This window comes from Trichechus manatus, unplaced genomic scaffold, assembly GCF_000243295.1.
Source record: "Trichechus manatus latirostris isolate Lorelei unplaced genomic scaffold, TriManLat1.0 scaffold00022, whole genome shotgun sequence".
In the NCBI taxonomy this organism is placed as follows: domain Eukaryota; kingdom Metazoa; phylum Chordata; class Mammalia; order Sirenia; family Trichechidae; genus Trichechus; species Trichechus manatus.
The window spans coordinates 11,629,587-11,701,675 of record NW_004443958.1 but is presented as its reverse complement, the minus strand read 5'-3'; the positions used below and the strand labels follow the sequence as shown (position 1 = coordinate 11,701,675).

Genomic DNA, 72,089 nt, shown 5'->3' with positions numbered 1-72,089 from the left:
CCACTCTTTGGAAACCCTATGGGGGCATTTCTACTATATGAGTCGGAATTGACTCAGCAGCAATTGATTTGGTTGGGGTTTTGCTGCTTAATTTAGTTAGACTTGGTGTCTTAGTTATCTAGTGCTGCTATAACAGAAATACCACAAGTGGGTGGCTTTAACAAACAAATTTATTTTCTCACAGTTTAACCCCCTTTGCCATTGAGTCAATTCCGCCTGATAGCGACCCTATAGAACAGAGTAGAACTGCCCCATAGGGTTTCCAAGGACTGGCTGCTGGATTTGAACTGCCGACCTTTTGGTTAGCAGCCAAGCTCTTAACCACTGCACCACCAGGGCTCCTTCTCACCGTTTAGGAGGTTTGAAGTCTGAATTCAGGACACCAACTCTAGGGGAAAACTTCTCTCTGGAAGAAGTTTCTTGTCTCTTCAGCTTCTGCTTCTTGGTTCCTTAGAGATCTCCAAGTGGCTTGGCTTCAATCTTTCCCCCATCTCTCCTCTGCTTGCTTGTTTAATCTCTTTTATATCTCAAAAGAGATTGACTCAAAATACACTAATCCTGCCTCTTCAACATAACAAAGACAACCCACTCCTAAATGGGATTGTAAACACAGGCATAGAGGTTAGGATTTACAACACAAATTTTTGAGGGACATAATTCAATCCATAACACTTCATTTCTGCTCCTTTAGAGATAAAAATCCAGACAGATACATAGCCTCAACGCTACTAAGTTTCCATGGCAACAGCTACAGAAGGCTCCAAGAGAGGAAGGTGAGGGTGGAGCAAGCTGGCCGTTTGTGTGCACGCGTGTTTTGGAGTCAGGTATTCACAGTCTGGGCATAGACTGTGCTATCTTCTGTGCCCACCTTTGCCAAGCAGCCACCTCAAGAAAGCCAGTGAGAGGGGAGGAGATCCCCCCTCTGCATACCTTTATCAGCTTCAATCATGGCTCAGGATAGGGACAGATTAATACAGAAGCACCAATATCTACACAATTTTAGAAAAAAAAATGCTTTTACACACAGAGAAGCTTTCTTTCTACCTGTTCACATATAAAGCAGTCATAACTAATATTTATGGAGTACATGATGCATGTCAGGCACCCTCTTCCGACTATTATCCCATTTAATCCTGAAATCAGTCTAGAGATATGAGGATCTCCATTTGCCAAAAGGATAAACAAACCGAGGCGAGGTTAAGTACTTTGCCTAAGGTCACAGAGTGAGTCAGTTAGGGTGGGCCAGGGTATGAAGTGGTAACAAGCATTTCCAAAATCTCAGTGGTTAAAACGACAAACGTTTATTTCTTACTCATGCTACATTCCTTCACAGTGTTCTCACCAGGGACCCAGGCTGATGGATTCTCTACCTCTGCAACACCATCTGTCACAGCGGTGGGAAGAAGGGAATGGGCAAGTTGTACGCTGGTTCTTTAAGTCTCCTCACCAGAAATGACTTGCTTCACCTCTGCTCACACTTCATTGGCCAAAGCAAGTCACGTGGCTATGTCTAACTTCAAGGGAAGTACAGTCCTACCCAGAGAAAGACGTGGCAGTCTGCTTCTATAATGATTATTGCCTTGGAAACCCTATGGGGCAGTTCTACTTTGTACTATAGGGTGGCTATGGATTGAAATTGACTAGACGGCAGTGGGTTTTGATGGGTTTACATTCCTACCATGTGGTAGGAGCAGGAGAACTGGAACACTGCTGGGCAGCTCTAATGGCTCCTGCTTTGGTGGGGCCATGATTTGAACCCAGGCAGGCTGACTCCATACCCCATGTTTTCTGCTCTTTTTCTCGCTCTCCTTCTTTTTGTCAGTTGACTCTTTGGGAGACAACAGAAACACCGAGAGAGGAAGAGTCTATTATTTGGGTCTTCCATTCCACACTACAAGGAGCCCTGGTGGTGCAATGTTTAAGTGCCCATTGCTCCACGGGAGAAACACGTGGCGATCTGTTCTCATAAAGATGACAGCCAAGAAAACCCTATGGGGCAGTTTTACTCTGTCACATGGGGTTCACCATGAGTTGGAATAGACTGCATGGCACCCAACAACAACATTCCAAACCACCTGCAAATTAATCCAATTAAATGACTTGCAAATTTGTTCCTAGACTAATGTGAGGATCATTAATATACCTCCCCAAATACCAGACTATCACTCACGTTCTGGTTCTTAATGCAGCCTATTTTACAAAAGCAATGCCTCAATTACATGTGACATAAGACATTATAAAAATGATGCAAAAATCCACCAAAACATAAAGTCATCTTAGGTCATTTGTGCTCTGAAGATATTCCTTAGTTTGGATTTTCACTAGGATTTTCAAAAGAAGCCATGGATGCTCAGAATATATTTGTTTGGCATATTTGTTCCCAAACAAAATGCAATCATCTGTTTAAATTCTTACCAGGGGGTTTTATTTTGGAAAAAGAAAAAAAGAATACCTTAATTTTAACAACAAAAATAACCAAATGTAGTTAAAGATGTATGAGAGATAAACAACTTCGAAGACATATATCTCACAATGTTCATGTAGAAAATTGAGAACTCTTTGTAACAATCTTTTACAGACAAAGATATTTGTAGACAGACAGATAGATTGCATTTATGACTAAGGCTTCTATGATACCTGTCATGGATTGAGTTGTGTCCCCCCAAAATATGTGTCACCTTGGCTAGGCCATGATTCCCAGTAGTGTATGGTTGTCTTCCATTTTGGGATCTGATGTAATCATTCTCCATTTTGTGATGTGTTATAAATACTAACCTCTATATGTTAATGAGGCAGGATCAGTGTGGGGTGTATCTTGAGTCACAGCCTTACAAGAGGGTGAGGCTCAAGTCACACCCTTGCATGAGTCATATCTTTTATCTTACAAGAGATAAAAGGAGAGAGAAGCAAACAGAGAGGAAAGACCTCACTACCACCAAGAAATAAGAGCTGGGAGTGGAGTACATCCTTTGGACCCATGGTTCCTTGCACTGAGAACCTTCTAGACCCAGGGCAAGGTGATGCCAAGACACATGGAGATCTCCAAGGAATACAGGGCCCACAGATGTTGAAAGGAGAGGAAGAGCTTCCCCCAGAGCTGACAGGGAGAGAAAGCCTTCCGCTAGAGCTGGTGCTCTAAATTTGGATTTCTACCCTCCTAAACTGTGAGAGAAAAAATTTGTTTGTTAAAGCCATCTACCCGTGGTATTTCTGTTTTAGCAGCACTGGATAACTAAGACAGTATCTGTGTTCCCTGTACAACTTCTTTATGTCTGCAAAGATAAAGAGAGAGAGGTAGCTAAGTATGCAGAAAATGTTTTGGCCTAATGTATCGATCCAGTTGCAAGAGCAAAGATAATAGAAAGAAAAGAGAGAAGCCTGTCTGGGAAGCAATAACTGCTCTCAATTGTTTTCCAGGTGGACACACAACAGTTGCCTTTCCAGAGCTACTGCCCTCAGGATAGCTTCTTTAACGAGAGGGAAATGGAGTTTCACCATGGGTTACCGTTAAAGCCTTGGCTCCGTAACACTCCTCGTAGCTTCAGGGGAGCATGGTGGGAGGAGCCTCGGTTTGGTGATCACACATATCAGGATGGACACATAGCATCTGTGTCACCTTAGGCCACTCACAGAATAACTTTGAAGTCGGTTTTCTCCTTTGTGGAGTGAAGATGCCTCCTTCACAGGGTTATTGTGAAGATTAAACTTGATAACCTAAGACCCTAGGGATGGTAAATACGTTTCAGTTGTTGCCAACTCCAATTGTCTGGAGCACTGTATTGAGAAGGATTCTGATGAAAACACATCGGGAAACCAGCTCAAACCCCTGCTGAGAATTTGCGCTTCTAACAAGTGCCCAGGAAGTTACACATAACAATCACCTGGAGATCTTGTTAAAATGTAGATTCTGAGTCAGTATTATCTGGGGTGGAAGGGCAAATTCTCAGCAGGGGATTGAACTGGAACAAACTGGTTCAAAGCCCTGGTTCAAAAGGAATATATGCTGAATTAGGGTGGTGGTAGAAGCTAGGGGCTGATGACCCAGGAGATTCTGGACTTTATCAGTTACAAGCAGGACTTTGAACTGATTAGTTTCAGTTCGAACCCCTGCTGAGAATTTGCATTTCTAACAAGTTCCCAGGCAATGCTAATGCTGCTGGTTAGGGAACAATTCTGAGAACCACTAGTAAAGCAGTGGTTCTCACAATTTTATTATACATAAGAATCACCTGGGGATGTTGTTAAAATGTAGATTCTGAGTCAGTATATCTGGGGAGGAAATGCAAATTTTCAGCAGGGGTTTGAACCAGAACGAACTGATTCAAAGCCCTGGTTGCAAGAGACTGAGACCCAATTCAAAAGCGTAAGCCAAAATGGGTCTTCATTGGAAGGATGCTGGAGTATCTCAGAGAATTGAAGAAGAGCTGCAGGAAAAGGAGGTAAACCCAGTGACCCCAAAAATCATCATCAGGATGATGCGAGGATGCTCTTGCAATCTCTCTTTTCTTCTCTCCATTTCCTATCTCCGTCTCTGGCTCCATACTCCTTCTCTCCCTCAGGCTCCTCACCTACAAGTTGTGAGGGATGGACTAAGTCAACGGTCCTTTCCCTTCGCCCGGTCCCAGGACACCCAACATCCCTCATGTCAGCCGGAGTTCACTCACCAGTCCCCCTCCCACCTGTCATACACAGCCCTAAATGAATAATTCCTTTTATAAGGATCAGCACAAAGCTGGTTCCTATGAGGCAGAGGTTAAAGATGTCCCAAATGTCCAAATTCTCCAAACTGCTGTACCACTCCATCATTTCTAACATCAACTACCCCCCCACCCCTCAGTACTGTCCCTCCCATCTTTGGGTTCTGTAATTCACTGCAACGTTTCACCGAACTCACGAACCGCACTTACAGGTAAGTGGTTTATTAGAGAAGTAACTGGAACAACTCAGGATAGAGTTCTCGATCGGGATGGCTTCTTCTCACCCTCTGCTGCTGGGCCCTGCTTGGGGCCTTGTCAGGCAAGTGTTACAGCTCTTAGCTCTGTGGGTCGGGAAGCCCCACTGCAGCTGCCTCTTCCTGGTTCCTGCCATCTTGCACTGCTATCAGTCTTGCTACTGCTGCGCCGCCATCTCTCACTGTCTCCAGTGTTACAGCTCCTTCCTTTCTCTGTGTCTCCCTTTAAGCCTAGTAGGATGGCTAAACTGACCAATCCTTTTGTTACAGTTCCATACACCCGATTTGCATGGTCCCTCCCCCACAAAGGTTCCATGCATCTTATTTGCATTAGCAGCAAGCTGTCCAATTCCCTTGGTGGGTCACAAGCACTTTATTTGCATAGTCCCACCCATTCATCACGTGGGAGTCATAAAGGCTATGGCTAGAAAGCCATATTAAGTAATTCACTGCACCACAGCCCTCGTGGCTGCTCCATGTGGCTGGCCTCTGGAGTATGTCACTGCCGTATATTGATGAGCCTGTCCTCATTACCATTGGTGGCAACCTAGCCTCTTTAGTGCAGGCCTCTCTCGTCTGGTACCAACCATGCCTTTCATTCTCCATGACTGTTTGAGATGCCAGTTACTGGTTCAACGCCAACTGTCAAGCCCAGGCACCGCTGCTGCCTGAAGCCCAGCCAGTAGCTGCCATGACCGCCCCTCCTCGAACGCCAACATTTGTGGAGCAGTTGTGCATCATGTGCTTCCCCAGTGACTAAGTGACGAGGGCCATTTTTAGTGACCACCGTCCAGTTCTGCAAAAGGCATAATAAAACCAAAACACCAAACCAGTTGCCGCCAAGTCGATTCTGATTCATGGCGACACCATGTGTGCAGAGGAGAACAGTGCTCCATGGAGTTTTCAAGGTTGTGACCTTTTGGAATTAGATTGCCAGGCCTTTCTTCCAAGGTGCCTCTGGGTGGGTTTGAACCACCAACTTTTTGTTTACTACTCAAGCACTTAGCTGTTTATACCATCCAGGGACTCCTGAAGGCGTAATAGCAACTTAAATAAAGAAGCTGATAGGAGTCGAGGAGTCAGGGTGCAGAGGTCCACCCCTAAAGAACTAGCATATGAATTTCCTTTCCTGGCTACATTTTGGAGATGGAGACCATCAAACACCATGCAGCTACGGGAAGAGGGAGTAAGACCTTGGCAGTCAGTCTAACAAGGCCACTGAAAAATAAGGGTATTCTCTCCTGGTGCATATCATATCCCTGTTTTAACAAGCATCTTTCTTAGTTTAAACTAATCCAGTATGAGTGCGATAGGGATTTGGGATTGTTTCTTTTGCTTCCAGTGATCCCATAAAAAGAACAAGTGATTCCACATAATCAGCTGAGAGCAAATCAGAAACTAAGATCATTCATTCACCAATATTTATAGGGTGCCTTGTATTTCCCACATACTGTCTGAGAATCTGGAGATGTAGAGTGAGAAAAATGGAGAGAAATCCCTGCCCTCACTGTGCTCATATTCTAACGGGGGAGACAGACAATCAACAAGCTAAAGAAGTAAGACACCTGCTGTGGTAGACCATGATGAGTGATAGGAGGAAGTGTCAGGGTAGTTAGAATTTGACTGTGAGGGAAGGTTAGGTGAGAAGGCCACTCGTTACTCAGTAGTGACCAGAAGTGAGGGAACAAGCATGGGGTCAGCTGGGGGGAGTGTTCCAGGCAGAAGGGCTCCTCGGGACAGTATGCCTGCAATCCCTTTGCAAAGGGTGCGAATAAAATAGAAATCCCTCTAGGATCGATGGGGACAGTAACCCTCCACCTCACAGAGTTGGTGTGGGGATTAGAGGAGATAAGAAGAGGTCTCTGTGCCATTGCCCCATGTCCTGCCTCATCCTCCACCCTGCTGGGAGAAGGTGTTGCTCATCTGATGGTCCCATTCCAAGACGTGAAGTTGCAAGTTGCACCCGACATCCTCTGCTGCTGGTTGTCAGTGGGTCACGTGCTTACTTCTCTCATTGGAACTCCTCCCTTTCCGGCCGCCATGCTCCTGGACTGCTACGTTTTCCACGGCCTGCGTCCTCAACATGGACATGGCCGTACTGCTCTTTCTTTGCTGTGCTCACCTCATCATCTGGCCTTTATAGAAAGATTTGGATTTGCGCATAGGGAGAGGTAGGGACCCCAGTTAGACCCATGCCTAAGCTCCATCCTCCAGCCCAGCTGGGCAGGGGGGAAGATGAGGCACTCACTGGCCTTCACAGCTTATAATATGGTGGTACCTTGTTTCTTATTTTGCTGTTGCTGCTTTTTGGGGGTAACTCCCATAGGCTGGTAGATCCCAGGTAGAGTTTGGGTACCCTAGACGCTGAAGATACTGCCATCTCCAAATCATGCCTTACATCTTAGCCAAGGTCGTGTATGCAAAGAACTTGGCCCACAGTCGCTGCTCCATAAACCAGAACTATTATCATTACAGACACTGCACTTGCTATACTTTCTCCCTCCTTATTCCAGCCAACCAGAGTTTCCTCACTAGATTGCTAACTCTTTGAGGGCAGGAACCATGCCTTGGTAACTGGAGGGCCTACCAGCCTCTCCAACATGTGCATTCATCCCCCTTTCTCAGCAGGAGACACAAGAAGCAGAATCCCCTGCAGCCCTCAGAACCTGCAGCAGTCTGGATCTCCATGTAGGGACGGGGTGTAGCTCAGGCACCCTCGTGGACTCTTGGGACATAATCCCATTTTAACCATAAAGACACAATATTAAGAAGCCACCATACTGAGAGTAAAGTCAGCTGGTGTAGACACCCTCTTTGTGACTCAGAAAGAGGGGAGTTTGAGCCAGTCTTGATCTGCCCTTGAGCGGACTCGATGCTCCAGGGTCAGCGTTCCAGGTCTGGAAGGATAAGAAAGGAGGGAATTGGCTTCATTTCTTAAAATGCTATTGAAAGTCCTTGACAAGTTTCTTGTAGTTTATACTTTCAAATTCACATGTAAGATCAGTAATATTTTCTGCTTTGTAGATGTGGAAGCTGAGACTCAAAGAGGGCAAGTCAGCTGCCCGAGATCAAAAGCCATAAGACCAAACCCATTGCCAATTCTGAGTTGTGGTGACGCCATTGTTACAGAGTAGAACTGAGCTCCATCGGGCTTCTTGGCTGTAATCTTTACCGAATCAGATCGACAGGCCTTTCTTTCATGGTTCCGCTAGATGGGTTTGAACCGCCAACCTTTCAGTTAGCAGACGGCTGCAAACCCTAACTGGCTCCCATTCTTACAGCAATCTGCATGGCTGCACCAAATGTTGACAGTAACTCAGGTGCCCGAGGGGCACAACCTAGGCAGGGATGACACTTGAGAGCAGTTTAATCTGTCTTCAAAGCCATCTGCACTACGGACTCATCTTGAATCACCTCATCTGCAACATCACAGCCCTCTCTCTTCTCCTAAGCGCTCCATCAGCATTGCAAAACCGCCTTCTGTTCATCTCCTCAGCAGTCAGTTATGGAAGATTGCACAGAATTGTCTGAATGGAGTATGAATCTCTTTGAACCTACCAGGGATTTATGTTTCTCCAGCCTTCTGCAGAGTAGCTGCTGGCAGAAGCATCCATCCAGAGGGGAGGTCACACTGTGGGCCCCTTCCAGGCTGCCAGACACCCCCCCGACTCTCATTAATAAGCAATATTGGTTAGGTGATTAAAACAGTGCCTCCCGCATTGTACGAGCTCAGCAAATGGTGGCAATTGTTTTTTATTGCTCTCATGATTATCCAGGAGATGTCAAGTTAGTCCCATCACCAAGGACAGCCTTGAGTGGGGAAAAAAGCAAAGTGATAATAGTGAGAGGAAGGTAAACTAGGGAGCCCCACCACCAGGGAGGGGTTTGGGGGGGACTGTATGCAGGCACTTACAGCACCACTGAGGAAGCTTCCTCCTCCTCCATCACTACCTCCATGAATCACTGCTACCACCAGGCCTGGGAAATGGCAACACCTCGGAGCAGAAGAGGATATGCAGTTGTACCTTCCATTTCCAGTTGCTGTCAGTTAATTCCAACTCATGGCGACCTTGTGTGTGTCAGAGTAGAACTGTGCTTCACAGGATTTTCAATGGCTGATTTTTCAGGAGTAGATCACCAGGCCTTTCTTCCAAGGCACCTATGGGTAACTGAACCTCCAACCTTTTGGTTAGCAGCTGAACGCGTTAGCCATTTGCACCACTCAGGGACTCCATGGCTGGGAGCTAGTCAGGCCGTAAGAGGAGCAGTTCCCGACTTCCTGGAGAGCCAACCTTTGGCACAATGCAGGCTTTGCTGCCTTGACCCAGGTCCACAGTGGCATGGAGACTCCTGCCATCGCTGGCTGGACTACAGTACCACTTGCTGTCAAGTGGATTCTGACTCATCATGGTGGCTCCATGTGTGAGTGTGAATAACTAAACAACACTAAAGCTAACCCGTCGCCACTGAGTCAACTCCGACTCACAGTGACCCTCTGGGACAGAGTAGAACTGCCCCGTATGGTTTCCAAGGAGCAGCTGGTGGATTCGAACTGCGGACCTTTTGGGTAGCAGCTGAACTCAACCACTGTGCCACCAGGGCTCCCATGGGTGACTATAGGGAACTGTTTCTGCAGGATAGCCACAGGAGTGAGCTGGAATCGCAGTTCTAGAGAAAAACGTTCAGCTCCATAACTCCCCACAGTCTCCCTACATCGCTGGTCTCACTATCATAAACCTACTCCAGCACTGGAGTCGGCTTGACCTCTGCCGAGCTGCCCCGAGTCTCAGTTTCCTCATCAGATGTCATATGATCTCACAGGTCCCCTATAAAGGTGCTTCGTATGTTTTAAAGCTCCATACAGATTGAAATCGTAGTGGACATATATTTTGCCCATAACCACCCTTCACTGATTCCGTTGTTTCTGGGGAGGCTGTCAATTACAGTGGCACATGACCCAAGATAGCCAATTAGATGACCCCATTCCTCCCACCAGTGATTGGTTCAGTGCCCCAAATGGAGCCAAGCACTTTCATCCCTGTGACTTTTCAGCTGGAGCTATGAGAAAAAAATGAATTTTTTTCCTTTGGGAGGAGAGCAGACGACTGGCACAAAGAGTGAAGCAGAGGAGAAAGGGCTGGATTCTATCACTTGCAGCTGAAAGTTGCCAATTCCCCACTGCTAGGCTGTGGGTGTGGAGTCTCTGGGTGTTGCAAGCGGTTAACACACTTGGCTGCTGACAGGTTGGAGGTTCGAGTTCACCCACAAGTGCCTAGGAAGAAAGGCCTGACAATCTACTTCCAAAAAGTCAGCCATTGACAATCTTATCGAGCACAGATCTACTCTGACACACATGAGATCGCCATGAATCGGAGTGAATGCCATGGCAACTGGTTTAATGTTCTCAAAGCAGTTTTCCAAATGAACTTAACCAAGAGGTTAACAAGGCCGGGGGATAAATGAGTCGTGCTTACATTTTGAAAAGAAAATCTGTACTATCCTCATGCAACTTGAGACCTCGCTAATAGAAATGAGGATTAAAAAGTGAAATACTGCCACCCACCGGAAAGAGAAAGACCTGCAAAGGAAAACTAAAGAGATGTTGGCTCACCCAGCTGCTCAGGCCCTAGGCTTTAAACGTAAACATTGGCACTCTACGTCAGTCCTAAGGTCAACGCTCTTGGACTTGGACAGTAACTTTTTAAAGGCCAGCAACAGAACATTAAGAGAGAAAGTTAAAAGAAAATTTTAATTGGGCAACTGTGCCCTTTTGGTATTTTGGATCTACAGTGGTGTTGTTTGAAGGACAGGAGCAGGAATGGCCTAAAAATAAATTTCTACTTGACATTAAAGGTGGAAGACGTGGAAAAGGAGTTGTTCATTGTTTCTCTCTTGTCAAAACATGCGAAAAACAACAAAATATTTTAAAAAAGACTTGGAAGTTTTCAAAGCTGTCTGTTTTCTCACACACCAAGAGAAAAATCACACACTTGGTGACTTGGGCCTGAGAATGAACCTCTTAAGATTCACTCAGGACTAAAATGCGTTATTCTTTCAGTTGGAGATTTCTGGGTTGAGAAAATGAGCCACTCGTCCATGGACTTAATTTTGAACAAGTAAACTTTCATTCGAGAACCATTCATTTTTGATCTTCAAGATCTTTTAAGACAATGTGAAGACGGAATAGACAGTATATGGATGAGGAAATTTTTCACCAACATTAAGAGTATGTTTTCAGAGAATATTTGATATGTGAAAAAAACTTTATGTTAGGCAGGAAAAGCAGGAGACCAAGCTTCATATAGAGTATTGTTGCAGTCACTAGGGGACCTAGGCTTTTGGAGTACTCAGCATCTTCAACATTGCCAGTCACCTCACAGAGGGAAAAGAGGGTTCCAGAGCATCTCGTGTTGACAATTGTATCTTCTGCCCTGAAGTGACTCAGTTCACTTCCACTCACAACTCGTTGGTCAGATCAGCCACAGGGCCCTGTCTAACCGAGACCAGACCACATAATCCTACCATGGGCCAGGAGGGGAAATAGTTGGCAAACAGCCCTAATGACAGCATATCAAATGAATTTTAGTAATTACAGATATTAATTGTAAAAAAGTATCCAAATAAATAAAAAATGATATAGTAAAAATTAAAGCTATCTTTCCATACCCTTTGTTCTCCTAGCTAAATCAAACACCTTTCCCAAAGGTAAACAACTCAGTTTCTTAAGAAAATTTCACTCCCTATTCTGTACCTATACAGGTATATAACCCTTCTCGTTTTACTCAAAGGGGTTCAATTGCTGGTCTGCAACTTCTTTTTTTCACTTAATGTATTGTAGATTTTTTTTGCCAGTACTTTATTCTTGGAAATGGGCATAAAGAAAATTGTCGATTCCAATTCATAGCAACCCTTATAAACCCAAAAAACTTGTTGCTGTCAGGTCAATTCCAACTCACAGTGACCCTACAGGACACAGTAGAACTGCCCTGTAGGGTTTCCAAGGACTAGCTGGTGGATTCAAACTGCCAACCTTTTGATTAGCAGCCAAGCTCTTAACCACTGCACCACCAGGGCTCCAATAAAACCAAACCTGTTGCTGTTGAGTCAATTCCGACTCACAGAGTAAAACTGCCCCATAGGGTTTTCAAGGCTGCAATCTTTATGGAAGCAGACTGCCACATCTTTCTCCCACAGAGCAGCTTTTGGTTAGTAGCCAACCTTTTGGTTAGCAGCCAAGAGCTTAACCACCACACCACCAGGGCTCCTTGGAAATGGGTACTTTTATTTCGTCAATGCGCCATTGAAGGACAACTGACTTGTCATTTGAGGGGGGTGTTACTTTTTCGCTTTTGCTATTATAAACCAAAATGCAATAAATATCTTCGTATATGTATGTGTGCGTGTATTTCTAACAAGCATATTCTAGGGGTCATTTTGTTATGTCAAAGGGCATACTGTATTTTAAGTCCTGATAGATAACGCTAATGTTCCCTCCAAAAAAGTTTAACAATAATTTATCCTCCAAAAAATGTGCACAAATCCATGCCTCCCTAAACATTGACCAGCACTGGGTATTATCTTTTTCGCTTTTGCCAATCTGTTACTGGGAAATGCAACTTCACAGTAGTTTTAATTTGTATTCCTTTAATTATGAATTAATTTTTTTGTTGGCCTTTACATTTTTGTGTTAACTGCCTATTCAATTACTTTGCCCATTTTTCTAGTCTAGATTGTCTCTTTTTCTTCTAAGAGGTTTTTATATCATTAAGTGTGAAGGCACAAAAATGTACCCTCACGTAGCCCCGGACTCACTGCCCGCCACAAAGAGTGTGGTTATCCGGAGTCTCTGTTGGTTCCTTCAGGGTCTGCCTAGGCTTCTCAGCAGAGGCCACGCTCTTCTCGAAGAAGCCCCAGCCAGTGACTGAGCAAATAAAAGAACATCCAAAAGAGACAGAGCAAGATGGTTTCTCTAGCCAAGTGTTGAAGCTCGTGATGGGTGGATGAAGCTTCACTCTGCTTTTCTCCCTACTTTGGTATATGCTGGAAACGTTTCCTAATAAAAAGTTTTAAAAAAGAAAAAACTCATGAGGTTGAGAGGGTTTCTGATTTTACAATGTTTAAGACTTTTCTACCCTTTTCCTCTTGACAATGACTCATTTAAACCACACGAATAGTAAAATCAACCACTGCTAAAAATAGTAAAATGAGGTTTGTAATACAAACCACAGTGCATGAAGATGGAAAGCAGATACAAAGGAGTGACAGATGGGTCTGCAGAGCAGAGGAAGGGGAATTCAGCAGAAAATAGTTTATTATAGAGTAATTTAATGCCCCAAATCCCACCTCTATCTCCTCCAGCTAGACTACTAAGAAATGGAATCAGAGGATGAGGTGGAGTGAGACACAGGACTGAAAACAGAATGCCTACATGATGTTTCAGGACCAGACTATGAGACGCCAACCCTTCCACCTCCCAGAATTTGGTAGACTTGTTTACAATAGAAATTGAAGGCTCCTTCTCTAAAGCCTCTTCCTAAACCAGAAACACAAGTATCCCCACCATATCATTATTACTGATATTCAACATTGTTTAGACCCAGAGAAAACAGCTATAGATCCTCACAGTTGGGAGTAGCCTAATAAATTGTCTTCCTTCTTCAGCGATTCCCACATGTCAACAAGCCCCACTGATGCACACTACACCTGCCAGTAATTTTTTTTGGAAGGGATCCTGTTATCCGTTGCCTTCGAGTCCATTCTGACTCATAGCGACCCTATAGGGCACAGTAGAACCGCCGCATAGGGTTTCCGAGGAGTAACTGGTGGATTTGAACTGCTGATCTTTTGGTTACCAGCTGAGCTCTTTAACTACTGGAGAAATAGTCACTCTTAAGTACGTAACACAGTCTCTTTTTATTTGTTGATTTTCAGAGTAGATCACCAGGCCTTTTTTCCTAGTCCGTCGTAGTATGAAAGCTCCACTGTAGTATGAAAGCTCCACTGAAACCTGTTCAGCACCATAGCATCAAACAAGCCTCCACTGACAGATACGTGGTGGCTACATATGAAGCGCATTGGCTGGAAATCAAAGCCAGGTCTCCCACACGGAAGGTGAGAATTCTACCACTGAACTACCAATGCCTTTTTTGTTGTTGTTGTTGTTGTACTTTAAGCAGAAGTTTACAATTCAAGTTAGTCTCTCATATAAAAGTTTATACATAGTTAAGTGACCCTAATTGCTCTCCCTATTCTGTGACAGCACACTCCTTTCCACCCCATTTCCCGTGTCCCTTCAACCAGCTCCTAACCCTCTCTGCCTTCTCATCTCACCTCTGAAAAGGAGCTGCCCATTTAGTCTCATGTACCTACTTGAGCTAAGAAGCACACTCTTCACGATTATCATTTTATGTCCCATAGTCCAGTCTAATCTTTGTCTGAAGAGCTGGCCTCGGGAATGGTTTTAGTTGCGGGTTGACAGAGAGTCCGGGGGCCATGCTTTCTGGGGATCCTCCAGTCTCAGACCATTAAGTCTGGTCTTCTTACTAGAATTTGAGTTCTGTACCCTACCTTTCTCCTGCTCCATCGGGGACTCTATTGTGTTCCCTGTCAGGGCGGTCATTTGTGGTAGCCAGGCACCATCTAGTTCTTCTGGTCTCAGGCTGATGCAGTCTCTGGTTTATGCGGCCCTTTCTGTCTCTTGGGCTAATACTTTCCTTGTGACTTTGGTGTTCTTCATTCTTCTTTACTCCAGATGAGTTGGGACAAACTGATGCATCTTAGATGGCCACTCACTAGCTTTTAAGACCCCAGATGCCACTCACCAAAGGAGGATGCAGAACATTCTTAATAAACTATGTTATGCCAATTGACCTAGATGTCCCCTGAAAAGCATGGTCCCCAGGCTCCTGCCCCTGCTACTGTCTCTCAAAGTGGTTGTATTCAGGAAACGTCTTAGCTTGTAACACAGTCTTTATAAGAAAACCTCCAGTAGCACAAACAAATAAAAAAAAAAAAAAGAACTCAGAAAACAGACAACATGATTATCTGTGGAGGAAATACCACAGACTAAAAAAAAACTCCCTAATAAGTGAGTTTAGCAAGGTCGCAGGATACAGGGTCAACATACGAAATTCAACTGTATTTCTATATACCAACAATGAACAATTTCAATCTGAAATTTTAAAAAATTCCAACAGCACAAAAAAGTGAAGTTCTTATTAATAAATCTAACAAAGTATGTACAGGATATGTATGCTGAAACCTACAAAACACTGATCAAAGAAATCAAAGTTTTTTGTTGTTGTTGTTTTATTTAGAAGTTCTAAATACATGGAGAGAGATTTGTTAAGATAGCAGCTCTCCCCGGTCTGATGTATAGATATGTTACAATTATGACTAAATTCTCATCAAGATTTTGTGTAATGACAAGCTGTTTCTAAAATTTATATGGAAAAGAAAGGAACTGGAATAGCCCAAATCAATTGTGAAAAAGAACAAAGCTGAAGGACTTTCACACAACAAAATTTCAGTGTGGTACTGAAGAAAAGGATAGATGTGCTGACCAACGGAACAGGAACAGACCCACACAAATACTGTCAACTCACTTTTTAAAACAATTGAAGTATATTTACATATCATAATATTCACTTGTTTTAAGTGTACAATTCAATGATTTTTTTGGTAAATTTAGAGTTGTTCAACCATCACCACTTCCAATTTTAGAATATTTCCTTCACTCCAAAAAAGATTCCTTATGCCATTCCCACCCCCAGACTATTACTAATCTACTCTGTCTCTATAGATCTGTCAACTGATTTTTGACAAAGTTGTAAAGGCAATTCAATTGAGAAAGGACAGTACTTTCAATAAATGGTGTCTTAACAACTGGGTGCCCATATGCAAAAAGAACCTCGACAAATACCTGAGACCTTATTTGAAAATTAACTCAAAATGGATAGAAGATTAATTGTAAAACAGAAAACTACAAAACTTCTACATGAAAACACAGGAAAAATCTGCATGATCCTGGGTTTAGTAATGAGATCTTAGATATAGCATCAAAAGCCAAATCCAAAAAATTAATAACCTGGATTTTATGAAAATTAAAAACTTTTGTTCTGCAAGACATTGCTAAGAGACAAGCCACAGGCTGGGAGAAAATATCTGCAAAACATATACCTGATAAAGAAGTTGCATCTACAATATATAATAAACTGAATAAAAAAACACTTTAAAAAATGAGCAAAAGACATGAACAGGCATTTCACCAAAGAAGATATATGAATGGCAAATAAGCACGTGAAACGGTGATCAACATCATTTGTCATTAGAGAAATAAAATTTTCAAACCCAAGGAGATACTACTTCAAACCAGTAAGAACTGCTGAAATAACAACAAAACACCCTGACACTACCAAATGCAGGTGAGGATGTGTCGCTACAGGTACTCTCATTCATTGCTAGCGAGAATGCAAAATGGCAGTCACACTGGAAGACAGTTTGACAGTTCTTATAAACACATATACTTGCCAAATGACTCAGCAATCTCACTCCTAGATATTTACCCAGGCAAAACGAATATGTGTTCACATTGAAAACTTGTACATGAATGTTTACAGGAGCTTTACTCATAATCGCCAAACAATGCACACTAAGATGTCCTTTAACAGGTTAATGGATCAACAAACTTTGATACATCCATGTAATGTAATAACCCATTAACCCACTGCCGCTGAGTCGATTCTGACTCACAGTGACCCTATAGGACGACAGGGTTTCCAAAGAGTGGCTGGTGGATTCGAACCGCCGACCTCTTGGTTAGCAGCCACAGCTCTTAAATCACTGCGCCACTAGGGCTCCATGTAATGGAATACTCAGCTATAAAAAGGAACAAGCTATTGAACCATGCAACATGGATGAATTCTGGTAGGTGAAGAAGCCAGACCCAAAGTGCGACAAATTGTATAATTCCATCATTTATATGACCTCCTGGAAAAGGCAAAACTATAGGGATGGAAAACCGATTAAGTGGTTGTCAGGGGTTGAGGGAGGGGGAAGGGGTTGAGTACAAACGGGCCACAAAGCAAACTTCAGGGTGATGGAATTGTTCTGTATCGCACTGGGCTGGTGGATATATAACTATGCATTTGCCAAAACCCACAGTGAGTGATCTTTACTGAACATCAACAACAACAAAAAAATCAAACAGGATGTCCATCAACTGGATGAAACACAAAGTAGTAAGTGAATAACTGTATTACCAATGTATGTCATAACCTCAGTGAAGGCAGTGGGGAAAAAGGAGGCTGAGCTAAGTTACTCTGGAAAATGTTTGTATTTTGACAGGATACTGTAACGCTAATAACAACAAAAAAATACTTAAGCCCTGTACTCTATTTGGTCAGTGCGCTTCTCTCACAGGAGTGACTCAGCTATTCTGAAACTATTTTGAACACATAAGTAAATACATTGCAGATAGAAGGAGCCAGGTTTCTCACTGTCAGAAGCTAAAAAGAAGGAAGGAGGAAGGCTAGAAGGAACCCTGTTGTTGCTGGACTAGAGTCAGTATAAACTCATATTTAATTTTATACATACACAGATACAGAAATAATTATGTATGTATATAGACTGGTATACATATTTGTATTTCCGATCTCAGTTCACTGAAAAGTTCAGCCTAGAAGCAGTGACACTCCACTAGCAATGAGCATACCCAACACCCAGATCTTGATTTTGAAATACTATTCTCCAATAAAAGGAACCAGGGCTCCTTGGAGAAACGGCTGATTCTAGGGTTGGGGCTGGGAAAATACTGGCAGTGCCAGAAAATAGGAAACTGCCAGAAAAAAAAAAAGATGGGGCATGTCAAAAAGTCAGAGGAGGCAACCTGAAAAAGCTTCCAAAGGTCAAAGCTGGAACAATTTGCACAACAAAATAAATAACAGTATTAGACTGTAACCCAAAGACGAAACTAAACAGCCACACACCTATACAGTCATGCACTGCATAACGTCCATTTGGACACCATCCAACCGTATATATGTCCATGGTCCCATAAGGTTATAATAGAGTTCAGAAATTCTGATCAGAGAATGGGATGGCACTGGACATAACCCTTAAACAATTCCAAACCATGCAATGTTTACGTGAACGTCACAAAGTGTGCGTACATTCATTACTATGAACCATTGTAAGTATTTAAGTCAAATTTTGAACATAAGAGGCTTTATGGCAGTCCGTAACCCAGGGACTGTCTATATAATATGGTGTTTGCACAATGTCCAAATCACATACTGTCCTATTTAACAGAACATATCATGGACGTTAAGCAATGCATGACTATACTAATATGAATAAACGATCATATAAACACAAGAAAGGGACAAATTTCCTTTAAAGAACTGTAAATAATATATGTAGCTACTCTTCCCCCCTTGAGTGTGGGCTTAGTGACTCATTTCCAAAGAAGAGAGTATGGAAATGGCAAAAATACGAACAGTAGAGAAACCTAGCAGACACCACCTAAACCGATGAAGGACCATCACCAGTACCACCTACTGCCATCATGTACCCCAAAGATACACTGAGAAGAGCACATTACCCCTGTGGTGTTCTTCCTGGTGAAGTACAACCTCAGTCTAATCACGAGAAAACATCAGATAACCCACACTGAGGGACAGCCCACAAAATAACTGACTAATTCTCTCCAATAGCATCAAGGTCCCGAAAGACTGAGAAAGTGTCACAGATTGGACAAAACTAAGGAGACATTGATGACTACATGCACTGTGGTGTCCTGGACTGGATCCTAAACAGAAAACAGGCACAAGCAGAAAAACTGGTGAAAACCAAATGAAGTCTACAGTTTAGTCAACAGTACTGTACCAAAGGCCATTTCTTAGCTTTGACACGTGCCATGCATGTAAGGTGTTATCATTAAGAGAAGCTCCGTCTGGGTATACAGAACATTTTTGGACAATCTTTGCAACTTTTTTGTAAATTCAAAATTCTAAAATAAATAGTTTACATTATATATTAATATATATATGAAAAACACAGCACTTAAAGCACAGCTGTACTTAAAGGGACTTACGGAAGATTATACACATTTTCACATTAAGTTGATCAATACCACAGTTTATTTGTAAACATGTTATACGTGTCAATAATCAAACTGACAACACTTTTATACACTTTATTGTATAATATTAACATCATACCAGAAAACAATCCACTGTACTCAGTTACAGTTTTGGTACTTTAAAATCTTTAAATACAAACTGTATTTGAAACACTGAACATAAAACAAAGATATGAGTGGCAGAGAAACTATAAACATCAAGGAACAGAAACCAACATTCCTCCCCAAAAGAAATGCAAAATCATCTGATTACATATTTAAAAAAAGAAAGAAAGAAAAAATTACGGAAATCAGATGATCATACTTTTTTTAAAATGACATGAAGTAGCATTTCTTGAGACCCACTTGAGAAGTGAAATTGTACCACACTAACTTCCCTGTCCTTTTTGATGTTTGTTCTTCTTTCTCTTGGCTTCTAAAGAATGTGTGCCACGGTTTAAGCTACACTAAAGGGAGGAGGGGGGTAGGGATAAGGTGGCACAAAGTCAAATGAAATCATTTTAAACATTTGCAAAAAATAAGAAAATCGGATAAAAATTAATGAATCTTCTTTGGCAAATAATAAAGTTTATATTTTAAATTTACGTTTTCATTGAATTGGATCAGCACTTTTAAGATTTAAGAGATGCGTTTTTACATGAGTTAATGTATGAATGAACTAAAGACAAATTCACAAGGCAAAGCACGAAAAGAGCAGCATTTCACACTCTGCTAACAACTCTAAAATGCAGATCCTCCCTCCTTATGAGAACAAGAGGTCTTCAGCTGGAAACCAGATGATTACTCTTCCTTTACTCACGCAAAAAACAGACTTGGCCCCTTTTCTTAAAACACTTTCTCTAAAATTCATGATCGTATTAGGCTCTATTTTTTTCCTCCAATCTCTCTCAAAGGAGATATAGCAGCAAATCACCCTCATATTTTAAGCTTTAAATTTACCAACAACTGGGTTCACTGCCGGCAACTACAAACACTCATTCTTTATTAGTGTACGTCATTCCATTAGACTTAAGATTGTTAATACATGAATAAATAAAATAACTATAGCTAATTTGAACAAAGCAAATGAAAACGAGATTAAGAGCCCTGATCAAATGAAGCACTTGACAACTTTCAGTGGAAAAACCGTAAAAGTTACATACATACCTAATAGCACTAGGAATGTACAATACCAATTACTGGAAAAATAAATGAGTGATTCACAGTCATAAGAAATTATTTTAATATTAGTATGCACTTTTCCTTTTATAGACAAACATTTATAACGTACACTTGGTTTCTACCCCATATAAGATAAAGTAGAAAACTAAACGTTCCTGCATTAATCCCGAACACAGCACTGGCTGTGCCACAGGTAGCCTGGTCCTAAACAGTCGATCCTATAGAGAAGTCATGGTATTGAATGCATGGTTAACAGTTTTAAGAAAGGCATATATTTCCTGAAGTATGTTAAATACACAAATATCAGTTCTATAAACAACAAAAAATTATCAGCAAAAATGTTTAGGTTGTAACATTCCCAAATTCTATAATGCTTTAAGTGTTTTAGATACATGTTGTTTGACCAGTTAGTTGGGTTACAGTTTTAAACTAGCCAACAATCCTTACTCTATAGAGGAGCTAAACTAAACTACAACACTGCACAAACTTCCTAAGGAAGTTAACTTGAAAAATCGAAAAAGTGATTCCAATTATTCTAATTAACATTTGCGATACTAAAAGAATCAATGACCCAAGAAACACTTAGAAGTTACTTAGAAATTATGCAATTTTTCTTTATCATTTTCCTCCAAAACTATTCACATAAATTTAAGATTCAGATTCTTAAGAATATATCTTCAAAGTAGGCTTATCACTAGAGTGTTTTGATCAGAAGACATAGACCTAGCGCTTCTAATGTGTAATTTGAACCTAAATCACAATCCTTGGTTTGAAAACATCAAATTCAATTTCATAACAATTCATTGTTACAGCTACTCAACAAAAATCAGGGTGAAAACGTGCAGCAGCCACAGCTACTAGAGTGGGAAAAAAATTCTATTTTCCATAAAGACTCTGAAAAATATAAAGCCCAGAGTGAGTGACAACAAATGTCCACATAGAAACACTGTTTAAAAATAGAATGTTTTCCAAAGCTTTTTGTGAGATGTCAATGAATCGTTAAGACCTTATAAATCAAGATTAAGTTATACATAACTATGCTGATTTACATACCTTCAACATTGTTCAACTGATATACATAATTTACAGACATCCACAGGTATCCTTAATGCCCCATCATATCGTCTCTCAATACTGGATGTTTACTTTACAGTTTTGCTACTTTAAGTATCAAGAGGCCTTTTTCAGAGGAAGAGTTCCATCTCTTCCCATGATCCCTTAGAATGTAGGTAACAAAATATAAAATTAAACAAGATTTATGTTTGATAAACTAACATATAAAATTACCATTGCAATATTCATAGTGACTGCTTATAAACGTAACAGTCATCATAAAGCCTATAAAGTATATCCTCAGTTTTATAAAAGAAATGCAGATTGTCTCAAGGTAAAAAATACAGTGCTGGCTGCTAAAAAGCTCTTTGTTGCATTAGGATGTGCAATAATGAACAAAACTTCAGAAAACATTAGCATGTTCCCCAAACTTTGAACATCATTTAAGCAGGAACTGCACTGCAGCAGCAGGATGCTTTTTAGTGGCTGGCCCTATAAAGCTAAAGCTAAGAAAGAAAAAGGCAGAACGGGTGAGCAACAAATGCTGGAACCGAATTATTGCAAATGGAGGTTAGCAATACGAAGTGAGGAAGGTGACCGTCCACTCCATTCTGATAGGATTCCATCTTTAAATATTAAGTTCTTTGCAGGAAGTGGAACTCCCATATCGGCATAGGATGACTGGGAAAACAAACTTGGAAAACTGGCCTCTGTGTGAATATCCAGTGTTGAAGCACCTTCCTAAAAGATCAAGAAACGCGAGAAAATTCTATAGCCAACAATTGAGTAAAACCACTTAATATAATGGAGTATGAGAAACGATACTTCCCTACATAACCCACTTAGGTTCAGGGGGATCATTTAGATGGTAATGAAAAAAGCATCAGATTTTCTACGTTTATTGCATTCTTGTAAAATTTCTATTTTTGTTAATTTTTAGAATATACATAATTTACTGGTGCAATAGTGTATATGTAATAAACACACCTTTATTAGGGATATATGGTAATTTTTTTTTAAAGGAAAAGAGTGCTCTGCTACCAACATCTCTCACTTGACTATTACAACAGCCTCTTAACTGATCTTGCTTCCACTCTTGCCCCTTTCTAAATCTATTCCCCAAACAGTAACTAGAGTAATATTTTAAAATAGTCAGTCAGAAGTCATGTGACTCTCCGGCTTAAAAGCCTATTTAATAGGTTCTCTTTTGCACTATGCATAAAACACAAACTCTTTGATATATTCCACAAGGCCCTGCCCTTCTCTTCAACCTCACCTCTCGTCACCATCCCTCTTTACAAGGCTTCCGTCACACTGGCATTCTTTTGCTTCCTTGTACACCGAGTGCTTTCCTGACACAGGACCTCTGCACCGACCAAGCCCTGAACCCTCTTTTCCATTCTTTAGGTTTCAGCTCATATATCATCTCCATTTTCACACCTATCTAAATTAGGTCTGCCTTTGGATTTGCTGTCATAGTTTGGCTCCTTCAATGCACTTATGGAAATCTGTTATCATTTACGTATTTTAACGGTGACCTGATTATTGTCTCTCTCTGACAACACTATCAGCTCCATCAGTATCTTACACATCAGCACCTGGCACAGGGTCTGGCATAGAGGAGCTACTCACATATGTAATGAATGGTGAATGAAACAAAACCCCAAAATACAGAAGATTTCCCAGTGTTGGAGTGGATATTCTCAACAGAATGTTCCACTGGAATAGTCTATCTATCTATCAAGTCTAGAGCATCCTTTCTTTCCCTGGGTGGCGGGGGAGGAGGACAAAAGATACTGAGCACTCAGCACTGTCCTTCACTACAATAGCGGACGACTCCCAGTGGAGACTCACTGCAGTTGTATTAATGAAAGTGTGCCATACTCGAAAACCAACACCTATAGCACGGTGTGGCCACAGTAGATGCCTAACACATTTCTGCTGAATGAAGCACTGGCACAGAACTAAGAGCCCAAACTTTAGACTCTGAAGAGCTCGCCAGTGACATCACGTGTGAGTCAATCAGAAAATCTTCATTTATAAAATGAAGAAAATTTTTTTTTTATGTTTTGCTGTTGTGGAGACTCAAAAGCAAACATGGAAATGTCTCGCATGCTACTACAAAGCGCTATAAAACACCAATTAGATATTTTCTTACCTGGAATGAGTGAACAAAGTTAAGGACTTGTAGAGAGAGTTTTCTACTGGAATGTAAGAGGTTTTGAAGGCTGAAAAAAAGGGAGAAAAGGAGGTAAAAATAAATATAATGACAAGAACTAATATCTTACAACCGTTTATGCAATTTAAATGCATTTACATATGTATACATAATCCTACTAAGTCACATAAAATTTTTTGAAAAACAATTCCAATGCTTCTGGTCAATGAAATTTCTGCATGGTTTAGTAATAACAGAAAGTAATGCATTAATGAAATGAAACATCAGTATAGCTAAAGTAGAAAAGTTATTGTTAAAGAAAGTTTAAATTAGTAGATATTATGAAAGAAAATTTTTAAAATGAAGACTTAGGCACTTTGAGGGATGACAACTATCATAAACCAGAAAACCAAACCCTTTGCCGTTGAGTCGGTTCCGACTCACAGTGACCCTATACGACAGAGCAGAACTGACCCATAGGGTTTCCAAGGAGCACCTGGTGGATTCGAACTGCTGATCTCTTGATCAGCAGCCACGGCTCTTAACCACTGCGCCACCAGGGCTCTGGCAACTATCATACAAACTTCAAATATCCAAATCAATTTAAAATACAACCCAATAAAATTTCACAGACATCTTCTCACCTACATGAAATCTTTCAATTTGAAAATATGTAAATTGTTAATGATTATAATGGTGATCATTAACACTTTGTAGCATTTCCACTTTTCAAAAAGTGTTCACGTATGTTACTTTTCAGAGGATAGGTGTTAAAATTACTTGTCAGTTGAGTACTTAATTTTCTGATATAAGTTACCTAAATCCCCCTCCACACCATCCCAATGACAATCAGATTCAATGATATTCTTTTCTGCTAACCCAAATAGTCTCAGAACCTTTACAACACTGCCTCTTAGCAGCCACTCCCGATGGATCAGATTTGGTATATGAGATAAAACCTACATGTTGTCTCTGATACTACATGCTTATTTTTAGGAAATGTGGAAAGTGAAGAAAATTTGGAAAGTCAGCCACAACTCGAGGACAAAAGACAATTACTACTAATACAAGTTAAGCATGTGTGGCTAACTACCTCTAGGAACAACTGCCTCCTTTGCCATGAAACCAGAAGAAATGGATAGTGCTTGGTTACCATTACTGAACATTTTGATCAGATTCTATAGAAGAATCCCGATCAAAAGAGGGAAAATGCAGAACAGAATTTTAATTTCTCACGGACTCCAGACTTTCTGGAGCCATAGAGGTTGGATGAACCCCTAAAACTATTGCCCTGAGATCATCTTTAAACCTTAAACCAAAAATATCCCCTGAAGTCTTCTTAAAACCAAACAATAGTTTAGCTTAACTAGTAAAGAACGTCTGCCTTGAGCATTATGCTTTTTTAAGAACTAGCTATATAGGATCAAAGTGACAACAGCAACTCGAAAGATTAGATAGGAACCTAAAAGGGCAGTGAGTTTATGTCAATGAAGGAGGAACAACTCAGAAAAGGAGGGCAAGAATGGTTATACAACTAAAAGAATATAATCAATGTCACTGAATTGTACATGTAGAAACTGTTGAATTGGTATATGTTTTGCTGTGTGTATTCTCAACAACAAAACAAACAAAATTAAGAAAAGAGGGAGAGAGAACAGTACACAAGAGAAATTTTCTATACACAGTTATATATTAAAAAAAACTAGGATCATATTCCATATAAGCATGCCTGTTTCACCACACCCTCACCAAAACCGGGTAACTAAGTAAATATACTGTTAATTATAATTACCCAAAACACGTGCCCAAAATGTTTGTGTGCCTAATTTCTGATCTACTAAAGTTCAAATCCTTTAAACTAGCGATTTTTATTCAATCAACAAATATATACAGGGTAATTATTATGTTCCTGTGTGGAATAAAAGAAAGAATGGTAACTAGTGAGTTTAAAAAGCTAGTAGATGAAAAGATGACAATGAATATAAACTCTCACCTCTCTTGTCTGCAGAGGCCATGTGTAGCAATCTTCTTACAAACTTTCCGATTTAACTCAGAACTAAACAGTGGAATTCCAAAGCATAATTCCAGAGGAACCCAATCTGCTTCTATTGTGGCAACTACAAAAGGATACATAAGCTCATGATTTTAACCACACATATACATTACATCACCAACCAGGGTTCCTTAACCTGAGGTCCAGAGACCCCTCCTGCCCAAGTGATATCCATTAATGGGTTTGGCAGGGGAAGGGGCCTTACAGGAGGCCACTAAATCTCTGAAACAGGGTATTTTTTGAGTATGTACATGTTTCTGGGGAGAAGGTACATCACTTCCAACAGATGTTCAAAGTGGTCTTTTGCCCAGAAAGGATATCATAAGACATCTACAAAATGAGAGAATGGACCAAAATACTTAACACAGGAATAATCAGGTCATATTTTTATAATACTTTCTGAATGTACAAAACATTTCTAAGAAAATACCTATTAAAAGGTCCACTATGGATACTACAAACAGACAAATGACATCCAAATGACTTAACTGAAAAGTTAAAATTTAGAAATCAGTCTAATAAAATTGTAAACAATTTTTAACACCTTACCAGAGTTCTGCTTTGTTGTTGAATCTATAGTCACTTCCTCAATGACCATTTCAAATGACTCTGTGCTCCCATTTACATCTGAGCCAGAAGCCAAATCAGGTTCTCCTTGTAATTCAGAGGACATATACAATATTAGGACTCTAGTAGTCAACATAAATTGTCAATAAATCAGTCCTAAGCCTAACATAAACAGGGTTACAGGCAACAGTAATGAAAATGGAAAAAAAAAAAGATTAGTCTTTGGCCTAAAGCCATGGTTTGGTCATCATGACTGGGGGAGTGGAATGCTACTGGTATCTAGGGATGCTGAATAGTCTACAATGCATGGGACAGCCTCCCATAACAAACAATCATCCAGCTCAAAACGTCAATAGTGCCAAGACTGAGAAACCCTGGCCTAAAGCAACCAAGATTGAAAAAGCAGAACACAAGCTTAGACTTTCGCTTAGATCATTACTAAAGTCTCTTAGCTGATTTCCTAGCTTCTGTTCAAGCTGCTTCTAGGTCTCTTCTATACTATCATCCCTACGGAAATCCACAGTCAGATTAAGATTACGTTAAACTCAAAACCAATTACTTCCATTCAAAGAACCCAGCTATGACTAACCTCTCTCATCGGAGGCATCACTGAGTTTTCTGTTTGCAAGCTGACTAGAAGCATTCAGCATGGTGACGTAGCCACAGAAATGCTGCAAGTCCACCTTGTTCCTTAGTATCTGCAATGCTTTATGAACACCCATGTTGACACGAGTAAACTCTAAGAAACAAAGAGGTGACATCACATCATAAGTGAATAGTATTAGGACACCAAAAAACCTTAAATATGCTTTTCTTTTACTAAACAATTCTTAGGACTACTTTTGTACTTATTTATACTTTTATCTAGCAACATTCATTTCAATGAAGAAATATCTGTGAATGCAAAAGGATGCTGTACACACAGTCTCCAGGAGGCGTTTATTGTATCAGAACAATTATCTGCTTTTATGTAAGCAAATGGAAACCCTGGTGGTGTAGTGGTTAAGAGCTACAGCTGCTAACCAAAAAGTCGGCAATTTGAATCCACCAGGTGCTCCTTGGAAACTCTGTGGGGCAGTTCTACTCTATCCTATAGGGTCGCTATGAGTTGGAATCAACTCAACAGCAATGGTTTTTTTATTTTTTATGTAAGCAAATAGGGCCAGTCAGCGGTAAATTCTCCAGGTTTCTCTGTGTGTTTCTAGTCTACCTCAAATACTTATTTGGGGAGCTTCTACCCAAAATTTATTAAATACACATTATATATATATTTTTTAATTTCAGGAAAGTAAAATTATTCTTATTGAAACTAAAGCTAACAATATACTTGCAACCATATCTCTAATTAGATATTAGCTCGAGTTCTCATAAATGTGTGAAGTTGCACAGATGTTCTATATCCAAATATGAAAATACCTCTTTTTTACAATACATACAATAATCTCCCAAGGTAAGGAATCCACTAATCAGTTCCTGAGGTTTCATAAATGTTAAGATTCTGTCGTCACTATCTGTATCTTCAGGTGGACAATGGTTTTTTTTCTGTAGAATTTATAAAGTATTATAGGAATGAATGGCAAGGTTTTGTTTCAGAAAAACACTCATTTCTGAATAGGAGCTACTCTTTGGAAGAAAAAATTCTCTTTGTTCTTATTTATTCCTAACAGTCAGGAGAAAGAATCTCAAGTATAAACATGAGGCTTTTACAGCCTAGCCAAGTGAAGAGAAAACGGTATTTATAAAATTTTTCTTCCTTTCTCTACTTTGAGGTAGGGGACAGTGATGGCTAACATTTTGGAAAACAGTAAGTTCTTTTATGAATTAACATATGTTAAATTACTTGAATCATTTGCTGCTCTCTAAAATCCATGAGACGAGAAAATTAAAGTACAACAGTTTTGCATGGAGCAATAAATAGAAGTGCTATTAAATATACATACGTTTCAATCAGATAGTATTTTTCTTCTGAAAACAATTTCTTGACATTCAACAGTGAATGTCATTAGTAAAAGGAAAATGAACTTGCTTTTACAGACATTCTCTGAATATCTTCCATCAAATGTCAGTTAGCTCACATCCAATTCCAGAAAAAGAAATATTAAACAGGGCTCCCTTCCCCATCTTGATTCAAGCTAATTTAATTATAGCTCAAAACCTTGCATCCACTCAAATTCTAACAACAAAAGAAAAATTTAACAGAAAAAATAAATGGTTAGGCAGGAAATGCATGCGAGTGCTCTGTAAATGGTTAAGGTAGTATACAAATGTTCATTAGCACCCAGTTCTAAATTAACTTAAAAAAGAAAAAAACTTGACTAGAAAAGTAAAATATGAAACCACTAAAATTCTAGCATCAGTCTATATGTGTATATTGTACACATATGCAGACTGATTAATCTGTAAAATGACAAGGTAAACTTTGCTTTGGATACTTTAAAAAGACATCCCACCCTCACCCAGCAAAAATAGTACATACTGGTAGGAAAAATCAACTTTCTAAGCATAAAATCTCTCCTATGACTTGTCTTTTCTCCAACTCCCAAACAAACAATAAAAGGAAACTAAAAGGCTAAGCATACAGAAAATCTAGTCCTCCATTTAGGCAGTATCTACTTATTCTCTTCCTCTCCGAGACAGACAGACAGACTAGTATTCTTCCAAAGATCCTAAATAGGTCTTCTCATTCTCAGGAAAAGGCACATGACAGAAACCTACCTTTTGCCAGTATGCTCTAAAAGCAGAACGATAAGGCCCTAAAACTTAAAGATTTTAAGGAGTCACTTCCTGCTGTTTTCCACCAAACTGCTGCCATGATTAATGATAAAGAAGTCAGATGGATACAATTCAAAAGTAAGGTACCTCCATGTAGTTCTGTTTCATCAAATGGAAACGGTATATGGATAGTTTCTCCTATCCCATGCAAACCATGTCCCTAAATATAAAGAAACAAAAGGTGAAAGATATTAAGAAAAACCTGTATTTCCAATAACTGATATTCAAAAAATGAGTAAGATTGTGCAACTGACATTCCACATTAATACTCTATCAAAATGCTTTCAACAATTTTCTATTTTTCTACAGCAAGCGAAGACATCTTATGTGTATATTAACCTACAAGGCTATGTTTCTCAAAGTAGGTCATGGATTACTGGAAAAAAAAAGAAGGCGATTTAACAAGTAAATCACTTGTTGGCCACATGAAGACTGGATAATGTCCCTGTGCACTTGCACAAGGGTCAGCTGTGGTTCTAACAGAGACGGTGGTAGAAGAATCCCCATAATCACATGGCATACCATGGACTAGGAATGCAAAACTCAAAAACCTGCACTGAAATGACATTTATACCAAGTTATTTGCTGGAACATTATAATTATAAATAAATGGAAACCACAAATTGCTCATCAATAGGAGATTGGTTAAATAAATTATAGTACATAATTTTTCAATGCAGCTGCAAAATAGTCACAGTATTTCTTAAATCCATCTTTTCCTTTCAATTCTTATTACCACCTCTCTTATCTGAACAAATACATAGAATCTTAATTGTCCTCTTCTCACAGTGACCCTACAGAAGAGAGCAGAACTGCCCCACTGGGTTTACAAGCAGTGGCTGGTGGATTTGACCTGCTGACCTTTTGGTTAGCAGCCAAGCTCTTAACCACTGCACCACCAGGGCTCCAAGTGTCCTCTTGCTTCAGGCATCTACCTGTTCTCCCATCCATTCTCAACGCAGTGCCCAAACTGATCTTCCTGAAACACACCTGACACATTAATACCCCGCTTAGCACCCTCTCATGGTTGCCATACCCTATAGGTTAAAGACTAAGCACTACAGCAGGACATACACAGTACACTACACTCCAGAGCCTGACCTTGTAAGTCTCCAGACTCATCTCTGACCATGACAGACTATAAAGGTCTTAAACAGACTTTCTTATTCTATCAGTTCTTTGCAGAAAAAGGCAAATTCCAGAAAACTATCTTTTAACAATACTCTTTAATAGCAGAATGGTAAGACCCTAAAATTTGTATGAAATGTTCAGAATAGGCAATTCCAGAGAGGCAGAAAATAGATCAGCAACTGTTTAGGGGTAGGGGGAGAGGAGAGTAAGAGGATAATAGCTAACGGTTTTCTTTTTGAGGTGATGAAAATGTTCAAAAATTGACTGTGTTGAAGGTTTCACGTACTTGTGAGTATACTAAAAACCACTGATTCTGTACACATTAACAGAGTGAATTACATGGTATGTGAATTATATCTCAATAAAACTTTAATGGTCACACAGCTAGCAAAAGGTGAGGCTGGAAATCAAACCTGGTTCTAACTTCAAACTCCATATTGTTTCTACTGCCCTTCACTGCTGCTAGACAAAGGGCCAGGACTAAAACCCACATCTCTGATTCCTTACACTTCAGCTTTATAAATTTCTAATTACTAGACAAATTACGATCTAAAACATAAAATCCAGTTTATTTAAAATAAGGTAACAGTACCTGAATTAAAACTGCAGAATGTGTTAAAGCATCATTCAACATTGTGAGCACATTTGAAGTAGGAACTACCCCAGGATCATGACCCCAAGATGTTATTAGTAATCGATCATAACCCTATTGGAATGAAATAAATGAGACATAAATGGCATTCAGAAACAAGAAAACAATTAAGAAAATAATCTATAATACTGCTCATCTATTTCTATCGTCCTCAAAAGTAAAAACAACAACAACGAAAAACCTCACACATCATACCTGGAATATATCTGGCAGTTTTCGAAGTCTTGTACCTTTGGACAGTAAGAGAGATGGTGGTCCTTGCCCAGTGATATGGTAAACGTACAGTTTAAACCAGACAGAACTGACTTCTGGGATAGCTGGTCCAATATGCTACAATCACAAAACAGGTAAGATAAAGTAGTAATACTTATCTAAAGTAGCCAAATTTCATAACTGACCAGGCATAGTCCTATATATACAGCTAATGCCTGGTATCAATGGTCATTTCTATGATCCTTATGAAAATAAATGCTAAACGTTCTATTCAAATAGTTACCATTTTATACTGGAATTAAGAATGCATGTTTTATCACTGCCATTAGGAGCATGGACTCTGAAGCAGACTGCCTAGGTTTGAATCTTGACCCACTACTTCAGCCATATCACCTTAAGAAGGTAACTTAACCTCTCTGTGCCTCATTTTGCTCATCTGTAAAACGGTCATAAAATATCTGCCTCATAAGGGCATTGCAAGGTTGTTCAGGAAGGTTTAAAATAACACCTGGCATGGAAGCTCTATACCAGTGTTGGCTATTATTATGATTAATGACATACAATTTCTCACAAAAGGGACCATCTATCCATCCATCGATCCTACCATTCATTTGGACAGTTAATGGATTCCTACTATGCCTACAGGTTGTGTTAAAGAATAGAAGGAAGGAGAGGGAGAAGGGGTGGGGACCAAAAAAAATTATTTAAAGAAAGGTTGGTAACTGCCAATTTACTCTTGTTGAATACAGAGGACAAAATTAGAGCGGGGAGACGCTACTCACCGAGGCAACTAGCACATCACAGGCAGGCAACAAAGTGAGCCCCTACAACATCCCTTCCTTTCTTCTACACTGTGAAACCCTGCACACTTCTAGAAAACCAGGCAGCAGGAAGCACTGAAGAATAGCGACATAACCCTCACTCTGAAAATGATATAGGCCACAACTTTCTTGCTAAGCATACACATTTAATGCAGCTAAATTATTTTTAAATGCAACTATTTTTAAAAAGTAGAAGATGCGGAGCAATTTTCACACGTAAATTCTACAGTTAAATAACTAGAGTTCTAGCTTTCAAGCACAATATCTTCTTTTCAGCTTATTCACGATCATAAAGCCTAATTTCTAAAACAATTTTCCTAATAAAATTTATCTCACCACTGAAGACAATCTAGGCTTCCTTCTTACAGCATCCAAGAATATTCTCCTTAAAATATATCTATGGATAAAATTTTAATCTGATGTGTCACAAGTCACTAGATGATACATAAATATGCCAAATATACCTAAGAAATTGAACATAACCTCATCACACACAGCATAAAATACAAAATCGCTTTCTGGGCTGGTACTTTTAGAACCTGATATCTGCGAATTGAGAATTAATGAAATAGGACTGTTAAACCACTTCTTCTAGTCACCGTGGGAGAGAATGACATTATGGCACTTCTGCTCTTCCATGTGGGTCTTTACCTGAGGGGTGCAGCTGCTGATGGGCCGGATTTCATTGGTAAGAGGAGCCATGGAAACAAGCAGAGTGTAATTTTTGTTTAGAACTCGGCTGCAAGTTGCAGGGTCCAAACCAAGAAGGCTTTCACAGCGTAAGAGATCCAGAGGAAAACCTGTGTGCATACACACAGAATGAAAGACTGATAATATGAAACGAAAATGTTAAAATACTGATAACTTCCTTGAGATTTTAAATTCTTTTAAAAAGTTAGAATAATTCTATTAAGAAGTGCCAAATTTCCTAAGCAGATCAGTAAGGCACTCTGAGATCTAAAACTGACAGTCTCTATTTTCTGGTCTAGCAGGGTAACAGTGCCGTTGAGTCTTCAGGCTAATTTTCACTTTAAAAAAGGCAAGAATGGGCTTGCTGTACCTGACTCCCTCTCTTCATTCCCAGCCACTCCACGATGGTGGCATTATCTGAAAGCTTAAGTGCCACGAGAAAACTGTGTCCTCCTCTCCCTCAATTTTCAATCACTGGCTGAGCATTAAAATCATCCTTTTAAAAAAATACACATTCCTTGACTGCCACTCCAGACCTCAAGACCCACTGAATCAGAATCTCTGGAGAAATTCTGACACCATCAGCCTGACTAAAGTTTGGGATTCCCTACCTACCATAGTGGCACATGGTTAAGCACTCAACTGCTAAGTGAAAGGTCGGCAGTTCAAACCCACCTAGTAGCTCCACAGGAGAAAGACCTGGTGATCTGCTTCTGTAAAGATTACTGCCTAGAAAATCCTATGGGGCAGTTCTACTAACAACAACCAGCCATAAAACTGAAAGTGCCCACTAGGGTGACAACCACGTGAGAGAGCACAATCAGTACCTTAAAACTGCTACTGCTTCCTTCTTTTACCTTTTAAAAGAAAATGATCTTTTCTCCTTTTTGTTTTTTAAAAGTGAAATATTTTAGTAAATATTACAGCAGCATATGAATATTTTCATATGCTAGAACCTTTATTCCTTGAATTTTTTGCTTCCTAAATTAACTAAATTATGATATTTGTTCATTCACTCAGAACTAATGCCTGTTCTCAATTCCATCCAGCTATGTAAAAAAAATTAACACGCCAACTCTTTTTGTAGGTACTAAAAAAAAAAAAAACCAAACCCGTTGCCATTGAGTCAATCCCGACTCATAGAGACCCTATCGGACAGAGTAGAACTGCCCCCTAGGGTTTCCAAAGAATGTCTGGTGGATTCGAACTGCCAACCTTTTGGTTAGCAGCCGTAGCTCTTAACCACTATGCCACCAGTGCTTCCTTTGTAGCTATTAGACAGATTTAAATACTACAGATGTAAGTGGCACATGAGAAGAGACGAGAAAAAGTAAAATAAGGTAAAAAAACAGCTGACAAACATCACAAAACAAGTCTCTTGTTTTTAACTCAATATACTGTCTACACAAAATGTATTAAAGCAGTGATGATTAAATAAGTGAACACGATCTGTTTAATTTCTTAGAAAGGTGTTTCATAAAATCATGTCTTCAAAATTAAAGTCTATTCATCATACCACAACTGGGTTGGTCTGGCTGTGCGGTCTGTGCAACCAGGTCCTTATTATGACGCAAAAACAGTATTGTGTTTCTCAGAGTAAGTGCATGATCAAAATACCTCTGTGCTTCTCCTTCACCAGTGCTCTGAACCTAAACCAAAAGGAAATGAATTATGCAACAGATACCACTCTCATGCCATTCACTCTGGTATATAGCTATACAATACAGAGATACTAAGACATTATTAAAAATAAATAAATCAAAAATTTGCCCAGGTACCCCAAGAGTATGGCCCCCAGACACCCTTTTAGCCCAGTGGTGAAGTTATCTCCGAGGTTCACCGTTCATCCTGGGAGTGGACAGTCCCATAAAACCAAATGAGACTAACGAGGTACAGCAGCAGTCCAGTGACAAGGGCCAGAGGGCAGAAGGGGACAAGGAAGCTGGTGATAGGGAACCCAAGGTTGAGTAAGGATATTGTTGATGTGTTGGGAGATTGTTAACCATTGTCATAGGGCAAAAACTATTTTGTTCTGTAAGCCTCCATCTTAAGTGAGAATAACAGCACAATTGGAAGAGCATAGTCAATGTCACTGAACTGTGCATGTAGAAATTTCTGAAATGGTATATCTTTGGCTATGTGTATTTTCACCAAAAAAAAAGTTGAGAAGTTAAGAGGGATGACATGTTGTGGGGTTGTTAACCAACGTCATAAAACAATATGTGTACTACTGTTTCACGAGAAACTATTTGTTCTGTAAGCCTTCACCTGAAGTACAATAAAAAAATTAAAAAAAAATAAAAAATTTGCCCAGGTAATAGTGAAACGATATTAACCCCAATTTTGGATGACTTTCCAATTCTATTACATCTATGAAGATGGTACAAATTATTCCAACAAGTAAAACTAACAATTTTAGCAAGTGAGTAATGCTAAATTATACCACTTCTATAAATTACACCATTTATATATGTCCCACAGATGATTCAAACGGGGTGATTAAAAAAAACCCCAAGATCCATATTCTGCTTCATTAAGAAAAGTACTCCAATCTATGGTCACTAATTACACCTCTAATTCTGAACACCCTGGCCACAATTTTGTATCATTAGCACAAAGGACATGGAACCCTGGTGGCACAGTGGTTAAGCACTCGGCTGCGAACCGAAAGGTTGGCAGTTCAAACCCACCAGCCAGTATGCAGGAGAATGATGTGGCAGCCTGCTTCTGTAAAGATTACAGCCTTGGAAACACTATGGGGAAGTTCTACTCTGTCCTACAGGGTTGCTACTGACTCGATGGCAATAGGTTTCGGCAACAGGTTAGTCACAAGTGATACTGGAGTATGTGATTCAACATAGCTATTCAACCATTCCTGTAAACACAGCTTTAATTCATTCAACAAGGATTTACTGAGTGCCTACTATGGGCTATGACCTAAGAGATAAAAGAGTAGAGGACAAAACAGACAAAACCCCTGCCTTCACTGGACTTACATTTTCATGCATGCTTTTCTGACTGAGTCAGTCACCTGTTTAATACGTGAAAGCACATACATTCCAGAAATCAGAAGGATAGTCTACTGGGGGTGGGGTGGGGTGGATAAGTGAATTAAATTTGTCTAATGAGATGAACCAATTGAGTTTAATGGAGATCATGCTTCTTAAAAAATAGATAAGAAATCATTTTCAAAAAATAAACTCCAGATTAAAAGGATTTTCCAAGAATGAGATGCGGAAAAAGAAGTACAAATGTGTGAATGAGTAAAAAGCCATCTTATAGTCTTGCAATTTCCTACATTTGATAAAAGACATTGAAGCAGGAAAAATAAAAATCAGCCAGAATTTAAAATGTGCTAGAACACAGTAAAAAATTCACTGGCAAAAGATAATGCACAATAAGAAACAGACCAATTAATAATAAGAATTATTTCAAATCAATTTTTGCATTAATAAAAGTGAAAATCCTAGGAAGAAGCAGCAGTAAAAAATGTTAGTCTTTTTTTTTTAAAGAAATAAAGGAATTAGAGAGTCATCACTAACTCTCTAAACAGATGTTACTATACACAGCTCACTGCTAAAGCACAAAAAGCACCAAAATTATTAGTCAAGGAACAGGTCAGGTGCACCAACTGTCCGCATACAAAGAGGAAGAATATGACTGACGGAAGTATCAGGGGAATGAAAAACGCCAATAAGGACAATTTAGATTTAGAGCTAAGGAAAACTAGGGTGGTACTCATGGGGGAAAACATGGTTAAGATCAAATATGGCTGAAGTCCTCAAGATGCTAAAAGGGACAGCAAGAGTGGACATAAATAACTACGACACCAGGGGACATTGTTCCAGACTTTAAAATAAGTGGAAGACAATGCTTTAGAGGTGATCTTAGAGAGTCATACCAGATAAAGATGAAAGGCTACTTCAGAAAAATTTGTTTTTAAAAGTTACACACACAGACCAAGATTTCTGTAAATCATTTCTTCATAGTTACACTAAATTATGCTGAGTTATATGAGGTAGATATATCACTATAAACTCACAAAATTCATTCATCTACTCAATATGTTTACGTCTAAATACCGTCGGAGTATCAAGGTGGGGAATGAGGTAGGAATGAGCAAGAACATACCAGAAAGCCATTATAATCAACAGAAAGGCCTAACTGATGTTTTATCAAGTCCCACTACCTGCAATCTAGATTTACCTTTTCCAGTTCTATAAGAAAGCTGTCCAGAGACTCATCTGACAGCTTGCCAACTTCGAACATTGTGACTGCATGACTTTTCAAGTTCTGTAATAAAGAAATACAAAATGACTAAAATTTACCTTACACAAATCTATCATTAAAGTTGTAGTTTTCCCTTTTATGTTAAAAATAATATATTTAAATTATGCTTTCTGATATATTTAAACTTAAGGGTGGGTGAGACAAGGGGCTGATTCTTCAAATTACAAAAGTAACCCTCACTAAAAAGTTATTACACCTCTCTAAGGAATGTAATAAAGAGCCCTGGTGGCACACTGGTTAAGCGCTTGGCTGCTAACCAAACGGCTGGCAGTTCGAATCCATCAGCCACTCCTCAAAAATTCTATGGGGCAGTTCTACTCTGTCCTATAGGGTCGCTATGAATCAGAATCAACTTGATAGCAACGGGTTTAGGTTTTTTTAATAGGGTCACTATGAGGTGGAATTTGACTCAACAGCAATAGGTCTAGTTTGGAAGGAATGTAAACAAATCAGTTACATTTTCAGGAATACATCCAGTACGTAAAAAAAGATATAAAAACAATGAATTATTTTCTATCTAATCTTAATTTTAAATATTTTCATATTTAAAAAACATTTGACTTACTGGTGAAAGATTTCCCATCATTAAAAAGGCAGTAAGAGTTGAATCAAATAGGAATGCAATACGTTTTGTATATCCTGTAGATAGACTCAAACTGCTTATACTGGCTGTGTCAGCTAAAAGAAAAAACCATAATTTAAAATCAAGTAAATGAAAATTATTTTTTGCTATCATTCAGAACGAGAAAGTATTTTCAGAAAATACATAATTACATATAAGCAACATTATAGCCATAAGAGGTCCCAGTCTGACCTGTCCTACAGGCATACAGAAATTTTAAATTTTAATATTTATTTTGAAGTACATTTCTTAAAAAGCAATAATAAGTCATGACTAACTCAGACTAACGAGACTAACTAGCCTAACAACTTCAGGTAACTGAGCTATTCTGGGTAGAAATGAGAGTTGATGCTGTTCTCTTCTCTCCCAACACTAAACCATGTCAATTCCTTTGTCCACCATGCTCTGCCTTCCCTTTGAGCCTCCCCAAATATTTCTTCTCCACGAAAGCTTCTCTAACTTTTTAGGCAGTAAGAGGTCTCACCTGTTCCTCTTGCTCCCCACAAGCACAACACTTCTTCCACTGTTGTAGTTTTTTTGGTTACACTGCCTTTTCTCCCTACACCGCTAATTCTTAGAAAGAAGGTACCATATTCTTGCCAATTTTATACCCCTAAGACTTAACAGTGTCCAATATATGGTTAAGTACTCAATGACTGCATACTGAATGAATGAAATCCAGAACAAACCTATAAAGTAACTTGAAGTCTGGAGAGTAAACTCTTTATGAGCGTACGTATAGACATATGCAGTACCTATAGGCAGACTAAATTAAAACGAGTTACTGCTAACCTGGATCTTCCTGACTGTTTGTATCAGTATCAGTAGCCGACGAAGCTTCTTGTACAGGACTCCTACTTTCCCCGCCATCCCATGATAGGAGCATCTTTTGTGGATCTAAAGTACTCCTAGTAATGCAGAATAAATTCACTTTTTAAAAACTACATAAATGATCTTATAAAAATAGTTACTGAAATCAGTACAGGCAGTCCCTGGATTACAAACAAGTTTCATTCCAAAGTCTGTCTTTAAGTCGAATTTGTAAATAAGTCAGAACAGTTAGGTACGATTCGTATCTAATGTCAGTAAGTCAAATGTTTATCTTAGTATATAGTATACATTTCTATGCATTAAAGATATTAAAAAAAACACTTCCAGATACACTAAAACATCTTTAGCATAATAATACAGTAATAATAATAATAATAATAATAATAATAATATAACAAACAAATCTGTCTTGGAAGAAGCACAGCCAGAATGCTCCTTAGAGGCAAGGATGGCAAGACTCTGTCTCACATACTTTGGACATGTTATCAGAAGAGATCAGTCCCTGGAGAAGGACATCGTGCTTGGTAAAGTAGAGGGTCAGCGAAAAAGGAAGATCCTTAATGAGATGGACTGACACAGTGGCTGCAACAATGGGCTCAAGCGTAACAACAACTATGAGGATGGCACAAGAACAGGCAAGTATTTCATTCTGTTGTACACAGGGTCACTACGAGTCAGAACCAACTCGACGGCACCTAACAACAACAATAATGTGTTGATGAGCGTCACAAAGTAGCACCCGTGTGTAATTACAAACCATTGTATGTGCCTCGAATTTTTAATACATTAGGCTTTCAGGGGTTCACTCATAACTACGGGTAATACGTAAGTCAGACGTTCATAACCTGGGGACTATCTGTACTTAAATTATTGGCAATTATATAAAACCAGTCTGACAGTCAAGCCTGAACTTGAAATAGAACCCAAAGACCCTCTGCCCGTATACAGCAAGACCCATGGAAAGGCTTCAGGGAATTCAAGAACTCATCAAAATTACATGTAAAATATTCTATGTGCTTTTTTCTGGGAAGAAGGTTCTTAACTTTCACCAGATTCTAAAAAGATCCAGCACACACAGAAGAGTAAAAATAACTGATATATAGGGTTCACCTCAACTGATAGGTTGAGTAAGTAAAATTTTCATATGATTTTTTTTTCGAAAGGACACTCTAATATCTCATACTGAATAAATGAGTTACTTTAATCTGTTTACAGATGGAACATTCCGCCATGATGAATGAAGTTGATCCAAATTTATTACTTGTCCCTTCTTATGGGCAAAGCCCAATCGGCAATACATTGAAACAGCATTCTGAAAGGAAGATAACGGAAATTAACATTTAAAAGAAAATGACATTAGAATATTTGTAGTGAAAAAATACTGTAATAGGCAATGCTTGTAGTGATTCTCAAACATTTTCATTCCATAACTAGAAAAATCCACTTTCAGTAGACCTGTTTCTCCCCAAAGGTCTTCAAATATGTATGAGAAGGAATGGTTCCAACTCTCTCGCGTTGCCCTCCCTAGGTCTACAACAAAGCAGGAATCGATAGTTTAATTAGCCTCATTACAAGACTCTGACTAGGGCGCTTCCTAATGTACACGGAAGTGTGCATGCTCTTTCAATCCATGTGTTGGGACACTAACTCATGGGCCCTTATCTTGCTCTTTTCCATCTTTGCAAGCACCCCTACACTAGGCCAGTCAGTGCTTTGGATTCCAGTACTGTACAGCCAGTAGGACCCTGTCACGGATTGAACTGTGTCCTCCAAAAATATCTGTCAACTTGGCTAGGTCATGATTCCCAGTATTGAACGATCGTGTACCATTTTGTAATCTGATGTGATCTCCTTATGTGTTGTAAACTCTTATCGCTATGATGTAACAAGATGGATTAGCGGCAGTTATACTGACGAGGTCTACAAGATTTGATAGTGTCCTAAGCCAATCTCTTTTGACATCTAAGAGAGAAGCGAGCAGAGACACATGGGAACCTCATACCACCAAGAAAGCAGTGCCAGGAGCAGAGTGCGCCCTTTGGACCTGAGGTTCCTGTGCAGAGGAGCTCCCAGACCAAGGGAAAATTAATGATACGGACCTTCCTCCAGAGCCAACAGAGAAAGCGTTCCCCTGGAGCTGACGCTGTGAATTTAGACTTATAGCCTACTGGACTGTGAGAGAATACACTTCTCTTTGTTAAAGCCATCCACTTGTGGTATTTCTGTTATAGCAACACTAGATGACGAAGACAGGGACCAAGATGTGTATTCAGGGTTAAGGACAGGTACGAGGCACTGTTTAGTGTTCATTTATAGTTACTTAGTCTTTAATCCAACTTTATCAGAATTCAACATTAACAATTACTGAGCATGGGTCCAGGTAGTGAGACTGTTTGAAGTTTGCTATGATTCCTATGTGTCAGTTCTTTTGCCAGGAACTTAAATGGGACAAGGTAATTGGAAATACAAGAGTCAAAAAGTCCTAGGCCCCCTCACCAAATACAACCAAAAGCCCACCAATATACCTAACAACAAAAGTAATCTAAAAGCTAAGGGGGCCAGGAGAATCACAGGAAGAATGTCTTAGAAAGTTCAAAGGAGCTTGGTCACCCCATTCCCTAAGTTCAGAGCGTACAGGACTTCAGGGCTCTACAAATACAGTCTCCAGTAGCCACAGAGAGCTAATGACAATTTCAATGCCTCAGTTTCTCAGTAACTTATCAAGACAAAAATATATTAGTAAAATCGATTTGGTATTCACACTACAAGGTGAAGACTATAAAAATAACATACCTTCACCAGGGATAAGTCTATCTCAAGGACATTTGCAAGCTGGAAAATAAAATTAAAAATTACTTTTAGATTCTTAGAATTATCAGCATGTTACACAGCTGTAACAGATACAAATTAAAAACCAATTAACATAATTTTAAATAATAAATAATTGAAAGATTGAGTACATTTTGAATTCAGAACTTTTTCTTTCTATATCTCAGTAGTGCTAATTCTGGTAGTGACTATAATAATATAAGAGTCCTTACTCTTTAACTCTGACTCACTTAAAAGAAGAAAATCCCTAGATAGATCAATGTAGTCTACAATCCTTTTATTATAACGAGTCATACAAAAAGTTATTTAACCAAATTATAAGTAATTAACTTAAAAACGATTTTAAACACATATGCAGGAAGTAACTTGAGAATAGTGACATTTAAGCATACTAATGGTCTATGATCTATCCATGTATAGATTCTGAAAACAATTTAACCATGTCATTAAAATAATTTTGCCTACTTTGCTGTTGTTGTTATTACGTGCTTTTGAGTCTATTCCAACTCACAGCAGCTCCATGCGACAGAGTAGAACTGCCCCATAAGGTTTTCTTGGCTGTAATCTTTATGGGAGCAGATCGCCAGGACTTTCTCCCACTGAGCCATTGGGTGGGTATGAACTGTCAACCTTTCGGTTAACGGCCAAGCACTTAACCATTTACACCATCACAGCTAGCCACTTACCTACTTTACATAAACTTAGCTTATAATCTTGAGATTAAATTCTTTCATAAGATGTTGTCACACTTACCTCTGCAACATTAGTATGTTCATCTATTGAAACAAATATCTTATATAGTAGAGTTTCAAAATAATCACCCTGTACTCGATTCATTACAAAACCTTCAAGAGGAGGAACTAAAATAAATAAAGACTTTTCTCAGTGATGCAATTTTATAAAGCAAGAAAGCATAATTCAAATATCTATTCAAAAAGAGAAACCTCTAGCTTATGAACTGAATTCAGCTTTTGGTTTATTTTATCCACTTCACAGCAGATTTTCTAAAACCCCCAAAGTTAAGGCCATATACACCATGCCTACACAGAGAGGGCACTGATAGTAGAGCAAAAATCCTACAAAGAGCTATTTAATTCACCATGAAACTCCAAGAGTTAACTGAGGCAGAGGAAACGCTGGAGGATGTGGACTTGGTAGAAAGTTAAGGAACTGGGGCTGCTTCAGAATGGGAAAGCCTGCAAAAACGTGTTTCTGATGCCTTATAGGCAGGAGGGGTGAACGAGCAAAAACACAAAAGCAAAAGGACTACAAGAAAGAGCTGTATGCTCGACAAAAGCTAGGTAGACAGCATTGGCTCTCTTCATCTCTTCCCCTAGCACCCCACTCCACCTTGAGAAGAAGGAAAAGTTATCTTGGATTTCTATTATTTTGATAAGAGTGTGTACACCAAAATAACACAGAGATGAAAAGAAGGAATTCAAACAAAACCACCTCAATAGTGTTAAAATATAACGAAGAAGTGTTTTTCTTTGAAAAATACTAAGATCTAAGACTCTAGAAGGATCTGTGTCTAATTTATTCCAGTGATATTTCTAAAACCCCCAAAGTTAAGGCCATATACACCATACCTACACAAAGATGGCACTGATAGCAGAGCACGAATCCTACAAAGAGCTAGGAGGCATTTACAAAATGCTGAAAATGTTAACACATACGTACCTGCTATACAACTGTCATCAGATATTGGTACGTCCAGATAAATGAATCCTTTGTTATATAAACCTAAAGAAGCAAAAGTATCTTGTATTAGATGTAATACTCAGCAATAATAATTTAAAAAAAATTCTGATTTCTGGTTTTCTGTAAAAAGTCTTACAACTAAATGCTATGTGAAGAAGTAAAGAAAAAAGTAAAATAAAAGAGAAAAAGAATTACATTAAGGTTTTCAAATTTTGGTTTCCTACATAGGCACAGAACTACAAAATTTTTCTTACCATTCATTTGCATAAATTTCTAGTGTATGGGACTAATTACAATCATACTGGAAAACAATGAACTAAGGTCACATTTCAAATAATAACATGCCTTATGAAATAGTATTATCCATACCTAACTGATAAACAATTGCTATTAATCATCGGTGGTTAAAAACAAGTTTTTATGTCAACAAAAGATCATTTCTACTAACCACTTACTATGTACTACATTGTAATCTAGTGATCCAGAGAGCTGAGGACCTGAATCGATGATCTTATCAACAGTGCATTTCTCGGGCAAAGTGCATATCTAAGAAAAGCAAAAAATTTTCAGTTAAGGTCTGTCCAAATTAACTTACTCATACGTCTCCTGAAACCTATTCATGTTTAAAATAATGATTATATGTCATTACTCAAATGAACTACACATTAAAAAAAAAGTTGCTGTCAATTCCAACTCACAGCGACCCCAAGTGTTGCAGAGTAGAACTGCTCCATAGAGTTTTCTTGGCTGCAGTCTTTATGGAAGCAGATCATCAGGCCTTTCTTCCGCTGTGCCACCAACTTTAGATTAGTAGTTAAGGACTGCAAATCACCCAGGCACCTAACTACATATTACTTTCATTTATCACTCTAGAATTCAAACCCCCCCCCACAAAGAAATGCATATTACCATTAATTAAGGTACCAAAATATGTTACCAACAGAACTTAGAGACCAAAGTAACTATAAGTACCAATGTTTACTAGTAAGTAGTGTTTACTAATAAATCCCAATATTTACTCTTTTTTGAAAGTGGAATCAGGTTCATTTACTGATTCTGAATCTCTCAAATCAGAACTTTATTCAAACTTCATATTATTATTCTCAGTGACAGGAAGTTCACTAGCTTATGACACCGTTTGACAGCTGTTAGGAAGTACTTATACTGAAGCAAAGTCTGTTTTCCAAGCCTTCCACCCACTAGATTTAATTTGTCCTCTGGAGAACAAAATGCAGACTGAAAAAAGCCCACACGCTCACATACATTTCTTCAGCTACACACAGATATGACCTGGTTTCTAGACCCCTCACCACTCTACCCCTTCCCTCTAAATTAACATCCCTTCTAAGACGTATAAAGTTTACATCTAATGTCATCTGACCATCAAAAATACCATTTCCCTTGATCTTGACACTATCATCCTATCAAAGCACCTACTCTTCTTCAGTACAGCAGTTTAACACAGCATAGCAAACTGCCTGGGTTCAAACCCTGACTCTTTACTAACACTATTATTTGAGCAGTTATTTAACCCCTTTGTGCTCAATTTCCTCATATATGAAATGGAGGTACAAACAGCAAACAGCACATACCTCTGAGGTTGTTATGAGAATTAAATGAAACAATATAAAAAGCACTTGGAACAATGCCGAGCACTTCTGGCACACAGCAAGGGCTCAAAAACAGTTAGCCAATATTATTGCTGTTGTCAGTAGTGGCTGCAGCATCACATGTTGTTTTACATGAAACTTTTATCTAATTAATACCCCCAAATCATTGTCACGTGAACCCAGGTCACTATTAAAGCTTAACTTGGAAACCCATCAATATTCTAGCCTAATAAGATCATTTTAAATTGTGAATGTAGTTTAATTTCTCTTCAGGAAAACCAAATATTGGTTGTTTACAAAAAGATGAACTAAAATTCTTTTTAACTTTAAAAAATATATACCTTTATGTCATCTTCTGTGATATAACCAGCCTGCACCACCCACCATGCCTCTATGGTAATTTCCACTGGCTTTACGGGCAGAAGATCACGGGCTGTTTTCCTTCTGAAAAATTTCTGCAATGGTACAAACCATTTGAGATAAAACCTTTAATCTGCAGTTAACCTAAAATTACCACTTTCTTCTTTTATCCATTACATAATATTTCTAACAGGCTAAATACATATCTTTTTTAAACTCTCATGTTTTAAAATCTTAAATATTCTAGATGTATCAAATGGAGAAAGTCATTAATTCTTAAATTACTTCAAAACACTAATCGCTACCCCCTACATCCAGAAAATCAAATGAAACCCAGGAGGCAAAAAATGCATTTGGAACGTGTGCACTTTCTGTACTTATTTTACCAATTAAGTGAAACCTGGGAGTGGAATGAGCAAGTAAAAGAATAAAGACCAGCAGAATAAAATTAATTTTTAAAAATACATTAAACATATATGCCTTAAATATTTTTTAATTTGATAATCAGTTAAGCTATAACCTAGAGAATATTGAGCAGTCATTTTTGTATTTATGTTTCTGCATTAAGCATACCTTATTTTATAAAAGAAATAATCCATTATGTCTACTATTAAAAGAAATGGGGAAAAAGGGAAACTATCAACTTACTTTTGATGATCTACACTGATTCATAAGATCAATGTACTGGTTTCTTCCTATGCCAAGAAGTCTTAGACCTGAAAGTAAGAGCCTTTTCTTAAAACACATTTAACGCATCTTGAAATGTCAGTATACTCACAAATCTTCTGGGAAAAACTCTGTTTTTATTCATCTTTTCACGGTCAATCAGTATTATATTAAAAGGAATTTTTCAAATAAAGTATAAAAGAAAACTAAACTTCGGGAGAGATGAATGCAAACTCTGATATTTTTGACAATGCTAAGTCAGAAAATTTTTTAAAAGCAGAAGTCCTTCCAGTTTCAAGATGTCAAAGTGTACTTCTCAGCAAGTTTCCTCTTATACAACAGAATTATGTCACGCTTCAAACACACACTTCATTACAATAGACATAATAAAACACCAGCAAATTCTGTTAGTAAAAACTTAACCGTGTATTACACTACGAAAATACCACGCACAACTTTTCTTCCTTCATTTGGTATGCAACACAGCCAAGTAACAGAAAGAACGTCATTCTCTAGAAATACATAAATGAGTTCCATTTTTCTGATTATAATACCATTTCAAAATAGTCCTCTCTTAGACCTTTAGATTAAATCCCACACTCAACTTGTACCACTTGATAAAATTTCCACTAATAATGTCATCTGCTGTTCTCACCTTCCCAAAGTGTTTTAGGTTAAAAACAAGACACTGACAGACAAGTGCACAAAGACACACCAAACATTACCTCCTTCATCACAGTTAAATACTTACAATCAGCAGCAGTAAAATTGGGCAGTGAATCATAACTTTTCTCACTGTTCATAATGTCCTTAAAAAAAAAAAAAAAGTTAAAAAATTTTTAAATGTAAAATTTCCTTTGACAAAAGCACGTCTAGTATAAGCGTGTATCACTATAGCCAAACACAGTAACAATAATTATTACATGAAGCCCTGAGATCACGGTTTGGCATCCTGAAGCAGGCATGCCACGGTGTGGCACTTACCACATGGTCCCAACCCAGTAATTCAAGGTCAGACTTTCAGGTCTAGGTTTCTCACCGCACTGTGTATGAACCCGACAGCTGCCCTGTAACCTCTGCCCTGTGGGGGCTATGCAAGGAATACCGCTATTAGAGCTCAGGTTCCAGCCTCTCCATCTTCACCTGATCCTGACAGAAGGCCAAACGACGTGTCCAGAGCTCCACCCACGTGCATCAAAAACATGCCCTACTAACAAAGATTTTAACTACTCAGTGCTCTGTGCTCCCACAGGTACCAATCAGCAAGAGTTAAACTCAGTATCCAGTTGCTTCCAACCCCACTCTGTTTCTCCAGTAATAAACCAACTAACTGCTTAGTGTGGGGATAAGACCCATTTTCAGCCTAGGAGCTATACAAAATGGTGTAAGAACAGAAACCAAAGAGCAACAAGCACATAGATATAACTGGAAGGTGGGAAATAGTGCAACATTTTCCTATCTCCCCCCAAGCCTTGTGGACAACATCTGAAAAATGGCATAGCAACAACCATTCTATTTACTAATTAGCTGTCACCTACATTATGCTACCCAGTTCTAAGGAAAAGAGACTGACAGAAAGCTGGGCTGTCAGGCCTTACTCTGAGATTTTCTCAAAAACAGGGAAACGTAAAACATGCGGCTTGTGGTAGATTAATTACTTTTGAGTGTGGACTTTCTAGCCAGGATCTTGTAACTCCCAACCAGGTGATTGTGTGACAGGGTAACTGTGGCCTACCAAGGGGACTGGTTTTGCCTTAAAAGAGAGTCAATTCCAGAGAAGAAAGAGAAGCGCACCACCACCAAGGAAGGAGAGACCCAGCAGCAGAAATCCGGCAGCAGGAGACGGCACGGGGGGGGGCGGGGGGGGGGCGGGGCTTCTTGGCCCATGGAGAAAGCTGAGTGCCTCTGGGCAGAGACTAAGGGCCAGGGAGAGGCGTGCCTGCGAGCACGGCTGGGGAGAGGCTATCCTGATGGAAGAACTGTATGTATCCTGAGTGTTCTTAAGCCAGAATTGTAACTATTACTTCTCTAATAAACTCCATAATTGTGAGTATGGTCTGTGAGTTCTGTGTGATCATTGCAATGCATTATTGAACCTAGTAGAGAGTGCTGTGGGGAAAGACTGTTGGCGTCAGAATTGGTAAAGATGGCGCAGAGAGGAGGCATGTCTGACCTCTGCCTGGTAAGAATCTGCCTTGAGCTGTTGATCTCGATTCTCCTTTCCCCTTGTGAAGTAAGAGGAGATCAGACACTGTCCTCAAGCCGATTTTACAGTTGGCATCATAAGAGGGATTTGCTGCAATGGCTCCAGACTTGTGGAAGGATGGAACTTCGTAAGAGAAAGAATGATGAGGCTTGGGAAGTGGAACTTTTGATGATGGAATGGTTGCTTTGGTTTCTGTTACCTGTAATGGCTGAAAAACTGCACCTGGAGTGGCCTGGGGCAAAAGCCAGGCCAGATAAGCAGGATGATTGATAGGGGGCCAGGGTCTTCTGGTTCCACTCAGCCAGAAGCCCAAGGCCATACCCTATGAATGGGAAGACAGTTAAGGTATAGAGAAGACTAAACTGGAATGTTTTTTAAAAAAAAAAGGTTATATGTTTACGATTATGCATTTATCTGAATGCACTATGAATACTGAATGTTTCTCCTACCTAATGTAAACTAGACCTAAATGTATGGTAGAAATGAATATTGGGCATTAGAGACTACATAGAGCGTGTAACTCCGCCTTCAGCCAGTACTTGATTGGATATGCTAAAAAGGGGAACTAGGATTTGCCCAGGAGAAATAGAGGCTTTTAGTTTCAAGCCAGTAGCCCTGTGAATAGGTTGGAACCTTAGGTCTAAAACCTGAGCCCCACCCAGATTTGCATTTGAAAAAACATACAGAACTGCTGAGAGAACGGAAGATTTGCATTTGAATGAAGAACTTACCAAAAAAAAAGGCTGTTTTGCTTTTTGAATTTCAAGCTGTTTGCTGTTAGATGCACTGAGGCAGGAAAAAGTGCCCATCAGAAAAAACTCCCTTCCAGGACTGGAAATTAAAGGGAGCCAGCAAGTAGACAGTTTAGTCTGCTCGCCTGTGGTGACCACCTGGGTCCACTAATAGGTGGAAGTGGGGAAAGTGCAGCAATAAAGAGACGGGCTGAGTTTGGACATGTTCCATCGGCACCGTTCACCCAGCCCAGGGGGCTAGAGATGAGAGAGAGGCAGGGCTGGCTGGTCAGAAATAAAAGGAGTTGTTGGACTCCTGAAGTTTACAGGTTCTACCCATTGACCTAGCCCAAGGAGGCTAGGGATGAGAGTGTGAAAGGGCTGTCTGAAGAGCCAGGAGGTGCATGTGAACTCTCGAGCCTGAGGCTGAGATTCATTGTGACCTAGCTTGGAAGGCTAGGGGATGAGCTGACCAGACCCCATTGAATGAAAAGAAAGATGTTTGACATTGTGAGCTGGTGTAGATTGCTGCAATTTGACGGCTTCGGATGCTTATGGATGCAGATGCTCAAAGTTCCAACCGGAGCAGAAGATTCTTCAAGACCAAAGAACATGCTTGAATCCTCAGTAGTGGTTTGATACAGATGCGCAATTTAAACATTGGCTATCTAAAACGGGGAGATAAAGGCATTAAGTGGCTGGCTTACATGCTTCCGTGAGTGTGCTTACATTAAATGCGGGGGACAAGGGAGGATCCTCACTGAATAGATTCCTCTTTTCCTGGTGGGTCTGGAGAAGAGAGGGTGGGGGATGACACTGATAGGATTAAATGATTCAATTTTGAGTGCTGTTAACGGGTTAATTGTGATTGTAAAAACTGTTATTGTAGAAGCTGTAACTGTGAAAGAGCGGACTAAGAAAAAGGCACTGCTGGACTGGAGTAGTGTGGCCAAACCTAAAGTCCCTTAATGGTTTGGCTTATACTGATACCTCCTGGGGCTCAGAGAAAGGAAATAATCCTCTCAGTTAAATTTTAGCAGAGGCCAGAAAGAGTGAAGATGAGATGAACTGTTGGAGAACCTGACCAGATCAGATGGAAGCCTGCAGCAGACCTGAAAGGCTGGTACCTGAGTAACCTCACCCCGTGGACTCTCTACCCTAATGAAAGACTAATTGTTAATGACTGTTTTGGACTGGTAAAATGATTGGGAGGGGGAAGTTATCCTCCAAATACGAAAGAACCACGGCTAGAAAAGCCAGGGGGTGGCCTGCGGTGGATTAATTACTTTTGTGCGAGGCCTGTCTAGCCATGATCTTATAACTCCCACCCAGGTGACTGTGTGATAGGGTAATTGTGGCCTACCAAGGGGACTGGTCAGTTTTGCCTCAAAAGAGAACGAATTCCAGACCAGAAAGAGGAGCTCACCACTACCAAGGAAGGAGAGACCCAGCAGGAGAGACCTGGCAGCAGGAGACGGTACGGGGGGCCTCTTGGCCCATGGAGAAAGCTGAGGGCCTTTGGGCAGAAACGGAGGGCCAGGGAGAGGCATGCCTTCGAGTACGGCTGGGGAGAGGCTATCCTGATGGAAGAACTGTAGCCTGAGTGTTCTTGAGCCGGAATTGTAACTATTACTTCCCTAATAAACCCCATTAGTGTGAGCATGGTCTGTGAGTTCTGTGTGACCACTGCAAAGAACTATCAAACCTAGCAGATAGTGCCGTGGGAGGGGCTGTTGGTGTCAGAATCAGTAAAGATGGCTCGGAGAGGAGGCCTGTCTGATCTCTGCCTCATGGGAATCAGCCTTGAGCTGTTGATCTTGATTCTCCTTCCCCTTGCGAAATTAAGAGGTCAGACACTGCCCTTAAGCCATTTTTACAGGGCTGGAGAAGTACTTGTGAAGAAGGGGCTTAAGGAGATAGGCAAAGGGAAGTTGAAGCAAAGGAAGCCAGACTGCAAAGGGAGCCTACCTAGTTACCCTCACTGTTACTGTAGGTTCCCAACCCTTTTAGTTCTAGCCTTCTCTCTGCTCTTAACGTGGCTAGTGAACCCAAAACAGTAGCACTTAAACATAATTAAGTAGGTGAATACTAGATAAATACTGTCAATCTTTACATAAAGCTCATTTAAAAGTAATACATATAACTAGTATTTAAGGTTATTAGAACAGGCATAAAAACTGCCTTTGGAAAAAGGTAACATCTAAAGTTAATAATTACAGAAAGAGATGAGTAGCCAGGACTCTTTCTCTGTTGGGTCTACATCATCATTTGTTCTTTCTACAGTCAGTAAATACTTAAATACATTACGTTGCTCTGAGTTTAATGTTCAATTCATCACCCACATTTTCATCTTTAACCATGTACTGAAAATAATAAATTTTATGTAGACTCTGCTAACATAAATGACTGATTAATGCTACAATAGCACAAAAACAGGGTCAAGAACAGAATACAAACAGATACCTTTCCAATGTGAAAACACTGATAATGACAACTACTTGTTCAGGTGCGGCTAAAAGGGTTAACTTGTAACCAACAGTCCCTTTTACACTCTAAGCGCAGAAACCATGTCCGCTGTGGCTGAGAACAGCAGAGCTAGTCATCATCTGCAAAGTGCCCCTGACACGCAGCCCCAGCCCAATCCTAATGATCCAGCTGTACTGTAAACTCACCTCCATAATCCCAGTATAATATGAAAATGGTGTTATCCTCAGGCCCTTTACCATTATATCTGATAAATGGTAAGGGTATAGCATGAGATGATCTCGACTGTACTTCAGCAGTTCCTCATAGTATTTGCGTTCATCTTTCTTGACATGCTTAACTAGGGAAAATAAGAAATTCTGGGTTTTTTTTCCAGGTTTCTTATAGTTATATATCAATTATAAATGCAAAAGGACATATATTACAGACCAACATTACATAAAAAGTTGGAAAAGAACAAATACAATATTCTAAGTTGAAACAAAGAAACAATTACACTGTAAGAAACAGACTTTACAGAGTAAACAAGTAAAATGCGTAATAGAAAAGATAAGCAGAGAAATTATTCTTACCAAATCAGAAAGGAAGAGTGGAACCACCCGCATGTCTCCGAAAAAGGTGCAAAACATAGGATACAATGCAACAAATCCCTTAGCACAGAATACTGTTTTCCAAGATAGCCAAACTAAATGTGTTTTCAATGAAGTCCATTTAAAAAAAATGGTTTCTTTCCCTTACATTTTTTTAACTGTAAAAAGTCTTTTGACTTCCGTGCAATACATTTAAATAGAAAAAGTAACTCTGAAATATTAGGCTTAAAGTTAGAATGATACATGGGAGGGAAAGACTAGCAGGTCAACGGACTAATAAAAGTAATCAGACAGAAATAAAAGGCAAACATTTTTTTAAAAAGGAGTAAAAGAATCAAGAAACCAACTATGTTCAGTTTGCTTCAATTATTATAAAAAGACTTTCATTAAAGTTATATAATTTGGAAAATATATGCAGACAAAAACAAAACTCAAAGTCAAAATTTACTAAAAACTAATGTACTTCTTCCTTTCTAGGATATTTTCTCACCTGAGACAAAAACAGGACATTTGAATTAACATCCATATTCTATCGGTAAAAGAAATTTGCAAACAGTACTATTAAATAATTTTTATCAGAATTAGAAAAATCTACTAGTTAATATGAATTATCATTAGGTGGGATCAGTCAGTCTATAGTATTTTCCAAGTCTCTAGATAGAATAGTGCCAGTACTACAAAATATAAACTGAAAAAAACAAGAGATTTATGAAAATGATAAACCAGCAAGGCATTTCCACCTCAATGAAAAAAAAAGTCTCTACTTACCTAAGTTATTTCTGTATCGTAACTGATTGCGGATACTGTACAGGACAACCTGCTTTTCATATTCTCTCTGAGAATTTCCAAGACTCTAAAAAAAAAAAAAAATTCAAATAAGCTTTAAATAGTTTCTAAACTAAACAATATTACCTTTTTTCCCCATCAAATTTCAAAACCATGACCCTAACTTTATCCTGACATCTCTAATTTCCAGAAATAAACTGATGTTGTTGTTAGGTGTTGTCAAGTCGGTTCCAACTCATAGCGACCCTATGCACAACAGAACAAAATACTGCCTAGTCCTGCGCCATTCTCACAATCATTGTTATGTTCGAGCCCATTGTTGCAGCCACTGTGTCAATTCATTTCATTGAAGTTCTTCCTGCCTCTTTTTCATGGACCCTCTACTTTACCACGCATGGTAATGTCCTTCTCCAGGGACTAGTCCCTCCTGGTAACGTGATAACGTACGACGAAGTCTCGCCATCCTCCCTTCCAAGGAGCATTCAGGCTGTAATTCTTCCAAGACAGATCTGTTCATTCTTCTGGCAGTCCGTGGTAAATTCAATATTCTTCATCAACACCGTAATTCAAAGGCATCGATTCTTCTTCAGTCTTCCTTATTCATTGTCCAGCTTTATATGCCTATGAGGCAACTGAAAGTGCCAAGGCTAGACTCACGTGCACCTTAGTTCTCAGAGTAACACCTCTGCTTTAACACATGAAAGAGGTTTTTTGCAGCAGATTTGCACAATGTAATATGTCATTTGAGTTTTTGACTGCTGCTTCCATGGGCATTAATTGTGGTCCAAGTGAAAGGAAATCCTTGACATCTTCAGTATTTTCTCCATTTGTCATGATGTTTCTTATTGGTCCAGTTGTGAGAATGTTTGTTTTCTTTATGTGTAATCCATATTGAAGGCTGTAGTCTTTGATCTTCATCAGTAAGTGCTTCAAGTCCTTTTTCACTTTCAGCAAGCAAGGCTGTGTCATTTGCATATCACAAGTTGTTAATGAGCCTTCCTCCAATCCTGATGCTGCGTTCTTCTTCATACAGTCCAGCTTCTCGGACTATCTGCTCAGCACACAGACTGAATACATATGGTGAAAGGCTACAACCCTGATGCACACCTTTCTGGATTTTAAACCATGCAGTATCCCCTTGTTATGTTCGAATGACTGCCGCTTGGTCTATGTACAGGTTCCGCATGAGCACAATTAAGTGTTCCGGAATTTCCATTCTTGGCAATATTATCCATAACTTGTTATGATTCACCCAGCAGAATATCTCTGCATAGTCAATAAAACACAGGTAAACATCTGTCTGGTATTTTCTGCTTTCAGCCAAGATCCACCTGACACCAGCAATGATATCCCTCGTTCCACACACTCTTCTGAATCTGCTTGAATCTGACAGTTCCCTGTCAATTTACTGCTGCACCCATTTTTTAAATTATTTTTAGCAAAATTTTACTTGTGTCTGGTATTAGTGATATTGTTCGATAATTTTCACATTCTGTTGGATCATCTTTGAAATGGGGACAAAAATAGATCTCTTCCAGTCCGTTGGCCAGGCAGCTGTTGTTCAAATTTCTTGGCATAGATGAATGAACGCTCCCAGCATGGCATCCATTTCTTGAAACATCTCAATTAGTATTCCATCAATTCCTGGAGACTTGTTTTTCGCCAATGCCTTGAGTGCGGCTTGGACTTCTTTCAGTACCATCGGTTCTTGATCATATGCTACCTCCTGAAATGGCTGAACGTTGACCAATTCTTTTTGGTACAGTGACTCTGTGTATTCCTTCCATCTTCTTTTGGTGCTTCCTGTGTCATTCAATTTTTTGCTCCCAGAATCCTTCAGAATTGCAACTTGAGGCTTGAATTTTTCTTCAGTTCTTTCAGCATGAGAAATGCCGAGCATGTTCTTCCCTTTTGGTTTTCTAACTCCAGGTCTTTGCACATTTCATTATAATACTTTACTTTGTCTTCTCAAGCTGCCCTTTGAAATCTTCTGTTCAGCTCTTACTTCATCATTTCTTCCATTTGCTTTAACTACTCTATGTTCAAGAGCAAGTTTCAGAGTCTCTTCTGACATCCATTTGGTCTGTCCCTTCTTTCCTGCCTTTTTAATGACTTTTTGCTTTCTTCATGTATGATGTCCTTGATGTTACCCCACAACTCGTCTGGTCTTTGGTCATTAGTGTTCAGTAGTTCAAATCTATTTTTGAGATGGTCTCTAAATTCAGGTGGGATATACTCAAGGTTGTACTTTGGCTCTTGTGAGCTTGTTTTAATTTTCTTCAGCTTCAACTTGAACTTGCGTATGAGCAATTGATGGTGTGTTCTGCAGTCAGCCCCTGGCCTTGTTCTGACTGCTGATATTGAGCTTCTCCATCGTCTCTTTCCACAGATGTAGTGGATTCGATTCCTGTGTATTTCATTCAGCAGGTCCATGTGTATAGTCACAGTTTATGTTGTTGAAAAAAGGTATTTTCAACGAACAGGTCATTGGTCTTGCAAAATTCCATCATGCAATCTCCGGCTATCACCAAGGCCATATTTTCCAACTATCAATCCTTCTTCTTTTCCCAACTTTCGCATGCCAATCACCAGTAATTATCAATGTATCTTAACTGCATGTTTGACCAATTTCAGACTGCAGAAGTTGGTAAAAATCTTCAATTTCTTCATCTGTGGCATTAGTGGCTGGTGTGTAAATTTGAATAAGAAGCCGTATTAACTGGTCTTCCTTGTAGGTGTATGGATATTATCCTATCACTGACAGCGCTGTACTTTCAGGATAGGTTTTGAAATGTTCTTTTTGACAATGAATGCGATGCCATTCCTCTTCAGTATGTCATTCCCAGCAAGTAGACCATATGATTGCCTGATTGAAAATGGCCAATACCAGTCCACTTCAGCTCCCTAATGTCTAGGATATTGATCTTCAATTGTTTCATTTCATTTTTGATGACTTGCAATTTTCCTAGATTCATACTTCGTACATTCCATGTTTCAACTACTAATGGATGTTTGCAGCTGTTTCTTCTCATTTTGAGTTGTGCAACATCAGCAAATGAAGGTCCCGAAAGCTTGACTCCATCCACATCACTAAGGTCAATTCTACTTTGAGGAGCCAGCTCCTCCCCAGTTGTATTTTGAGTGTCTTCTAACCTGAGGTGCTTATCTTGTGCCACTATATCAGACAATGTTCCTCTGCTATTCATAGTTTTCACTGGCCAATTTTTTCAGAAAGTTGATCGCCAGGTCCTTCTAGACTGTCTTAGTCTAAAGCTCTGCTGAAACTTGTCCACCATCGGTGACCCTGTTGGCATTTGAAAACTGGTGGCGTAGCTTCCAATATCACAACACGCAAGCCACCATAGCTGACAAACTGACAGATGAGTGGTAGAGATGTGTTTACTTACAGTGTGTTTATTTTCAGTCTGCCTTTTTAAAGGAATTACTAAAATTACCTAAAATATTTAATATCAAGTAAAAGAGCAACTGAGAGACAGCTTCACTTAAGTTAGCAAAAAAAAAAGATTTCCTTTCTGACTACCTCCAATTAGTGTGTGTTGAATAAATGGATGGATAGATGGTTTCTTATACCTACATATATTTAAATTTAAGAAAGGCAACTAGAAGCAGATGCCTGTTTCTGATAATAATGTGTAGCTGACAGCTATGATTATTGAAAATTAAGCTTTCTAAAGAATGTACATTTCAAATGTACTTCTAAATCCTAAGATCACTTCTTCAGAATGCTATCTCTTTATGGTCTCAAATGCTATTAGAAAGTATTTAGATAATTTTAGATTTCTGATGCATTCTTTAATAAGTAAAAACCTTCTAGCTCTGCATTTAGTGGTTTAAGTGCAAAGTTCTAATGAAACCAAAGAATCGGTAAGACTGCTTGGTAATAGTCAACAATAAATTCACCATGTGACCATAAACTTAATTTAATAAAATATGACCAGTATCCACCTTCTAATTACTGGGTATATAATCTTTCCAACGCACTATAAAATGAAATTAGACATCTTAGGAGAGTAATGTCTGAAAGATCAGAGGGTCAGTTCATCATACGTCTATGTCTTACTCAAAAGTTTTGGAAAGCCAAAGCAAATGCCCATACACGTATCTTCACAAAACAAGACAGACAAAATGCACATCTTAGTAACTGGCACGTAACAGGATCCACTGATGGGTAGTATTTGGGAAAAGGAGGACTTGATGTGAGAAAAGCAAATATTTTTCTTCCTACATCCAGAGTAATACAGTTTATCACAGGTTAAGGAGTCACAACATGCTTGGCAGCTAACCGAAAGGTTAGAGGTTTGAGTCTGCCCAGAAGCACCTGGAAGAAAGGCCTGGCGATTTACTTCTGAAAAATCAGCCACTGAAAATCCTATGGAGCACAGTTCTACTCTGCACACGTGGGGTCATCATGAGTCAGAAATGACTTGAACGCAAATGGTTTAATCACAGGTTAAACCAGCACTTATACAATTTCCAGAATATATGCTGATATTATTTTCATCTGTATTAACATTACAAGTAATTAGCAGCAGAATTCATTGTAGAGGTAAGTATTCTACCATCCTCTGTGCAGCAACAAAACCAGGGTCAGTAGTGAATATATTTAGGGGATGTCAGGCTTCCTGTAAAGCTTTAAAGGGTTTCTTCTAGCTCTACTGCCAAATTAAAGTCTGTCTCAGGGAATGTAAAACACATACACGCACACTCACATAAGCACACAACTTTGCCAAAATCTTAGTATCTACCAAAATTGAGTTTTTGCTCTTCTGTTCCAAAAATAAGGGAGCCCTGGTGGCACAGTAGTTAAAGCAGTCGAGACTGCTAACCAAAAGATCAGCAATTCAAACCCACCAGCCACCCCACAGGAGACAGAAGTGGCAGTCTGCTTCTGTGAAGATTTATAGCCTTGGAAACCCTGTTAGGCGGTTCTACTCTGTCCTACAAGGTCGCTAACAGTCAGAATCGACTCGATGGCAGTGAATTTGGTTTGGGTTGGTTCCAAAATAAATCCATTAACTTACTCTAATTTACAACCACTGTCTGCCTTTAAAATTCCATTCCTGGTAACTCAGGAATAAAAAGTACAAATCACGTCCCTAATACAATATATAAGCGTTCATTACTTGTGAGCTTCATCAGATCATTCAATGCCTATTAACGGCGTTTGTGTCAGGCATTAAGCAATGATTGTTCCTGATGAACCAATACACGTGCGCACACAAATATCTAAAAACTACATTAAAAGTTGATTTTGTTCTTCACTAGCCAAGTATGCAAAATCTAATTGCTTTGTTCACAGAGATTATTTGGCCACACCCCCCTACCAATCTCCCCCCATCCACACTGTAAAACATTGTTGCTACGACAGGAGACCACTGAAGAAAGGTCATTTTACTCTGTGACAAGGCTGCTCTTGCAGAAATACTGACTGGGCTGAGAAATGCAGTTGGGCTGCATATAAGAGGAACTAAAGCAGATAAAAGGGTGATACAGGAATAAGGTACTGGTCATAAGACACCCAGTGTGCATCAGATTATGATAAAAGCACAAAGAATTTCTAAAATCTTCACTCCTACAAACCCCGACCCCAACACGTACTTTAAAAAAAAAAAAAAATTTTTTTAATTGACATATTTTGGATTACACGGCACTTCATCATAAAATTTCCCTTAAAATAAAAACAATTATGAACTGCTTTGAACAATGAATAGAAGATAATGGTCAACTATAGTAAAAATCCTGAAATAATGGCCCTATTCACAACTTCTTTAAGGTATTTTTTTAAGTTTAGCATGGCCCATATCGCACAAAAACATTTCACCTCATTCATAAATATATATATATATATATAGGCACTCTTTCTCTCTATATATACATATTTTTAATCTGAATCACCTCCCCCCAGCTTTCAGAACCGGGAAATATAAGTAATTTCCAAATTAAACCCATCAAAACATACTGGAAATTATATCAAAGTACATAATATCTACAATGTCAAAAGACAGATTCTTTCCATACAAGGGATATTCCCCATTTTTAAAACGCCCTATATAGCCACGGGGTCGCTATGCGTTGGAATCGACTTGACGACAATGGGTTTGGTTTGGTTTATAGCTGCCCTGGCAACATCTGACTGATTCCATCATTCATTCACCGAAAAAATATTTACTAAAAGCCAACTGTGTGACAGATGCCTGGGATACAAAAGCAAAACCAGTCACATAAACGGAAAATGCTAGACAGTCAGGTAAGCGCCCTGATGGTGAGACACTCAGTGCTGTGTCAACACAGAGGGTCAGCTACTCCAGATTCAGGCCAGGAAACCTTCCTGGCGGGTTAACACCTGAACGAGATCCAAAAAGAAGCTGTAAGTAATTATAAAACCTCACCCGAGTGCAGTGTGAAGATCGGATTGGAGGGTCCGAGTGTGAGGGCCAGACTACCAGACAGAAAGCTGACATGGTAATCTGAAGTGAAGGCCTGACCTAGGCAAACAGTAGCAAAGCTAGGCAAGGTCCAGTGAAGTAAACTTGCACAGGTTTTACAATGCCTTCTACAAGGGATCAAGCTTATCCTAAGTTACAACAGTCATTGTTTCAAGCGATCTTAATTTTTTTTTAAATTTAGTTTCATGTTTAAACCTAATTTTAACACTGTCCTGTAATTATTTTTAAAGATCATAATGATGTTTTAGAAACCCTACTGCCAGCACTAATTAAGATCAACTATTTATGTGGGGCGCCCTGATGGCGCAGTGGTTAAGAGTTCAGCTGCTAACCAAAAGGCTGGCAGTTCAAATTCACCAGCCACTCCTTGGAAACGCTATGGGGCATTTCTACTCTGTCCTATAGGGTCACCATGAGTCAGAATCGACTCGATGGCAATGAGTTTGGGTTATTCATGTTGGACCTAGTGAAACCATTCATCTTTCTTTCATTATGTTATTTATCTTGGTGAAAAGGGAGAGTAAAGAAAGAACGGAAATAGAAAAGAAAGGATTGCTGGTTCTTACAGCTGTCTACTTGGATAGGCCACAAAACCCTAAAGAACAAAAGTGTCCACCAAAGCCCTTATTCAAGCTTAAAAGGAGAAACTTATTCCTTCAGATTTAGGGCTTTGTTCTTCCAGTTAAAGACAAATGTCACATGGGCAGCCACTGACACCCAAGAATTCTAAGTTTCTGACACTTATCTTTCTCGTCTTGTTTTTCTGGTATCTTAAAGTGAAAGTACTTTCTTTGACACATGGTGAGTTCTTGCCATCTTCAATTATCTATTTCTGAGAACTAAGCCCCCAAACTGGGGGGGAGGCAAAGTAAACTACAATAATCTTTATACCATCACCACCACCATCCCAAATTCTCCAAAAATACCACTGCTCAACACCAATAGACAACAGAATTTCACTCTCAACCAAACAGAATGGGAGGAACTTGAAGGTCAATCTATGATCTCCTGTGTAGCAATTATCACTACCTTCAGAAGATTTAACACCACTTGTCATGTATGAAGGAGCCCTGATGGCACAGTGGTTAAGCGCTTGGCTGCTAACCAAAAGGTCCATGGTCCGAACCCACCAGCCGCTCCACAGAAGAAAGATGTAGCAGTCTGCTTCCATAAAGATTACAGCTTTGGAAACCCTAGGTGGCAGTTATACTCTGTCGTATAAGGGTCGCTATGATTTGGAATCAACTGTACGGCAACCGGTTTGCCTTTTGGTTTGTCATGTTACGTATTCATTTATTTGTTTACTGTCTATATATCTTTGCTAAAAAGTAAGCACCACGAAGGCGGCATCTTTGTTTTGTTGACTGCTGGAATACCCACACCTAAAACAAGGCACCCACTACCTGTCAGTTTGTCATACTATAGAGACTTGCATGTTGCCATGATGTTGGAAGCTAAGCCACTGGTATTTCAAACACCAGCAGAGTCACCCACGGTGAACAAGTTTCAGTGGAGCTTCCAGACTAAGACAGACTAGGAAGAAAGGCTTGGCAATCTACTTCCGAAAATCTGCCAACGAAAACCTTATGGCCCACAACAGAACGCTATCTGATATAGTGCTGGAAGACGACTCCCTCGGGTTAGAAGGTATTCCACAACAATGGCCTCAAACACACCAGTGATCAGGAAGATGGCAGAGGACCAGGCAACAATTCGTTGTTATACATAAGCCATACATAAGTTGGCTCAACTCTACAGCAACTAATAACAACAGAACAAGGCACAGCATGTAGCAGATGTTCAACAAATATCTGTTAAAAGTGACACTCAGACACTTGAGAATTAATTCTCAAACAAACTTCATGTTAGTCTCGTTAAAACATCTCAAATAAGCCCATCTTGTCTAGAGAATAAAGTCCAACAAAACAAAGCGTGCAAAGCCCCGTCAAAATCTGGGCCTGGCTGTTGTTCCAGCCTCATCTGCTACCACGCTCCACACACCCACAACACTCCACCCCACAAACACACCAATATATATACATACACTTCCAAACTCCGGCGATATTAAGGCTGCTTGCTACTCTGGAGACTTGCTTTCATTCCTCCAAGCTTTTTAAAATGATATTCTCCCAGGAAAACCTTTTTTCCTCTCTTACCTATCGGGCTCATTCTTCCTTCAAAGCCCAATTTAAATGCCTCTTCTATGAATTTTCCCTGGACAACTTCTAACTCCCTCCCCTATGCCCGCCACACATAATGGAAGTAAGTATGAGCTGCTATTATCCTGTATCGTATTACATTTCCTGAAGTTCAGGAAATCAATGATGGGCTGTGTTTTAAATCTCTGTACCGCAGGCACCTAGCCACTACCCGGCTGAATGGAAGCTGCGGGCAACGGTGCCACGAGAGTCCTATGGACACCACTCCATCTCCTGCAGTATCGTCCCCGTCCTGCCCCCTGGGCCCCGGAGCCCTCCCCTCCCTACCCCTGGTCTATAGGTAGGTTTTCCCGAGACCCTGGCGGGGAAGGAGGCTGGGAGTCGGCCGCGAGGAGCCAGCCCAGGCCCGCTGGCGATGCAAGCAGGTGACGGCAAGGCGGGGCCCAGCACACCTGGGCCCCATTCCAGGTTCCGGCCGTACCTGCCTCACGTTGGCCGGCAACTTGCTCCAGGGGTAGTTGTGCCGGATGTGGAACTCCACGTCTATGTTCATGATGCCAGGAGCAAGGGCCGGCGGCGGCCGCGGCTGAGGCGACGCCTCCCGCCCGCCCGCCCTCGGCCTGTCAGGGGAGCCCGCGGGAGGCCCCGCGCCTCACAATGCGGAAGGCCCGGGCTGCCCCATGGCCAGGGGTCCCGACAGCTCGGCGCGGCCCCGGCTACGGAGCACCAAGCAGCAGCGATCAGCGGCTCGGGCGCCTTGGCAGCTCCAAGTTTCTTCCTAGTTTCGACCCGCCGGAAATGGCTTTGGGCTTGCGTCACTTCCGCCCGTGGCGCGAGGACGGAGGGGCGGGGCACAGGCTGGGGTCCGGCCCCGCCCCCTGCATTTCGTTGGGCGGGCCACCAGGTGGTACCTAGAGGTACCCGGGTGCAGCGCCCTGTGCCCGTATCGGGTCACTCTTCCAGTCTCTGGATGAAATAAGATAATCGCTTGGGTCTGCGTAGCCATTGTTGGATGACCTCGTTTCCCAAAAAATGTGAACCAGGGTGGCCCAAGGGCAGGCAGTTAGAGGCATTGGGGTCGGTTACCTGAGAAGGAGAAACTTGAGAAGGGGGCCATAGGTGGTTCCAATTAATGGAAGAGCAGTGAGCCCACTGAGGGTTCTCCACAGATCAACCCCGAACTGGGGCCAGGTGAACGGGGTGTCCAGGCTCGCTAAGAAAGAATTTTTAAGTCAGAGCTTTCTCCCAGTTGAGCAAGAAGTCATGGGGAGAGGTGGAGGAAGGGCCTGGTGATCTTAATCCCTTGGGAGGAGTTGCTGTATCTTGTACAAGGGGATCTGTGGGCTCTACTTCTAGAGTGCATATTCTTACAATGTAGGGATTCAGGGAGCTGACAAGAGGGCAGCCCAAAGGGTATCTAAGGGACAAAAATGCTTGCCAACCTTTGGCATGGAGCCTCTCGGGTTCTCCTTTCTTGGGCTCCACACAAATGTCTGCAGTCACTTTTTAAAGGAAGAAATCCAGCCTATCTAATTTCAGCCCCAGTGAGAACGATTTCTTTGGGAACAATGCCTTCCAGAATTTGTTACACTGGCTTAGCAAACCCATGACCATTGTCACGGGCAGCTACCAGAGACATCTTCAGTATTTTTGCATCAATATTTTAGTTTTATACAATGGTTTTAAATAAATTTTATTATACACTGATCGATGTATACTCAGAACTTTTTATAAGATTCCTAGCCCATGCCACAGCAGCTGGCCAGTCTGACACATAGCAGGAACCCCAATAGGTCTGAAGAATTGAAAGAAATCTGTTACACCCTGTCATTCCATAGGCATATTGGTCTTGTTATCCAACTATAGGTAGATAGAGACAGCTCGCTGCCATCGAGGTGACTCTCACTCATAAGGACCTTATGTATAACAGAATGGAATGTTGCCTGGTGCTGCATCATCCTCACGGTGGCCAGTATGTTCAAGTCCATCATTGCAGCTATTGTGCCAGTCCATCTCACTATGGGTGTCCCTCACCCTCGCTGGCCCTCTACTTCACCAAACATCATTTCCTCCTCCAGGAATTGATCCCTCCTGATGATGTATTCAAAGAAAGCAAGATGGACAGTGGTCTGTTGTAATCCCTAGGATTTTCATTGGCTAATTTTTGGAAGTAGATCAGACCTTTCTTCCTGGTCTGTCTTAGTCTGGAAGCTCTGGGGAAACCTGTACGCCATGAATGACCCTTCTGGTGTTTGAAATACTGGTGGCATAGCTTTTGGCATCATAACAACATGCAACCACGACAGTACAGCAAACTAACAGACAGATGGTTGTATGTAACTATAATAGCCATAACTAAATGCTTCGAATCCTATGATAACAGACACTCATCATCATAGCTAAAGTTAGCTGAGTTCTCATCATGAGCCATTCGTTCAACAAGTACTTATGAACGCCTGCTGTGTATTAAGCCCTTGACTTGCAATACATTGTTATTCCTCACAGCCCTGTGAAAGAGTACCACTGTTACTATCCCGATTCAACGAGGAGGAAACTGAGGTTTGGCAGGGTTACATGACCTGCTCACAAGATCACACAGATAGTAATGACAGAGCCAAATTGGATAGAGCCCAAGGCTGTCTCACTTTAGAGCCATCCTTTTAGCTTCGGGACGGAGGCTGTCACTCATTCGACTATTCTACTTCTGTTTCAATTTAGACAATGTTCATTTAAAGCCAATAATACCAATTCCCCCAAAATATTTTTCAATGATTGTAAGCATAGAAGAATCCGCATTCTTCCAAAGTCTAACTTTGATTTAATGCAATGTAAGTTAACAATGAACATTAAAGTCAACTCAATTTTAAAATCTCTGTGAACCATTACTTTGGCTAAGATAAAATGTGTGTTCTGTTGAATTATAGCAGTTAAGCAAGTAAATGCCTACTAAACTCAACTTTTTTTTTGTTTAGCAACAAATATTGAGTATAGTGTGGACACATCTAAAACTACAAAAGTAGACAGGATTATGGAGATGAACTTACACCCACTAAATCAGTAAAGCACAGATCTTTGAAAACTTTGACCATAGTGAACAGGAAAGATTCTAACTCAGTAAGTGGCTGTGAAAAGCAGAAATTTGAATAAGGAAATGGTAATGGGTCAAAAGCGCATGGACAGAAAGAATCCAAATAACAGGCCCTTCAGAGTAGGAACTAGTGACAGAGTTTGGCTTATGAAATACGCGGTGCTAATTAAAGCACTGATCTGCCTCATTGTCCCCAAGGTGACCTACCAGTCTTTGAAAGATTGGAAACAAAGCAATTCAGAGACCACAGATTAACGCATAGGGCTCAATGGTCCCCTCTGCTGGGAAGTTCAGGAATAGGACTGCTCCCCAACCACCCAAACCAGTTGCCTTCGAGTAGATTCCAACTCGTGGTGACCCCATGCATGTCAGAGCAGAAATGTGCTCCACAGGGTTTTCAATGGCTGAGTTTTTTGCAAGTTGATCACCAGGTCTTTCTTCTGAGGTATCTCTGGGCAAACTTGAACCACCAACCTTTCGGTTAGCAACTCAGTGTATTAACTATTTGTACCAGCCAGGGACTCCTCCCAAGTGCCAGCAAGCTGAAAGCAACTCCTGCTCATTGGTTTGCACGTGTAGTATTCATTACATTATCACAATTTTTTTGTAAATAATAATGCCCAATCTTTTAGGTCCCTGAGGCCCCTCCTACCTATTTCTGCCTCACTAGACCTTTGCTTTTTCAGATTCCAGAGAGGTCAGAAACTGCAGTTTTAAAGCTCCAGCCAAGAAGCTTCCATCCAAATTAGTTTTGTGGGTAAATCATGTGTTCAAAGATACATGTGCAATGAGATTAAATCTTATCTGGCATTTCCAACCAGGACTAAGGAAAATTACCCAAGTGACTTGGGCAATATGCCCTTCAGAAAAACTACAGAACTATTTCATTCCTAAAATTCCAACAGAAATAATGAGCAGAAACAACTTGAAAGTAGGGAGTTTGCCTGGTTGTCTAATTTCACAGGCTCTAAAATGTCACACCCTCAACCAAATAAGATACTTCCAACACCCCGGTGTCTCAAATTTCATAACCAGAATCATGATCTACAATTAAAATATAAATGCACTTAAAAGGAATAATACCTTTTTAGCCTTATTTATTTTCTTTTACTATATTATACACAAGCTGTCACATCCTTTTCTGAGAGCAAGTTTGAAAGGGAAAGAGGTTAGGCGTTAAATGGGGCAAGGGAAGCACCTATAGAAGAAGAAGTGGTGTCTAGAAAGGAAAAAAGAAAGGAAGGACAGAATGAGGGAGGGAGAGAGAAAGGGAAGGAAGGAAGAAAGAAAGGAGAGGAAGTGACTGTATACATTCGCTATTTCACACTTTTGCCTGGGCTTGACCTTGGTCATGGGTTCCCATGCCATATGTACTTTGCTCTGTTCCAAAAACCAGTTCATCTCCTCCAACACTGGACACCATGATCTAACCTCCTCCCACCTTCATTGAAACAAGATCTTTGTCTGTCTTATGCATCACTCTATCTCCAGTTCCTAGTACGGTACCCTAAACATAATAGGTACTCAATAAATACCATTGAGGTTTTTAAATAAATGAATAAATGAACTAGTTATGTGATATCTGAGCTCTCAAATGTCACCTTCTCAGTTAAGCCTTCCCTGACCACCTATTCAAAACTGTAACCCATCTCCAGCTCTCCTTGTTCCCCTCTCCTGCCTTATATTTTTCCATAGAACTTATTGCTGTCTAATACGTTGTTGTTTTTAGGTGCCGTCGAGTTGGTTCCAACTCAAAACAACCTTATATACAGCAGAACAAAACACTGCCCAGTCCTGCACTATCCTCACAATCTTTGCTATGTTTGAGTCCGTTGTTGCAGCCACTGTGTCAATCCATCTAGTTGAAGGTCTTCCTCTTTTTCAACTCCCTACCTTACCAAGCATGATGTCCTTCTCCAGGGACTGGTCCCTCCTGATAACATGTCCTAAGTACATGAGATGAAGTCTCGCTGTCCTCACTTCCAAGGAGCACTCTGGGTGTACTTCTTCCAAAACAGACTTATTCATTCTTCTGGAAGTCCGTGATATATTCAATATTCTTTGCCAACACCATAATTCAAATGCATCAATTCTTCTTCAGTCTTCCTTATTCACTGTCCAGCTTTCGCATGAATATGAGGCGATGAAAACACTATGGCTTGAGTCAGGCGAACCTTAGTCCTCAAAGTGACATCTTTGCTTTTCAACACTTTAAAGAGGTCTTTTGCAGCAGATTTGCCCAATGCAGTATGTTGTTGGATTTCTTGAGTGCTGCTTCCAACTGCTGATCCTTATTTTTTGTTTCTAACTTTCATATTCCAATTACCAGTAGTTATCAATGTATCTTGACTGCATGTTTGATCAGACTGCAGAAGTTGGCAAAAACCTTCAATTTCCTCATCTTTGGCATTAGTGGTTAGTGCATAAATTGAATAATAGTCATATTAACTGGTTTTCCTTGTAGGCATATGGATATTATCCTATCACCGACAGTGTTGTACTTCAGGATAGATCTGGAAATGTTCTTTTTGATGATGAATGCAACACCATTCCTCTCAATTTGTCATTCCCAGCATAGTAGACCATATGATTGTCTGATTGAAAATGGCCGGTACCAGTCCATTTCTGCTCACTAATGCCTAGGATATTGTTCTTTATGAATTCCATTCATTTTTGACGACTTGCCATTTTCCTAGAGTCATACGCTGTACAGTACACGTTCTAATCATTAATGAATGTTTGCAGCTGTTTCTTCTCATTTTGAGTCGCACCACATCAGCAGATGAAGGTCCCGAAAGCTTGACTCCATCCCTGTCATCAAGGTCGATTCTGCTTTGAGGAGGCAGCTCTTCCTCAGTTGTATTTTGAGTGCCTTCCAACCTGAGGGGGGCTCATCTTCCAGCACTATATCAAACAATGTCCCACTGCTATTCACAAGGTTTTCACTGGCCAGTTTTTTCAGAAGTGGATCACCAGGTCCTTCTTCCTAGTCTATCTTAGTCTGTTCACCATGGGTGGCCCTGCTGATATTTGAAACATCGGGGGCCTAGCTTCCAGCATCACAGCAATGTAAAAGCCACCACAGTATGACAAACTGACACATGGTGGACTGCATAATATACTTACTAATTTACTTAGTATTTAAAATTATTTGTACCTCCCCCTCATTAGACTGGAAGCTCCCTGAAGGCAGGGTCTTTTGTCTGTTTTGTTTTCTGCTTTGTCCCCAGCCTTATAGCAACATATAGTGACCACTCAATAAATATTGAATGATGGATGCATGTTGCATAGAGAGCCCAGCAGGATTATTATAAAAATCCAGATTTGCAGCATTGGACCCCCTACAGTCAGCAGAGCTGAGGAGAGACTGCCTCACTTAGAATATAGCTTTCCCGTGAGCCATAGTCTCCACTACTCCCTACTGCCTCCCTGCTATAGATGCTGCCAGTTGTGAAAATCACCACTTGCACTTTGTTTATTTTTAGTGGAGAAATATTTCTGAAACTTTGTCTCTGTTGAGAATGAAAGTTAGACCAACAAGCCTGGCTGCCTATCCTCTCTTGCATCACACATTTCAGAAATACTAAAGGACTTGTAATTCTGTAAACATGCCATACTGTTTTATTCATTTGGGTCTTTACACACAGAGTTCCTACTTCTCTGAAAACTTCTCATCCTGACATTTTTAATGGAATTGAAGAATCAGGAGGAAAATGGAGAGGTTGGCAGGAACAAGATAATGTGGGATCTTTTTTGTTATGTAAGGAGTTTCTAGGATTTTTTTCTAAAAACAATAGAATGTAACTGTGGCATTATGTTTTATAGAGAAGCAAAGAGATGCTCTGTTATAGAGCCTTTGAAAGATTAATATTTTATGCTTATGTGTAATATAGGTAAGTGTGGAGCCCTGGTGGCATAGTGGTTAAGAGCTTGGCTGCTAACCAAAACGTCAGCAGTTCAAATCCACTGGCTGCTCCTTGGAAACCCTGTGGGGAAGTTCTATTCTATCCTTTAGGGTCGCTATGAGGAACCAATTCAACGGCACCTAACAACAAAAACAATATAGATAAGGAGGCTTGGTGGCGCAGTGGTTAAAGCATTTGACTGCTAATAGAAAGGTCAGTGGTTTAAAACCACCAGCTCCACCAGATGAAGATGTGGCAGTCAGCTTTCGTAAAGATTTACAGCCTTGGAAACTCTAAGGGGTCACTATGAATCGGAATCAACTCGATGGCTGTGGGTTTGGTTTGGGGTAATACAGTAACCTCATATTTCTACCATCCGAAGTCATTTGTCCTTACAGCATTCATTGGTACCCTGATGTGGAAATGAACATTACTATATCAAGCCTCGGAGCCCCGGTGGTACAGCGGTTAAGAGCTCAGGCTGCTAACCAAAATGTTGGCTGTTCGAATCCACCAGCTGCTCCTTGGAAATGCTACGGAGAGTTCTACTCTGTCCCATATGGTGGCTAAGAGTCAGAATTGACTCAGCTGGCTATGGGTTATATCAAGCCTCATCACCTCAACACGAAAGCTGAATAATTGTAATAGTTAAGGCGACCACTAGGGGCTGATCTCACGCAATATTTCTATACTCAAAACCACTACCCCATGTCTGACTACTGACTTTCGTCCAAACCATTCTGTCAGGCCTTAAAGTTCTTGAAATTCTTTCTCTAATTCGTCTCCAGAATATAATAGAACCAAATACTGTTGGTTCTTTCTTCAAAATTTTTGCAACTAGGCCCACCAGCAGTGGTCCAACTGAGGTGTGCACAATCTCAAGGGCATCACTAAGTCATGGTGACTCAGGTAGGGAGTCCCTGGGTGGTACAAATGGTGGATACATTCAAAGGTTGGAGGTTCAAGTCCACCCAGAGGCGCCTCTCACCACGAGTCAGAACTGACTCGAAAGCAGCTGGTCTAACTCGAGTAGGCGGGTAAGTCAGTCAACTACAAAGCCTGATTTATCCTTGTTACTATTTTTGTAGCATCCATGATAAGGAGTCAAATCACATTTTGAGCGAATAGGGGAGTATTCCAACGTTGGTATTCAAATTTATTTTTTATAAGAGGTTGGACTAGCTGCAGGAGTAAATAAAGGGAGAAAAGGGATGAGGCTTTGAAAGTCAAGGAAGCAAGGAAGCATCTGGAGAGTTCCTCTAATTTTCCCATTTGTTCATTTGCTCATCATGAGGTAATTTAAGTATATAAGTAATCTTCAGAGGATAAAACACAGAATAAAAATCTTTGATTTGGGGGGGGGCAGAGAGTCCTAGGAGTATGAGAATCACCTGAGAAATTTTTTAAACTACCAATATTCATACCTCACACCAAGTCAATTATATTTGAATTTCTGGGGTTGGGGCCTGGGTATTGCCTAGTTTGAAAATATCTTCAGGTGATTCCGATATGAAAAAAGGACTGACAACCACTCACCACGTTTTCATTTGGTCCTCAGGTGCTCAATGAGCATTTGTTGAAATAAATTTGTAAAATGAGATTGAACAAAAATGACTTCTAATGTCTACTCTAACTCTACAATCAATAATTCCATGACCAACTAAAATACATTTTATTGCATATGCAAAATAGTCTCCCCAACGTAGGCCTTCTAGTGTGAGAAATAAAGTAGACATCTATTCAGCATTCACGTAGAGCAGGAAGTCATTTCTCCATCCCTTGATAACAATCTGTACAGCCATAAAGAATTGCATACTATTGGACTAATATGGAAATTATTCCAGTTTGTGTTACAAAAATAGCATGGGTCCATCTCAGACCTTTTTGGCTTATTTGGGTATATTATCACAGTGGCTTAGAGCTTGTCTGAAATGAAGTATTTTTTGCTTCCTTCTACATTATGTCATTCAAACTATACACCTTTAGCAACACATAATCTCTTAACTGTCTAACAAGAAATACGAGTTTATCTACTAGTGTAAACTGTGATCAGGGATTGAATTGAAGTATAGTAGAATGGTTTCGTGGCCTCTATAAATGAGATCTGAGTGAAAGATATTTTCTTGGCTACAGCTACAACTATTGCTGGGAAAATGTAAATCGGTTATGTTTTGGCCCAGGTCTCCTTAAGCATTTGTTCTTTGGTTTAACAGAAATGTGAAGTCTTCTTTCTTTCTTTTAGAATTTGTGCCGATTTAGTTAAATGTAGTTAGCGACAACATCTTTTTAGAAATTGCATAGTCTTAATGCATAGTATTTTTTTCTTTCCATTTTTTTTTCAAGGTTATAGAAAGCCACCAATGTGTGTACCTAGTAAGAAATAGGACCTGAGAAGCAAGTCAGAAAAAAATTAATCAAGAATCCAGAGACATCCATTTGTCTTTGAAAAGATAAGAATTATCACAAAGAAAGGCAAAAAGAAAGTCAAGGTTCAGCTTTTGCAATCCAGAATAGGATTTTTGAGTCTCAGCAACAAAGTAGTGTTGAAAGCCAGGCTTTGCTGAGAAAGGGTTTTCTTAATTCTTGTAGCTCTCCCTGGCATATCTTCAGGAGAAACAGGGGAGAAAGGTGAAACCATCGCCCCAATGAGATAACTACAGGAAGAGGCCGAAGTAAGAGTATCTCAGTTGGTAGATTTAAGACTCCACCCCTCCCTCACTACCCACCTGGGTGAAAATGTGAGGAGGATTAGGTCTGCCTTAGAAAATAAAGCAGCTACATTGTCTTTGTGTACGTTAATAATCATGTGTTAATGTTTTCAACCCCAAAACAACTGCCAGTTTTACTCCAAGCTAAGACTTACCTTCTGCAATGGGAGATAAGGAGTAAGACTGAATTGGAGTGATGATCCCTCATTACCTGCCTGCTAAAATAGCATCACTCTCCACACATTAGGATCTTTGTGCAGCAAACAACAGGCTGTCAAGAGGGGAAGGAAGGCAGGTTTCCCTGGGCCACTCGGAAAGAGGAGTAACTAAGAGGACCCAAACAGTGGCTTACTGACGAGATGTGTCTGAGGGAACTGGGGTTCCTTCAAAGGATAAAAATTACTGTGGGATTAGGAAGATAACCCTGACCCAGGCTACAAAGAGTGTAGGGGGCAAGATTGCTTCATGGGCTCCATCAATGAAATGAGTATGGAAGAGTACCATTAAAACTCCCAGATGTGAAAGAAACACAGACAGTTAATATTTGAAACTGAAAACAAAAACAGAAAAAACCCAGAGGAAAACCTCTCACTCTGGAAACAGGACAAAAGGATAGAACCACCGGGCATCTAGGTCCTGCCACTACCTGGATCCTTAGAACAAAACAGCAGAAATAATGTTGGCAACTGATTCTGTCTTGCTGCTAAATATTAATTTCTGATTCTAGAGAGAAGGATTAATTTAACAAAAGAATGCGTTCTTTCAACATGTGTACTAAATGCTTTCTGTGTGCAAGGTACTATGCTAAGTATTAAGGGATACAAAGATGAGTAAGTCATGATCCTTATCCTTAAATAATTTACAGTCCAGGTGGGTTGAGAAACCAGGTACATAACTCGGTGGAACATGAAGAAGAATGTAGCGATGGGCACAAAATGCTAAATGGGTCAAGTGGAAGGAAATAGCTCTTCTGATTAAGGATTCTGGAAGCCATCATGGAAGAGGTGGCTTTTCTGCTTGGCCTTAAGGCTTGGATAGATTCAAAGGGATTGGAGAAGAAGGGGCTTTCCCTGGCAGGCACCAGTATGGGCGAAGCCATGGAGGTCAGGGCACGCTAAAATAAAAAGAATGGAGTGGTGCTCTTGCTAGAAACATTTAATGACCAGAAAGCTCCTTGTCCTTTTGTTCGCTCTTCAACATTTTATGATGTATTAATATATCATGATCATAATATTGATTTTTGTTCTTAAAATCCCAGTGCACATATTCAAATGTAGAAAATAGACCTATTCTACAATGTCCTATTTTTACATAGAACAAAATAAAACTTCTTAATACGACCAAACACCAAGTCAAGTAAAGCAATGTGAACTGGTTTAAATATTTAAAGAGACAGAGGTCACTTGTAGTCTCTTGCCAAGTGTACAGCCACTGGATTCTAGAAAAATGAGAACGTGGTTGTGCAGCCATAAAGTTAAAGATTCACCATATGTTGCTTTAAAAAGTGGTACGAGCTGGTACCGAGTATTTATCTCTGATATGAGACGCTAGGCACACCTGCTATTAACAAATAATGACATGATATTGGACAATCCCCAGGAAACCAGGCCTGAGCTGTTTAGTCACATTGTGTGATCGTGCTGGCAACTGCCACTGCGCTTCTCACAAAGACAGTTCAGAATTCGCTAGTCCAG

The 72,089-nt window shown here is 40.0% G+C and overlaps 1 protein-coding gene across 4 annotated transcripts; it reads right to left on the bottom strand.

The window, feature by feature from the left end:
* Positions 1–18,978: 18,978 nt before the first annotated feature.
* Positions 18,979–61,498, bottom strand: FAM91A1 (family with sequence similarity 91 member A1). 4 transcript variants are annotated; one of them, XM_004372990.3, is made up of 24 exons: positions 61,176–61,498; positions 52,051–52,135; positions 50,881–51,032; positions 46,023–46,080; positions 45,254–45,321; positions 44,587–44,700; positions 43,091–43,181; positions 42,615–42,677; positions 41,688–41,794; positions 40,899–40,937; positions 39,305–39,417; positions 38,067–38,182; positions 37,218–37,330; positions 36,569–36,655; positions 33,879–34,011; positions 32,324–32,472; positions 30,834–30,968; positions 30,579–30,692; positions 28,943–29,015; positions 26,673–26,822; positions 26,066–26,170; positions 25,457–25,580; positions 23,464–23,533; positions 18,979–22,046 (listed from the first exon to the last, which is right to left on the bottom strand). In XM_004372990.3, exons 1-24 carry the CDS (start codon positions 61,245–61,247, stop codon positions 21,861–21,863), a joined length of 2,517 nt encoding a protein of 838 aa, XP_004373047.1. In that variant the 5' UTR covers positions 61,248–61,498; the 3' UTR covers positions 18,979–21,860. The 4 variants fall into 4 exon arrangements, with proteins under 4 accessions (XP_004373047.1, XP_023583951.1, XP_023583949.1 ...); XM_023728183.1 differs by lacking the exons at positions 50,881–51,032; positions 52,051–52,135; positions 61,176–61,498 and adding exons at positions 47,445–47,799; positions 48,209–48,869 and having other exon boundaries at positions 18,980–22,046; XM_023728181.1 differs by lacking the exons at positions 50,881–51,032; positions 52,051–52,135; positions 61,176–61,498 and adding an exon at positions 48,209–48,869 and having other exon boundaries at positions 18,980–22,046.
* Between the last annotated feature and the right edge of the window lie 10,591 nt (positions 61,499–72,089).

Excerpts from the sequence above, each read along its gene's own strand:
- FAM91A1 (XM_004372990.3), bottom strand. The coding sequence starts at position 61,247 with ATGAACATAGACGTGGAGTTCCACATCCGGCACAACTACCCCTGGAGC. Across the intron at positions 52,136-61,175 it reads TGCCGGCCAACGTGAGGCAG|AGTCTTGGAAATTCTCAGAG; the intron begins GTACGGCCGGAA and ends TTTTTTTTTTAG. Across the intron at positions 30,693-30,833 it reads AACTGCCAGATATATTCCAG|GGTTATGATCGATTACTAAT; the intron begins GTATGATGTGTG and ends TCATTCCAATAG.